This window comes from Populus alba, chromosome 19 (genome assembly GCF_005239225.2).
Source record: "Populus alba chromosome 19, ASM523922v2, whole genome shotgun sequence".
NCBI classification, from domain to species: domain Eukaryota; kingdom Viridiplantae; phylum Streptophyta; class Magnoliopsida; order Malpighiales; family Salicaceae; genus Populus; species Populus alba.
The window spans coordinates 2,709,175-2,770,929 of NC_133302.1; the positions used below are offsets into that span (position 1 = coordinate 2,709,175).

The window sequence follows — 61,755 nt, forward strand, 5'->3', positions numbered from 1 at the left end:
TCCTTTATAATTCTAGAGAAATTCTGGAGAAATCTCCGGTCAATGCATTGTATTATTTTTGGTCCCTAGATTTACATACCTGTTATCTTTATAAAATATTTCTCAAGTTATTTTTTTTTAATTTAGGTTAGATAATTTTAATTTTTTTATAAAGTATTATAAAATCTTTTAATTTTGTTTGTACTTAAAAACGAAATATTTTTTTATTTTATTTTTTTATTAATATTATCAGCTTTCTTCTGTTTTTCTATTTTTTAAAAAAAATAAATTTTCTCTATTTTTAAAAATAAATTTTCTATTAAATTGTTTTTTTCTATATATAAACCTATAATTTTAAAACCGCACGGTGGCCGAGCCAATTTTTCTCTTGTGCTATTATGTAACAATTTGTTAAAGCAGTGAAGACTGCTTCTTTCTTAAACGATTGAAGACTTCTTCCTGCATCAATCAATAGGCATACCATGAAGGCTCCTTGGGCTAAAGCAGTGTGAACATTAATTTTTAAAAATTTTTAAAATTTTCAAAAATATTTTTTTTAAAAAAAACTAGTACTAAAACATTCTATACCATTTGTTATAAATTAAAAAACTCTAATTGTTTTTTTGCTTTCTTGCAAAATACTTTACAATTAAATCAGTCAATGACAGTTTTTTTCTAAATAATAACAGAAGAAAGAACAAGGGAAATTGGAGTGGTAATTTTGTGGGTGTGTTGCAACAACTGGGTTTACGCGCTAACATTATGGATATGCGGTGGAGACTCATGACATGTGGAAAAGCTAGACAGTACTCCAACTTGCTAAATGGCAGCATTGAAAAAACAAGATTGAGCTCGCAGTGCTTTCAGAAACAATAAAGATCAAGCCCATGGCTAACGATAAGTGGGTCACGCGCTAACATTATTGTTCTCCTCTTTGACCGTTCTTCACTCTGTGCTCTTGCTTTCAGAAACAATCAACATCAAGCCATGAGCAGATGAAGCCATGAGCTGGTTCCAACAAAAGAGTTATACAATATTATTATATTATTATTTGGTTCCGGAAAGACTCTTTATTTTGCGTCCCTTTCTTTTTGTCTGAAACCATTTGAATTTCTTTAAACAACATAGATGGCTGTGGGACCAATGAGAAAATATCTTCATTCAATCGACTGATTCTTTCTGAAACGTTTTCCTTGATGCGAAAAGAAAATGAGAAAATACAAAAGGAAAAGAAAACAAATTCCTTGATCCCTGTGTATATTACTGGAAAAATTTCGGGTTCATCAATGCAAGGCAGCAATAGTAGACTAAAACCTATAAATAGACTAATCAAATAATATATTCAAATAAAAATCAGCCAAGTCATGGACCCAAAACAGTCCCTACATTTAACAATTCATTCAAATAGTTTATACTATTGCTGTGTATATTTCCTGTGTATATTTTTAGTATTTGATTCAGGAAAGACTCTTTAATTATATATTAAAACCTCGCATTATTGTAATTCTAATACTATATTTTGAATAATTTTAGGGAAGAAATTACAATATAATTGTAATTAAGTTTTTAATTTCAAAAATCACAAAAGAGATTCTCTATCTTTTTCTTTTTTCTCTAATTTCACTCCATCTTTTTATATTTATTAAGAGCTTTTTTTTTATTTCTTTTTCTGTTTTTCTTTTTTATGAAGAATACTTGACTTCATTCTATTCTCCGAACTTTATCTCCAGATATATCATAATAGGAACTTTTATTCAAAACTAATTCCTATTTTCTTGTTACATTGGTACATTGGTTTTTTCTGTTATGATAAATGAGATTTTGATATAAGAACTTTTTGGGATCATGATAAATATTTTTGTCAATTATTTTTATTTAGTTTAGAAATTTTTTTTTTCTATTCAGTATTTATTAAACTTTTTTATTTTTTTCTACTTGGAAAGAATAATTTTTGTATTTTATTTTTTATTCAACTGGCTTTCCTAGCTAGTTTTTCTATTTAAAAAATAAAAAATTCTATTAGTTGTTTTTTTATTTTAAAAATAATAGTTTTTAAAAAACATCCTTAATTAACAAAACTATATATATAACACACACAAATACTTTGCAAATTTCATTTTTCTTCCTCCAGATCGTTTGCAAAGTTTCCACAACATTATTGAGGTCGAAAGGATCGTTGAATTGAAAGATGGCTAGTCAGAAATGAAGACAAACCCTTCAATTATTCATCGAATATCTCCACGCCGGTTCACCAGCAGCCGTTCTATTTCTATCTAGAATAAAGACCTTTTCTTCTTTTATATTTATCCCCCGTCGACCTTTGATGAAAGCCATGTACAGGTTGTGTGCTCGTGGCTTTCTTATTTCAATTATTTCGCAAGACAAGTATATAATTTATTTAAGCCACGCAAAAATCATACGATTATGAGTCGTGATTAAACTGTGTTGTTGAGATTGAGATTGATATCATGTTTTAAATTAAATCAAGTATAAATTAAGATAGTTAAATTTGATTTATCTTATCAAAAATTTAATTTAATTTTTTTAAAATATTAAAAATAATATCATTTTAGTTTTTTTTAAATCCCAAAAATAAATATTTTAAAAAATAATAGGGGTAAGTTTGTTCAACATTGTAACCCGGTTCTTAGGTAATTGAAAAAAACTTATTTTTATTATTTTCATATACGATCCCATCATTAGTTTTATTTTTTATATAGGGTATCATGTCTTTTATCAAATTTATTTCAAACATTGTTTATACTAGAAAATAAGTCATTATTCAATATTGATGATAATTTTGTATAATTTGCATAGGATTATAATAATAAATATAGTTGATTAATACTAAATTTTGTATAATTTTGCATATGATTTTCTTATTCTCGCTAATTAATCCCAAACGAGGTTCCAATATAAGCCTGAACAAACTTTATTTTGTTATTTTGAATTGAACTTCATTCATTAAAAAACTGTTCATCATCTTTCTTGCAAATTAATTCAATGTGTTTATTTGCAGAACTTAATTTATTAGTAAATATTTGTCTCACATCCCATCAAAAAAGGATTAATTATGGGATGCGAGACAAATATTCTAAGTGCTAAACACATAGAAGATGAGCATAAACAATAGTTATTTGTTTTTTATTATTTCTATGTTTACTTCAAGTAATACTTGTATTTGCAAATTCCAGTGTTCAATGGTGAACAATATCATATTTGGTCTCCCATGGATAATTGATGAGTGGTAGAAGCCCGTATTCAAGTTATTCAACTTCTTATGATGAGTTTGAAATAAATAGCGAATTTAAAAAATCAATTAGAGGTTTAATTGGAAAATAAAATTGAAGTATTAAGGAAGAAAGTATTAAGGAAGACTGCATCATATTACTATCCAAGTTCATCATTTTCAGCTATTAGAATATTTTCATTAATTGCAAAATTATATTCTTGCAAAATTATAGCAACATCCATATGTAATAAATAGGTTATGTTCTTGTATATATTTCCCTCAGTAGTAATCTGTGATGGTTTTTTCATTGAAATCATGTGTAGCTTCAGTTTCTATATGGTATCAGGCATATTCTCCAATGAAAAAACAAAATCCTCCTCTCTAAACTGTTGGCTTCTGCATATCAAACTGCTGAACTCTGCCCAAACACTCATCCCATCTCTTCCACCGAAAATGCCCTCATTGCTCTTAACATCAACAACACAAATAAATAAAAAAACTGAGCGCCATCCACCTTTCCTTGATGGAGAGCACAATTTGGAGCCCTTCTTCTAGGTTACAACCTCTTTGACTATGTTAATGGAATTTCTCAGTGCCCCTCCATCTGAGGTTATGACTAATAATAAAATATCAGAGATGAACCTCTTGACTCTGCTGCTTCTCATAACATTACTAGAAAATAAGCCATTATTCAATATTAATGATCAATAATAAAATATCGATGATTAATAATAAAGTTTTGTATAATTTGCCACATGAATTTTTTTATTCTCGTCAATTAATCACTGAGCGAGGTTCCAATTAATCACTCCAAGGTCCATTCTTTTTGTTTAATGATCCTTTTTGTCTAACCATTTGAATTATGTAAACAACATAGATGGCTGTGACCAATGAGAATATATCTCATTCATCGATTGGATTCTTTCTGAAACGTTTTTTCCTTGATGCAGCCGCGCAATGCCAAGAAAATAAGATAATACAAAAGGAAAAGAAAATAAATTCTTTTGAAGTTTAGCACCAGGAAATTTCCTGTGTATTACTGGAAATTTCGAGCTCCAGTTAATGCAAGGCAGCAATAATAGACTAAACCTATAAATAGACTAATCAAATAATATATTCAAATCAAATAAGCCAAGTCAGGGACCCAAAACAGTCCCTACGTTAACAATTCATTCAAAAAGAGTTATACAATATTTTATTATTTGGCTCATGAAAAATTTTTTTTAATATATATTAAAACCTAGAATTATGTAATTCTAATACTATATTTTGAATAATTTTATGGAAGAAATTATAAATAAAATTGTAATTAAGTTTTCTATAATCTCTTTCTTGTTCTCTAATTTCACCCATCTTTTATATTTATCAAACATTTTTTTTTTAATTTCTTTTTGTGTTTTTCTTTTTTATTAAGAATATTTGACTTCATTCTATTCTCCCAACTTCATCTCTAAATATATCATAATAGTAACTGGTACCATTTATTCAAATTAATTCATATTTTCTTGTTATTATTATCTAATTTGTTATTACTATCAATATCAGAAAAATAATTTTTTTTTTATAATTTAGATATATCATGCTATGGTTTAAAGATAATTGAAAATTTTCAATTTATTCATTTTTACATACAATGCCATCATTAATTGTATACCCATGTCTTTTATTTTCACACATAGTTTATTACTAAAAAATAAATCATTATGTAATATTGATGATCAATAATAAATATCGATGATTAATAATAAATTTGTATAATTTACATAGATTTTTTTTATTCTTGTTAATTAATCCCTGAGCCTCAAAACAAACCTTATTTTATTATTTTGAATTGAACTTAATTCAATTAAAAAAATGTTCATCATCTTTCTTTCAAAACTATAAGCAATGCAATAATCATAATTATAAAAGAGGTAAAAGGTAACTTCGTGGCGGTCCACGCGTTACGCTATCAATGGGCCATATGATTTTGCTTCAACACACCATTCTATCTATCAATGGGCGCCATATGATTTGATGACATGTGGACAAGGCTACAGTACTCCACTTGCTAAACGGCAGCATTGAAAAAACAAGATTGCTCGCAAGTGCTTTCAGAAACAATCAAGATCAAGCCATGGCTAACGATGACTGGGTCCACGCGCTAACATTATTGTTCTCTCTTGGACCGTTTTCACTCTGTGCTCTTGCTTTCAGAAACAATCAATATCAAGCCATGGCTCACGATAACACCATTTCTCAAGCGTGTACTGGAATTTGGTTGCAAAAACTTGGTCCACGCGTTAACATTATTTTTATGTCTTGAACCTTTTTTCTCTCCGTTCTTGGTTTGTTTTTATATTTTAAAAATATTTTAAAAAAAAATAATTTATTTATTTATTTTTAAATTAATATATTTTTTTAGTATTTTTAAATTATTTTAATACATTAATATTAAAAATAATTTTTTAAAAAAAAAATATATTATTCTAATATATTTTTGAATAAAAATATTTTAACAAATAATTATAATCATACTTTAAAATATGCCTATGTTAAAGGCGTGTAAGATATGCTATTATTTATTAACTTGGATATTTCTTGTGTTATTATATATTAACTTTATTGTGAGATATTTTACGAAGCAAAGAGGAGTCCTTAACTTTGAATTTTGTGCAAAACAGTTACACTGTACTTTTTTAATTTTTAAATATTAAAAACATTATTCGACTACTATTCTACGAAACTTCAAAAATATATATAAAAACTGTAAAAATAGTATTTGGAAATAGACTTTGATATTTTGATGATTTTAGTGTAACAAGCTCCTGCCACAAACATTTCCTTTCCTCCAAATTACAACGTGTTTTTTAGATTATTTTAAAAGATTTTTATTTATAGTATTTAATATAGTGAATATTATATGCTATATAATACCTGAAATACCTCGTGGCTTCTTTTGCCTTCACATGATCCGCAACTGTTTGGTATTGCATTTTAAAAATATTTTAATTTTTTTTATTTTTTTTATTTTTTTTAAAATTAATATATTTTTAATTTTTCAGATTATATGTTAATATATCATAAAATAAAAAAACATTTTAAAAAATCAACTATAATCATCTTCTCACACATATATAAATGTATTTACCTTGAGAATGAGAAACAAACTCACAGTCCGATATCTTTGCAGAATTCAATTCTTGCAGTGCATTCATTAAAGAACTAACAAGCATCATCAAAATTACCCGAATCACCATCATCTTTGACACATTCAAATGGCTGCATAGTGTGTTGAAAATCCTCTAGGGCTAGCTAGGGCTGGCAACTCCCTAAGTACTTTCCCAGACAATGAAACACCAACATGGTCAATACTATTCTCGTCGGAAAGAATATTCTCCTTCCGAGTTGTGCAGATTAACACTCTTGCTGCTGTCAAATTTGTAAAAGCGCTTGTAGCATTATCAATTCCAATCAAACGGCCATAACGAGGTCCAGAAAGATAGAGATGAACCAAAGAGATCAACCCAGCAAAAGCTATCAACAGCAATAGCTTTATTTATTTTTATTTTTTTGAAAGGAGCTGATATAATTAACCAGAACATGAGTTTGTTCTGCCATCACATGAAAACCTAACATAACATCGCACAGAAAGATAAACTGAAAACAATAAGCTGTCTAAACTGGAGGTTCCCAAGCTCCAGGAAAGCTATGAACATCGAAGAATGCAAGAACAGGACAAAGAGCAGACAAAGCTCGGACCACCTCTACTGAGATCTTACTGCTTGAGATCCTCCCCCAGAAAAAAAACAGCAATAGCTTTATAGCGCCAGTAAGGATGAAAGAAGTGTTTATTAACCAAACCTTAATAAAAAAAAACTTTATAGCGCCAATATAGGTGAAGAAAAGAGAAAAAAAGCTACCTAAAAACAAAAAACTAAAGCATTTTTCTTTTTTATCTTCTTTTTTCAAATTTCTGCCCTCTTTTTTTTTTTTTTTAACTTGCTTTTTCTCACAAAGGAAAAAAGTGTTTCTACAGCAAAACAAAAATTTAGTCCAATTGATCAGGCCTACTTATTTCTACAGCAGTCTAAGCTAAAGGCATAATAAGCAGGCCTCTTTGCTACTAGGCTTAGTTTTTGTAAACGAATACATGTCATGCCTCATGACTAGTTTTTTAACGAGTATCAAACAGTTAATCGAGACTAAACATATTTATTATTTTTATAAATTAACATTTACTCTTAACACATAGAGGATGGTCAATTCTAAAATTTGATTAAAGGACTTACTTTCTGTATACGAAAATTAAAATCCATAAAATATTACTTTGTTATAATAAAAGGAGAAAAAAATAGCTACAATAGAATCCCTAATCTCAATAAAAACCTAAGAGGGTGGAGGCCTTTTCTAATTAATATAGATAAGCAAAGTGACAGTGCAAACAATATACAACATTTGTTTCAAGTCCTAGCCCAGATTGGCTCACAATACAAACTATGTTACAGAGGCCAATTCTTGGATCCTTGATTTTTGCTAAAATTAATTTAGTAGGCTCTAGCAAGCTGAGTTTAACCCAGACCTGTACCACTTGTGCTCGTAGATCACCAAAGCTCAATTATTGTCCTTTTTGGGTAATTTAGAGGGCCAAAGGTTTCTATGACAAAATATTGCATAGCATAAAATATAGTGGTTGCAACTTGCAAGTATAATCCACCTAAAATAGAATGCAAAGTCCTTCAGGAGCTAATTAAAACTGATCATTATTTTACCTTCTAGTTAGCCCTTTTAATATATTGAGAGACTCTAGCATACGGTTTCCAAAGAAACGAAACAAATTTAAATACATAATATAATTAATTTTAAATTTAAATGATAACAATAATAATTGATAATAAATCATCAATATTTATCAAAAAATATTTTAAAAATTGTTATTTACAACCAGTGGGCTAAACTATAATTGTTTTTTAGAATTTATGACAAAATCATATTTTCTATAATTTCAATACGATTATTTCTATACAATTCTTCAATATTAAACCTTTTATCTTTCAAATATTTAATTTTCTTGAGGTATTTACTCATTACATCAAAATATATCAATTAATCAAAGCTTCACACCAACCCATCCCCTGTTAAAATAAATTCATCCTCGAATTTAATTAGAAAACTTGTTAGCTTGATTGAATGAAGAAATAACGATATTTATTACGTATCATCTTCTCAGGTTCTCGTGTTGCTTTATCACTCGGATGGCCTTCTCACATTACTTTCACTGAAGCAATCTCATTAGAACGAATTTCACATGACGTATCTCCTTGAAATGCTATTGTTTATGGCTCCAATACATGTGATGGAACACGAAGATTCTTCTAAAGCATGGATACATAGAACACTGGATGTTTAGATGAAAAGGCTGGATGGAAGAGCTAATCCATAAGCAAGTGCTCCAATTCTCTTCAAAATTTCCAAAGGCCCAATATCTTCAGAACTCATAGGTAATAGTACTGCTACAGCATACATATTAGAGAATAATATAAATCATATCTTAAAACTTTACCTAATAACTTAAACTTTTGCGTTGAAATGGTTTTTGATATGGTATCAGAGCCTTGATGACCAAACAGTCACGAGTTCGAATGTCACCATCCTCATTTATTTGATATGATGGCTTCTATAAGTTTCAAGCTCAAATGACTTTCACTTAAAAGAATGTGTTGGAAAATAATATAAATTATATCTTGAAATTTCACTTAACAACTTAAACTTTTAGATTATGATGGTTTTTTGACATAGTATAAACCTGCCCCTCGACTTAGTAAGTTTAATCAATACTTGCAAAGAATCTCAAGAAAACTTTTTGCAATATTAGGGAGGCATAGAATACAGAACATTGCTGAAACAAAGGATGCAACATGCATAATCTTTAGTTATATAAGCATACAAAGGTGGATCCATTCAAATGCAAACAGCACAGTATACAGAGCTAAAAGGCATGAGAAATGGAAGCAGAACTGAGCAATTAGATTAGCCTGCTTCTCTGTCGGGTTCCAAATTGATATTAAGCCTTGTTTAATAATTAGATTAACCCAACTACCCTTCTCTGTCACTTCTCTCTCCCCTAAGCCAGCATCTTGTAAAGCTTTCCCAATTGCTTTCTCCATGTCCAGTTGCCTTGTCGCCTAAAGTCAGACTTCCTGTGATTAATATCTCTTTCTACATATAGACCAATGTTTCAACTGATGGATAGCGAGTCCGTTAAGCATTTTAAATTTACTTTATTCAACACATCAGCTGAACCTACCTCTAGTTTTGATTGATAAGAGGCAAATGATGCTAGTTGCTGTGGACTCATCTCTGCCATTAGGACTTCTCGTTCAGCTGATGTCTCAAGAATTTTAAATATTTTTGCTCCTTCTTCACTATCAATATCAGTATATATGTTAGAACTTGTCATCTCTCTTTGAAACTCAGAAACAATACCCTCTATAATAACTGAACGCCTGCAGCATAGAAAAAAAAGCATCAATTATGATATTGTATTTAGCTAGAAATCTAAACAAATTTTGGCCACTTTATTAGATTGGAAAATCCTTACAAATATGAAGTGATCATGCTGATATGGAGTGGCAATGTTTTCTCTTTAGGAAAGGGAAAAAAACTAAATTAAAATATACTAGGCTGATCTATCAAAAAAACAAAATGGCTATGTCAGTAGAATAGAAGTCACCTCTGGTTATTCAATTGCACCAGTTTAGCCCCCATTCTCTCTGATCTCACAATAGTTCTGCCGCCATTACTTAATTTCGAGAGGTAGTTGCTGATGGAGTGTAATTATAAAAAAAAAAATTAAAATTTTTAGAAGTAATTAAAAATCTAGTGGTAAGACTGTGGATGCAACATGTTGTTGATACCTAAACCAAATCAGATTTATTTTTAACTGAATCAATGTGGCCTAGGCCTACTTGATTGTGTTTAAATTGAAAAACCTCAATTTAGTCTCCAAATATACAATGTCATCATTAATTGTGTTTCATGTCTTTTAATTTTATCAATTTTATTTCAAACATAACTTATATTCGAAAATAAGTCATTATTCAATATTGATGATTAATAATAAATTTTGTATAATTTGCATAGAATTCTCTCATTCTCGTCAATTAATCCCAAAGCGAGGTTCCAAGATAAGCCTCAACAAACCTTATTTTGTTATTTTAAAAACACTAGATCTACCACACTCCAAAATATTCATATATCTCTTGTTTTAATAGCATCTAAATAGTGTTCTTGAGGACTCAAGCAGTGTAAAACGTTGAAACCAGGAGCATCATTAAGTGACATAAAAGTTCTCTAAAATAGTTGGAAAATATATGAAAAAAAAAAAGAAAAAAAAATTGAACACTAATAAAGTAGAGAATTTGATAGAATTTTAATTTCTACTCAAAATTCGAGTGAAATCTCCAGTCAATGCAGTTGTATAATCTTTGGTCCCTAGATTTACATACTGTTATCTTTGGTCCTTATTTTATTATTAACTTTAGTCCAAAGTTTTGATTAGAAACTATACCTGGATTTACAATTCATACAAAAATTATTGATATTTAATTTAGAAAAAAAAAATATTGTTACCTTAAGCGCAAGTAATAGCTGTAAGACTATGGATGCAACAAGTTTTTGCTTAATTCAGTACACTCCTTACACCTATCCCCCTGAGATGATTGGACTGAAGGTGTCATAATAGTCAATGACTGGGCGTTGATGAAATCCTTTGACTAGAGTTAGGAGGTAGGAGTTGCCAGGTTCCATTTCGAATAAGAGCATTATATGCTTCTGACATGGCTTGATGCCATTTTGGATCTTTGAGTGCCTGTGCTTATGTCATGGGTTCAAGATCAGAATTCTTGGATAACGAGGTGTGAAGATTCAGTTTTTGAAGAGGTTCGTGAATGTTATTCTTGGCCCTTGTTTGCATGGGCTGGTTCGATTGGGTAGCTGTTGGTAGGTTATTTGTGGTACTTATTTGAGGTGTCTGGTTTTGGGTGATGGTTGTGTTGAGTGGAGAAGTTTCAGAGTCAGGGGTTGTAACGTGTGTGACTGTTGGAGCTTCATTGCGGAGTTGCTGGTGAGGGCCACCTACAGATGGTGGTATGAGTGTTGGAGTGACAGTGCTGAGTTTGATAATTGGTGGTAGACATGTAGAGACTGTGGATGATTCGGGTCGTTGAGCTTGTGTAAGAGTTGATTTAAAAGGGAAAATTGATTCAATAAACTTGACATGCCTTGAAACAAAATTTTTTAACGTTGATGGATCATAGCATAGATAGGCACTTTGAGTTAGAGAATACCCAAAAAAGATACATGGTTTATAACGAGGTTCCAATTTATGAGAGGTATAAGAACGAAGCCAAGAGTAGGATGTCCAAATCGGTGATACCAGTTGAATGAGGTGATTTTGATGATGGAAAAGGCAAATAGAGGTGTGGAAGTTGGCCACTTATAAACACCATCCTTAGCTTTACCTATCAAAAGCGTTGCTCCTGTGTGAAGATACTTGACAAGAAAAATAAATTGTAAGAATTCAATGGAAGCATTGCTTGAAATGCAGAATTTAGAAATGGAAATTAAATTTCTTGCAATGTTGGGTACACAGACAACATTGGTCAAAGAAAACTGAGTATTGGAGTGGTGAAGAGAGGTAGAACCAGTGTGTTATTGAAAGTCCTGTGCCATCTCCAATCATAATGTCGTCAGATCCATTGTATGGAGCATGAATTGAGAGGTTGTTTAGATCGGAGGTGACATGATGAAAAGCACCACTATCTCACAGCCAAGCTGGATTGTGGTTAGAGTTGGTAGCAAATTGTGCTTTTGGTTGCAACGGTGAGTTTGGCATTGCTGAAGTGATGTTGTTGGGTGCTGCAATAGGTATGAATTTGAAAGAGGGATAGTACTTAGTTGTACGTCCTTGGATTCTACAGATTTAGCAAAAACCAAGGTATGGCTTTTGAGAGTTGTGAGATCCAGGTTGTGGAGAGGTAGAAAGCCAATTATTATATGTGTTGAACGAGCGCCAACCTATATTGCTGTTGTTCGTATTGGATGATGAACGCCAGCCTGTGTTTTTTCCAGAGGAAGAGGTTGAGTGTGGCAAGTGACGTGAGCCAGTATAGGCACAGTTAGCTATATGAGCAAAGGCAGGAAAATAGGCTTTCTTACAAAGGACTATTTTGCAGAGATGCTTCAAAGGACTCGAGCTTGTACTGCCCTAGCCAACTCTTTGTATTCAGCACCAAGTCCCTCAAGAATTCTTTCTAAGAGATCTTCAATATCAACTAGTGCTCCAAGAATGGCAAGCTCGTCATCTCGGGCTTTTATGGTCTGAAGGAACTCAGAGACACCCATCGATCTCTTTATGATTTGTTTTTCACTTGCTTAATTCTGCCACAAGATGGTTTGGCATATGTATCAGCCAATACTGTCCAGGCTTCCTTTGATGTTTGTGCTTGAGCAATGAACGACATTATTGTGGGTGATAGAAAACCAAGAATGGCATTGAGAAGTAGTTCATCCTTTCTCATCTATAGTGTGTAGTGGTTCCTTGAAGATTTGATGCTGGACAGGAAAGTTATCCATCAATGAATCGAAGGAGATCATATCCTATGAATAGAGTCTGGAATTGAAGTTTCCAGGCTAGATAGTTGATGGAGGTAAGTTTTAATGGAGTTTGGGCCGCTAACTGAAAAAAAAGAACAGAGCTAACATAATTGCTTATTTTATTGAATCAATCAATCAAGTATATATAAAACAAAAGATAACAGAGCTAAGAGAATTGCCTAATCTTGAGCTGACAGAATAGCTCACATAATTTGCCTATACATTCGGTTGCCTATATGCTCGGGAGAATAATGCTGGAAGGTTGGAGAAAACAGATTGTACACTTGTTTGTTATAACAGCTATACATTGATTTGCACAGTGTGTGTTAGTGCATGTCTGTTAACTCTGTCCTCCTATATATATATATATAGTTTTGTTTATAATTATAATGTAGTGGTAAGATTGTGGATGCAACATGTTGTTGATGCCTAAGCTGAATAGGTCCATTTTTAACAGAAAAAACCAATGCTATTTTATCTGTCTGGAAGATTTAAAATCAATGAGAAAAGGAAAATTGATGGTGAAAAGTGTTTTCAAAGCGTAAGATTCGCTGTGGTTGAGTTATCATTCATTGTTATCACATTTTATTCTCCGTTACTTTACTTTGAATTTTAGTGATTGTGAAATGTAGTTCTTTACTTTGGTATCATTGACATCCTCCAAGATTATGATATCAGCTAAAAACTAGAGCATACAAGTTTTTTATCAACCAATTCTTAGTAAAATCATCCATATATAAATGAATGCATTCACAATTAGACATTAAAATCTCCCATCATTCATATTGAATACATGAAGGGTTGTATTCATGTAAAAACTCTATTTTTAAACATCTATTTGAACTCAAAATCAATATAAAAATATGTGAGTAAATTCACTCGCCAATTTCAATCAACACATTAAATCATAGATGAATATGAAAACATAAAAACTAAATACTATTTTCTAAGACTACAAGGATAAATTAATTATTTTCTAAATTAGATTATTGTCACCGGGTTTCTCTAGGTTTGAGCTATGCAAGTTTTGTGTTTTAACAATGTTTATGTTTTTTTTATTTAATAATAGTCCGAGATTTATTATTAATTGGTGTTGGTGCCTTGAAGCTAATGACAAAACGACAATAAAAATAAAAGTTGTATATACAAAAAAAATAAGGGCCAAAAAATAGTAAAAGCCATGCAATAATACATGGCAAGATCTTATAGCCAAAACTAACAAGACTTTACTAATAATACTAATTAAGGATGCTTTCAGAACTTTTGGTAGTTTTCATCAAGCCAATGAATTCATATCAACTCGGCAGAAAGAGATGTACCCTACTAATTTGGAGTGGCTTTAAGCGTCTCTCTGAAAATGATCTTGTGCTCAGTCATTTATCTTTTAAAGCCCTCATTTCTGGATATCTCTTCTTCTCCCTAAAACACCAACAAAATTAAGTAGAACTTCCAAGTTTGAAAAAGAAAGTAAGATGTTTAGTGATTGTTGGCTTTTTTTTAAAAAAAAATAAAATCAAAATCAACACTTATACGTATTAATTTTTTGTTTTTAAAGAATTTAAAATTTTTATCAAGAAATCAAAGAATAAAATTAAACAGACTCTAAATATTCCTTGCTAATTTTAGCTCTTCCTACTATTCTTTTGGCTTAAAAGACTCATAAGTTCCTACCAATAAAATAATGATATAGTTAAGTGATATTCGATAGATCTAATTATTAAATATAATATTTAATTTTTATATTAAATAAGAAAAATATTATCATAAAATCAAGAAAAAAAATAAAACCAAGCAGACTCTAAATATTTAATTAAAAATATTGTTAAAGATAATATTTAATTTTTTAGATTAAATAAGAAAAAATGTAATAATTAAAGATGATATTTAATCTCTTAAAATTAAAATAGAATTAAAATAGAAATAACTAAAGGAAATATGTATTCTTACCGGGACAGAGCTAAACTGAGGTTATATTTATGCAGCTTCGGAAATAAATAATCACTCCATTGCTTTGGTGTAGACGCTGTAATTGAACCACAATAAAGGATTGAGAAAAGCAGATGATATGGTGAAGACATCAATGTATCTCTTTCCACTGCCGACTCTTCAAATGAATCTAACTTCTCTGCGATCACATGGACCCCACATTCTTTAATGTGTACGGATTTGAATGAATACTTGCTTTCCATTGGATTATAAATGTATAGTTTCAAATTCGTCATCTCCACAGTAATCTTTCCATTGCCATTTCACTTCTACTTATGTATCTTATCCATCCCCCAGTTCCTGGTGTGAGTTTAGCTGAAAACAATGTTCTTTTATTTCTTATAATAATAATAATAATAATAATAATAATGTGAACATCCTTCTCAAGTGAACAGACAACCAAAAGAACCAAGCCTTGGAAGACTGGAGGTATATGGAATGATAATGAGCATCCTTCTCCCCTGTAGCTCATCCAATTTTGGCATCTCACCACAGGAATGCAGTCAATACAAATACGGGTGCCGACCGTTGCACATTGCCTGTAATAAATATATTATCATAAAATCAAGAAATTAAAAATAAAACCAATAAGACTTTAAATATTTAATAAAAAATATTATTAAAGATAATATTTAATTTTTTAGATTAAATAAGAAAAATAAAAAATATTATTTAAATATGAATATTTAGTTTTTAAAATAAAATAATAATAATAATGATTATTGCCGGTATACATATTGATTTCGAGAAATGCTGAGATTTTAGACATTAATAAATGTATGTGCCAATTGTATGTTTCTTCTTATGCAAAAGAGACTAAAAGAAATAGTACCTCAACAACGCTTTTCTGTAATTTCTTTAGTGAATGCCCGCGGTCATCAACAATAATACTCCAAAAACTATTACTTAGATCTTTGATGCCCTGAATCTCTTATAACGAATAACTTTCATCTAGATTTATAGATAGTTCTTTTTTTGACTTGATTGGTATTCTTACTCTTTCCAATGATTTGCAACCACATGCAACCAAACTCTCTAAACTTGAGGGAAGATCTGGGATTGATATAAGATTGTTGCAAGAACTGACTGTCAAGATCCCTAGCTTGGGAAGGAAGCCGATCCCAGAAGGCAGGCTAGAGAATTGGTTTCCATCTAGATCCAATTCTTCTAGAGCAGACAAACCCCTAAAATCAACACAGTTAGTTGTACAATCAGACAAACCACCATTAGAAAGCTTAAGACGTCTCACTAATCTCCATTCAGTGAAATATGTTGACAGCCAACGTTTCAAATTCGAAACACCTGCTGAAATCAAAGAACTTGGTGGAGCCGAACTATATCCACGCAATGATAATCTTCTGACATGCTTTAATTGTTCAATTGAAGAGAGAAATTGCTCATTTTCAATCCCATCGGCTAGCAGCTCAGCTAGGGATTCCATAGCACCCATTCGTTCTGGCAATTTCTCAAGTTATGAACACCCAGAAATATTCAGAGTTTCAAGAGATTTTACATTGCTAATGCTTTCAGGGAGAATCTTCAGTCTACAACATCCCTCCATATTCAAGAAAACGAGGCTCGTCAAATTTCTAATAGATTGATGGACTTCAACTAATCTCGAGCAACTTTCCAGAATTAGTTTCTCTAGACTTGAACTGTGCAAGTTTGGTGTTTTAATAAGGTTTTGAGAATGATTGAGATTGAGGATTTTTAACTTGTTGAGAATAGAGGGCAAAATAATGAAAATTAATCATAGAAAGTCATAACATGTAAATATAAATTACATAATGGAGAAATTTTGGGGATTGTAGCATGTTTCACACCTTTTTTCCGTTCCATAGTTCTTTGAGGTTACTGTGTTGCATATCAAGAACAACTAGATTGTCCAAGGTAAAATCAGATGGAAAATATTTCAGAGGACATTCATGCCAACAAATCCACATCAACTCTTTAGAAAGCAGTTTGAAGGATCCGGTGAGATGTACTCCATTGATTTGGAGTAAATTTAAGCATTTCATTTCTGCAAATGATCTTGTGCTCAGTGATTTAGCTTCTGATGCTCTGACATCCAGTTTAAGACCCTCTACAACTTCCGTACCCTAAAAAAAAAAATCAATAACAACTTTCATTCAATTATTTGTAATAAGTTTGACTAGAAAATACGCATGACTATGCTTTCATGTATGCATTGAGCTCTTACCTTCTGCTGCTCAAGTACATTCCATGCATCCTCTTGATTCCAAATTCTGGTCCTCTTTCCAGGTTCTTTTGGAGACGATTCACGAACGATCTCCCTTCCCATGTCTCGTAATAGATCATGCATGGTTATCTTTCCAAAGGCATTAACTTTAATCAAAGACCTTTCACGGAGAGTTTCCAAATCAACTTCTGGATTGTAACCGCAACGGGCTCCTAGCACTTTTGCGACGTACTCTTTCTTTCTATCAATAAAGAAGCAAGCGATGTCAAGGAATGCATTTTGTAGTTCTTCACCGTCCAGTGCGTCAAAACTTATGCTAAGCTTTCCTTGAATATCGCGGTTTGGAATTCTTCTCCATTTGTCAATTACAGATTTCCAACCATCTCTGTTTTTCCCGGACAGACAAGCACCCATAACCTCAAGAGCCAAAGGAATTCCTCCACAGTAATCAACTGCATCCTTCGAAAGCTCAATATAATCTTCTGGTGGCTTTGTGTCCCTCAAGGCATGCCATCGGAAAAGCTGAAGGGACTCATATGGTTTCAATTCTTCGATCTGATATGTTTGATCTGCTTTAAGTAGAATACTAGAATCTCTTGTTGTAATAATCACTCTACTTCCGGGACCAAACCAACTTCGCTCTCCCATCAAAGCATTTAGCTGGTCCTGACGAGCCACATCATCAGCAACAACAAGAACTCTTTTGCGACAAAGTCGCTCTTTGATCAGAACCTTTCCTCTATCGACACAATTGATGTTAGCAACATCTTGTTTTAAAATACCATGAAGAAGTTGCTTTTGTAAAAGAGCCAGACCATTGAATTGTTTTGATGTTTCATTGATATTCGAAAGAAAGCAGCTTCCCTCAAATCTATAGCAGAGTTGATTAAATACAACTTTTGCTATAGTTGTCTTTCCTATTCCTGGCATCCCATGTATGCCCACAATGCGTACATCATCTGTTGCAGTACTTAGAAAGTAAGAAATATTGTGAGCAAGCCGATCCATACCTACTAGGAGCTCGGGAACAAACAAGTACTTGGGATCTAAATTATTCAACACATCCTTGATAATCTCTTTGATAAATTTTGCTTCATGCCTGCTCATAGACAAAAGCAAGTCATTGATAGCGAGTCAATTAAGAATTTTATTGTTTCACATTGAAAAATGTAAAGTATATTGACTCCATAAATTTGGAAAAAAGACATACCCATTTGCCATATCATTGAGACTCCGTCCAGATAGGTTTCCGGCATCCTCAAGAGCTTTTCTCCACTCCTTCACCAACTTCTCTTCAAAACGCTCTTCATGCTTATCAAATGCCTCTGCAAAACTGCCAGTCTGTTTTCTCACATCTGAAGGATCAATGTCATAAAATATAGGAAGAACAATCTGACCGGTTTTCTTCCTTTTGCACTTCAGAATCTCTACAAGTTCATTGAGACACCATCTAGAAGAAGCATATCCATTTGAGAAGACAACTATGGATATCTTTGATTCTCGAATTGCCCTGAGGAGATGATGCGAGATTTCTTCTCCTCTTGGAAGTTCATCATCATCTCGAAAAGTGTGGATTCCTGCTTGGACCAAGGCAGTATGTAGATGATCTGTAAATGTCTTGCGAGTGTCTTCTCCTCTAAAACTCAAGAAGACATCATAGGCCCCTTCTGGTCTAGATCGAGAAGACTCTGGCTCTGTCATGGAAGCTGCAGAAATCAAGGCACAATCAATTACCAATGGAGCAATATAACGAAGAGTTAGCTATGAAATTCCAAAGCTATGATATTGAAATGAGGTTAATTGTATTCTTTATATAGGCTTACTGAGGTCAGCTTTTCTTCTCTTTCGCGAGGATGAATCATTTTCTTCATCTTTGGATTGCTTGCGTTTTTCTTTCTGCATTTGTAAATTAAATAGAATGATATAGGATGAACTGGTCAATGATTATCTATCTGAACGTAAGGCTTTCAAGTTATCGTTATGAGCAAGACATGAAATTAAAACGAGAAAGAAGCAAAGAAGAGCAAGTTCAGTATAACAAAGAGTTAGCTATAAAATGGGACAGAGAAGTTAGCTGCAGAGTAAACCTATAAATAGACTAATCAAATAATATATTCAAATAAAATCAGCCAAGATAGTAATACTCAAAACAGTCTCTCTATTAACAATTCATTCAAAAGAGTTATATAATATTTTCATTATTTTGTTCAAAGAGATTCTAATACTAAAAAAAAAATTACATATTAAAACCTAGCATTATCTAATTCTAATACTATATTTTGAATTATTTTAAAGAAAAAATTATAATGTAATTGTAATTAAGTTCTTAGAAAATATATTACTAATATTTTCATATTCTTTTTTATATTTATTAAAAAAAAAATTTTTTGGAGATTTTGATGTAAATTATAATGTAATCTCACTATATTTTTTTTTTCAGATAAGTGAGATTTTGATATAAGAACTTTTGAATTAATAAATTTTTTTTATCAAATATTTTTAATTTTTTTTATTTAGTTTAGAAATTTTTTTTATTTCTATTTAGTATTATTAAACTTTTATAATTTATCTACTTGAAAAGAATAATTTTTTCTATTTTTTTTTATTTAATATTATGAGGCTTTTCTAGTTTTTCTATTTAAAAAAATAATAATTTTTATATTTAGTTGTTTTTATTTTAAAATAATAGTTTTTTTCTATTCGGAGAAAGAATTCTCTCTTGCAAATTATTTGCAATGCAATCATTTTTCTTCCTCCAGATCCTTTGCAGAGTTGCCACAACAGCTGCAGAGTCCACGTGTTACTGCTACCAAAGTCCATTATTGTTCTCATCTTAATATTGAGCTGGAATTTGGAGTGGTAATTTCGTGATGGTTGCAACAAGTAGGTCCCACGCGTTAACATTAATGCGTTTCTTTCGTGGTAGTTGCAACAACTTCAGCTGGATTTGATGAGCTGGAGGATGTCCTCACTGAGCGTCTGCCCCTTCTTTATTGTTCTGTCTTGGACCGTTCTTTTTCTCTGTACTTTTACTGTAACAATTTATTAAAGCAGTGTAAAACTATTATTTATTAACTTTGGCAGTGTAAAACTTGAAAAATATGTAAAAGTTATTTTACTGTTGTCTTGATTCATATATAATAGTTTTTGATAATAGTATTTTAAAATACAGGGTTTGTGTTAAAGATAAACCTAAATTTTTATTGGAGATAAGAAATTATTGTTAATTAAATTTCTATTTTATTGTTTATTCAATAATATTATCAAGCTTTTCTATATAAACAAGCTGTAGTAATAGTATTTATTTGGAAATAGACTTTGATATTTTGATGATTTAATAAAGAGATTATCTATAATGCTTCAAGCCTTTTTATTGGAGATAAAAAATTATTGTTAATTAAATTTCTATTTTATTGTTTATTCAATAATATTATCAGGCTTTTCTAGTTTTTTATTTAAAAAAACAATAATTTTTCTATTTAGTTGTTTCTATTTTTATATAAACAAGCTGTAGTAATAGTATTTATTTGGAAATAGACTTTGATATTTTGATGATTTAATAAAGAGATTATTTATAATGCTTCAAGCCTTTTTTAGAGAAAAAAATATTATTTCTTGCAGATTATTAGCAATGCAATAATTATAATTATAAAAGATAAAAATGAAACACATGCAGGAAAAAAAGCAAGGGAATTTCTCAAGCGCGTATTGGTAAATATTGAGCAGCAATCGATATTGAGCTGGAATTTGGAGTCGTAATTTCGAGATAGTCGCTAATGGAGTATCTTTACCTGTACTTGATGAGTTGATGCCATGACAAAGGCAGAGGAAGACGATGGAGAGAGAAGCTGTAATTAATTTGATTTTAATTTTGTAATCTTCATCAGAACAAATAATTAGTTATAATCTGAAGCATTGATATTTAAGTCTGCTTAATGATACAATTTTTTTGCCAATAATGATGACCTTAAAACCACGGTTGTAAATCAATGCTATTTTATCCGGCTGCATGCGTGCTCGTATGAAATCTGTTCCAGGGGGCCATTCATCCGGCTGGTGGCAAAAAACTGAAGTAACAATTCAACACCTTCACACGATGGTAATGACATCTGCCTTTGCTGGCTTTATTTATTGCGGGAATATGTAAAATAGTAAAAGTCAGAAAAATATCAAAGAGAATACCTAGCAAGTCAGTGAATCAAGATAGAAAATATACTCAAATCAGACTTGTTATTTTTGAATTATTTGCTTAATTTTACTAGTTATTTTCGATTTATTTTAATATATATTATATAAATAGTTGATGTTTTATTTTTTAAAACAATTTTAAAAATAATTGATTTTTTTAGAATTTAAAATTGTGATTTTAGAAATTAAAAGTAAATCAGTGATAGTTTTTTCTAATAATGTACAAGAAAAGGAATTTCAACCGGTAATTGCTTGGACTTTCTTACAGTTTTCGGGGTTCTCTTAAAAAAAAAAAAAAAAAAGGAGCTGAAAAGGTTTTTTTTATGGAACCCAAGAAGTTAGAAGTTATAAAGTAAGTTATAAAGGTTGAATTTTGAATCTTATTTAAACACACAAGTCTTTTTTATGATTTATTTTTAAAATATTATAATTATACTTCGAGTTATAAATATTAAGTATTTACTTATTCTAGAATAAAAATTCGTTTATTTTATAAATTATTTAACTATTCAGTGATCATATAAATAATAGAATATCTTTGATTTAATAAGAGCTATCGTCTTCAAAAACAATTACTAATATTTAATTATATATATTAATGGTATAGATTTTATCTTATTATGACGTGATTTAGTTAATTTTAATGTGATTGTTGTAAGTACAGTAATAATAAATAAAAATCTTGTTATGTTAGAGAAGAACAAAAGTGTTATTTATTTTAGAAATCGAAAAAACTCTAATTCTTTAGTTTTCTTGCAAATACTTTTCAATTCTTGTACAATAAAAAGTACCAGGAAGACAATCCTTTGCAAATTCTCGAGTGAAATTTTCAGTCAATGCAAGACATCAATAGTAGAATCAACCTATTAATGGACTAATCAAAATCAAATAATATATTCAAATCAAATCCCTACGTGAACAATTCATTCTAAAAGAGTTATATAATATTTTTATTATTTGGTTCAAGAGACACTCTTTTAATTATATATTAAAACCTAGCATTGTATATTTTGAATAATTTTAAGGAAGAAATTCTAAATTGTAATTAAATTCTTAGAAGTTCTTACAAAGAGATTCTATTTCTCTTTCTTGTTCTTTAATTTTATTCATATTTTATATTCATTAAAAATATATTTGTTTTTTTTTTTGTTTTTTTATTAAGAATATTTCACTTCATTCTATTCTTCGAACTTCTTTACTAGATATATTCAAACTAATTTTTATTTTCTTGTTACTATCATCTAATTTTTTATTGCTATGTATATCAGAAAAATAAATATTTTTTTATAATTTATATTAGATGTTTTTTCTAATAAACTCAAAGTATATATTGTTTAAAGATAATTGAAATTATAATATGTTTAAAGATAATTGAAAAACCTCAATTTGGATATACCGTCCACACGTTAACATTAATGAGGTCCAACGACAACTTGGTAATTTAACAAGTGGGATCTGATGAGCTGGAGGATGTCCTCACTGAGCGTCAGCCCCTCCTTTATTGTTCTGTCTTGTACCGTTTTTCTCTCTGTACTTTTACTGTAACAATCTATTAAAGCAGTGTAAAACGTTCAAACACATGGATATCGTGAAGTTTCGTGCATGCTATTATTTATTAATTTGGTCCTTTCTTGTGCTATTATTTATTAACTTTAGTGTGGTATTTTACCAAGCACAAAAGAGTCCTTAACTTTACAATTTATACGAAAAATATGTAAACTGCTATTAAAAAAATTAGTATTTTAAAATATGTAAAAGTTATTTTATTCTTGATCTATATATATATATATATATATATATATATATATAGAAATGGAAATGGAGATATTGTTTTTAGTGTGGTGAAAATTGTTTTTTAAAATATTTTTTTAATTAAAAATATATTAAAATAATATTTTAAATTTATTTTTAACATTAACATATTAAAACGATTCAAAATTTTTTTAAAAAGCATTATTCAACAACATTCCTACATATTTTAAAACTAAATTTAATCTCATCTTACCCTGTATTGTCGAGCTATATATATGGCAATGGAGATGATAACATGATTTATAAACTGTTATATAACTCAATCTTGGCAAATAACTCCTCTAGTAACCTTGGTTAAGTAATTTATTTACTTTGCTCGTCAATCTTGAGTTTTTATTCGAGTAATCAACTAGTAAGGGGTTTTATTAATTTCTTATAGTTATTAATTAAAACAATTATTTATATGATCAACTGGATTAGGGATGATTTGAGAGATGAATATTATGTTCCAATATGAATATTTATTACATCCAAAATAAACATCTTTTACTTGGCCATAAGCTTTTGTATCAAACTGCTAAGCTTTTATTGACTTGAACTAAATTATACGCTTTATAAATAACAGGAACTAACCTTAATAGCAACTGGGTTAGGAAGGTTAAAAAAAATTGATTTCTAATTCAATGTAGGGATATTTAAAGATATATGATATATGCAATAACATGAAAATCGAACTGGATAACAACAAATATAACCGTGTTAATAGAACTTGCAAGGATGTAATTAAAAACAAATGAAGTTTGGTGACCAAAATCAAAATAGGTAAGACCAAGGTCATTGTGAATTGCTTTGGCTGCCAAAACATTTCCCACCGCAATAATCTCCGGAAACATACATTAAAGAAATAAGTGCTTTCCCTGACAATGATCAATACTGTTCTCGTCGAAAATAATCTCCTTCCGAGTTCTGCAGATTAACACCCTTCCCTTGCTGCTGTCAAATCTGTAAAAGTGCTTTTAGCATTATCAATCCCAATCCCAATCAAACAGCCATAACGAGCTATAACTGCGTGAAAATTATCTTTTACCCAGAATGATAGAGATAAACCAAAGAGATCAACCCAGCAAAAGCTATCAACAGCAATATCAGCTTTATAGCGCCAGTAAAGATGAAATAAGAGTTTATTAACCAAACCTCAATCAAAAAAACTTTATAGCGCCAATAAAAGTGAAAAACTAAATCATATTTCTTTTTTATCTTCTTTTTTCAAAATTTCTGCAAGGAAAAAAAAGCAAGGAAATTTCTCAAGCGCGTATTGGTAAATATTGAGCAGCAATCAAATTCTTTAGCCACATGTTGATCGATATTGAGCTGGAATTTGGAGTGCTAATTTTGAGGTAGTTGCTGATGGCGTATAATTAAAAAAAAAATTATATTTTGCTCTTTTTTTTATTTTTATTTTTTATTTTCTCTCTATATTTTTTTATTTTAAAAAACTCTAATTTTTTTTAGCTTTCTTGCAAAGACTTTACAATTAAATCAGTCAATGATAGTTTTTCTAATAATGTACTGAGAAAAAACAAGGAAAATTCCTTTGTAAATTGCTAGGAATTTCGAGCGGTAATTACTCGGTTAAGTTCATAATCTGCCCCAATTTTACAAGCAGAGAAGATGAGGCTAAATGAACCATAATTGTTTTTCCAATACCAGATATGGTCATGATTTTCTAAAAAAGAAAATTTATTTAAAGACCTTCCAACAAAAATCATAATTCAAAATGAAGTTATATTTTTTCCGCATCCAAACTTTATGTTGGGTCATGATATATCCATGCCGAACTCTGAGTTGGGCAAGGGCTCGTCTCGTTAACACCCAACTCTAGATAAGGTCATGGTAGCTTGTCCCAACTCTAAGTTGGGCAAGGGCACATCCGCACCCAATATTTTATATAATTTGAATAAAATTTTATTATTCCTGTCAATTAATCAAAAGCGAGGTTCCAAGACAAGCCTCAACAAACTATATTTTGTTAATTTGAAATGAGCTTATTTCACTAAAAAAATGTTCATAATCTTTCTTGCAAATTATTAGCAATGCAACAATAATAATTATAAAAGGTGAAAGGTAACGCGTAGAGGAAGAAAAGCAAGGAAATTCCTCAAGCGTGTAGTACCGGTAAATATTGAGCTGGAATTCGGACCAGTAATTTCATGGTGGTTGCAGATTGAGTGACTTAAAGTTTTTCATGTTAAAAAAAAAAAATAGAAGGAAATTGAGAAAGTATGTTTTCTTGCAAATTATTAGCAATGCAATAATTGTCAAAGATAAAAGGTTATCGATATTGAGCTGGAATTTAGAGTGGTAATTTTTACAGTGGTTGAAGATGGAGTATATGAACGTATTTGGTACTTTGGTTCAATTATTTTTAAAAACATTTAGATTAATTTTTAGTCTTAGATTTTTTTTAAGTATTTTAAAAAAATTATTTTAATATTTTTTTAAATATTTTTTTTTAAAAAAAAAAAAAAACCTTACTTCCCTCCCGGACAATAATATTGATTTTTCACACGGTAAACTAAGAAGACCATTTCCATGCAATTGTCTAATCTGATACTGTCAAAATCAAATGATGTAAATTTCCAAAAGAGACTGATTAGGCAAAAAGTTATGACTTCCCAGAGTTGAGAATAATTAGGAGGCTTAACCTAATAGGTTAGCCAACCCTTTCTATACAATAGTAAAGGTGGAAATTACCACATAAGAATATGACTATAATATTTCCTATATAATTACATTCTATAATACGCCCCCTCAAGCTGAGGGTGGAGGATCAACCCGAAGCTTGAATCTAAAAGCAGTAAATGAAGCAGCAGGAAGTGGCTTAGTGAAGACATCGGCAAGTTGATCCTGAGAGGAAATAAAACGAATCTGAATCTCCTTCTTCGCAACTCTATCTCGGACAAAATGATAATCAATCTCAATATGTTTTGTGCGAGCATGAAATATAGGGTTTGCGGACAAATACGTGGCACCAAGGTTGTCACACCAGATAATAGGGGCAGAAGGAGTCGGAATCTGAAGATCCGTTAACAAGTACTGAAGCCAGATAACTTCAGCCGTGCCATCGGCTAAGGCTTTGTACTCAGCTTTCGTCGAAGAACGAGCAACAGTGTGTTGCTTACTCGATTTCCACGAAATTAGCGTCTGACCAAAGAACACAAGATAACCACCTGTAGACTTTCTATCCTCAATACTACCTGCCCAATCTGCATCTGTAAAACCGTGTAAAGCAAAGGAAGAGCTGCGAGTAATATGTAAACCATGTGATGCCGTACCACGGAGATAACGCAAGATGCGTTTCACGGCAGCCCAATGGGATTCTGTAGGAGCATGCATAAATTGACAGACCCGGTTAACAGCAAAGCAAATATCCGGGCGTGTGAAAGTGAGATATTGGAGAGCACCAACAAGTTGCCGAAAACGAGTAGCATCAGAAAACAATGGATCCGGCATAATGGTGGCTTTGGATGCCGAAATAGGAGTATCAACTGGTTTACAGGATAACATACCAGCTCGTGTGAGGATATCAAGTGTATATTTATGTTGACAAAGCATAAGTCCCAGACCAGTACACTGCACTTCAATACCCAAGAAATAATGAACATCACCCAAATCCCGAAGTTTAAATTTTGAGCTCAGTAGCTGAATGAGTCGTTGTAGCAGAGATCCATTATTACCCGTAAGCAGAATATCATCAACATAAACCAAAAGATAACAAATATCACTACCAACCGAGAAGATAAACAATGAGGTATCCACTTTAGAAGCACGGAAACCAATGGATAATAGAAAATCATTCAGACGAGTGTACCAAGCCCGCGGAGCCTGTTTTAACCCATATAGAGATTTATGCAATCGACATACATGACCCGGGAGTGCAGAATCAACAAAACCTGGAGGTTGTTTCATGTAAACCTCTTCATCAAGGACTCCATTTAGAAATGCATTATGAATGTCAAGCTGATGAATTTTCCAACCACTCGAAACTGCACTGGAGAACACTAAGTGGACTGTTGCCTGTTTGATAACAGGACTAAAAGTTTCTGAGTAATCAATACCTTCTTGCTGAGTGAAGCCCCTAGCAACCAGGCGCGCCTTATACCTCTTAATGCTACCATCAGATATGCGTTTAATTTTGTAGACCCATCGGCTACCAACAACATTCATAGACGGATGAATCCTCCTAGTAAACAAAAAACACCTTCCCATAATCTTGAGCGTACTATCCACGATCTTGAATAAGAAATCACATTTTCTACTCTCCCTATGGAACGAGCAAAAAAGGGTTGGTGGCCAGCATTTAAGCTAGTTTCCAGTCCATAATTTCAAGTGCTAATTTCGAGTCAATGCTTAACATACCCTATGATCAGACTAATCAAATAACATATACATTGTAAAAAAATATGAAATTGAAACTTTGAAGTAAAATAGTAAAAGTAAGAAAAATATTAAACAGACCTTTAGAGTAAAGTTCGTTTATACTTAACAAATACTTAGCAAGTCAGTCAATCAAGATAGAAAACATACTCAAATTATATTGAGGAGATATATTTATTTTCTAGTTATTTTTGGATTATTTACTAGTTATTTCTGATTTATTTAGCAATTATATAAATAGTTGATGTTTTATTCTTTATTTTTTAAAAAAATAATTGGATGTTTTTTAAAAATTTAAAAATATTAAAAACTCTAATTCTTTAGCTTTCTTCCAAATACTTTTGCAAGTCAATTAGTCAATGACAATTTTTCTAATAATGTACAAGAGAGAGCACAAGTCAATTAGCCAATGACAATTTTTTTTTTAAATTTAGGTTAGAATTTTTAATTTTTTATACAGTATTATTAAATATTTATAATTTTGTTTGTACTTGAAAAGGAATATATTTTTTTTTTATTAAATAGTATCAAGCTCTTCTGGTTTATATATATATATATATATATATATGAACAATACAACCCTGAAATGACACGCTGAAACACTCCAAAATTAAAACATTTCATTTCAATTAAAAAACTAAAATACCTATGAATTCCCAACCTTTGTTTTTGGTAATAGAAACAGAGATTGGTTTTGAAAAGCAATGAAGACTGCTTCTTTCTAAAAACATTCAGACTTCTTCCTGTCAATCAATCCAATCCAAGGCAACGACGATGAAAGACTCTTGGGCTAAAGCAGTGCGAACACTAACTTTTATTTGTTTCTTCTTGCCAAAGCCATCACATCAAAGATAGAAAGTGGCATAAAGCTCTCACAGTACTTCCCACATTCACACCACTTTCCACTCGAAAAGGACTAAAGCATTCTAACCATTTGTTATTACTATATATATAACAAATGAGCTGGAATTTGGAGTGGTAATTTCGTGCTGGTTGCAGCGACTGGGTCCATGCGTTAACATCAATGCGTTCCTTTCGCGGTAGTTGCAACAACTTGAGCTGGATCTGATGAGCTGGAGGATGTCCTCACTGAACGTCAGCCCTTCCTTTATTGTTCTGTCTTGTACCGTTCCTCTCTCTGTGCTCTTACTGTAACAATCTATTAAAGCAGTGTAAAACGTGGAAAACATGGGTACCATGAAGTTTCGTGCATGCTATTATTTATTAACTTTGGTCCTTTCTTGTGTTCTTATTTATTAACTTTATTGTGAGGTATTTCACCAAGCACAAAAGACTCCTTAACTTTAGAATTTATACAAAATAGTTAAACAATATTTTTTTAACTTTTAATTGATTAAATTTCTATTTTATTTTTTATTCAATAATATTATCAGGCTTTTCTAGTTTTTTATTTAAATAATAATAATTTTTTCTATTTAGTTGTTTCTATTTTATATATATATATATAAAACTGTAGTAATAGTATTTGGAAATAGACTTTCATATTTTGATGATTTAATAAAGAGATTCCTATAAGAGATTCCTATATATGCTTAGGGTTTTCTCAAGCCCTTTTCAGAGAAAGAATATTCTTTCTTGCAAATTATTAGCAATGCAATAATTATAATTAGAAAAGATAAAAATGTAACACAATTTTTTTCTTTTTTTTATCTTCATTCTATTCTTCGAACTTCTTCCCTGGATATATCAAAATAGAAACTCCTACCATTTATTCAAATTAATTTCTATTTTCTTGTTACTATCATCTAATTTATTATTATATATATATATAAGAAAAATATTATTTTTTATAATTTACATTACACATTTCTTCTAATAAATTCAAAGAATATATTGTTCACCTATTGACCCGGTGGATCGACTCAGAACCCAATAACTATACGGTAGAAGTAATATTTCATTAATAAATAAAGAAATATCAAACAAACTCTTAGAATAAAATTCATTTATCCTTAACGAAGACTTTTAGAATAAATATTATCATCTAATTTTTATTTCTATTCTGTACAGTAGAAGTAATATTTCATAGATAAGTGAAGAAATATCAAACAGACTTTTAGAATAAAGTTTGTTTATACTGAATAAAGACTTGACAAGTCAGTCAATCAAGATAAAAAATATACTCAAATTAGATTTAGGAAATATATTTATTTTCTTATTATTTTTGGATTATTTGCTTGATTTTATTAGTTATTCTGAATTTATTTTAATAGATTTATTTAGCTATTATATAAATAGTTGATGTTTTATTTTTTTAAAATAATTTTAAAAATAATTGAATTTTTTTTAGAATTTAGAATTATAATTTTATAAATTAAAAAACTCTAATTCTTTTTAGCTTTCTCGCAAATAATTTCCAATTAAATCAGTGAAGACTCTGGCTCTGCCATTTCAGCTGCAGAATTTAAGGAACAACCAATTAGCAATTTAAGCTTAATAATGAGAAAGCATAAGACAATAGCAACTGAAGTTAAACATGAAACAAGCAAAGCTTTCACATTATTGTTATTGGTAAAGACATGAAATTAAAACAAGAAAGAAGCAAAGAAGAGTTAGCTACCTCTCTATAACAAAGAGTTAGCTATGAAATTGCAGCAATCGGAGAGAGAAGTTTTGCAACTGAAGTTATTGAATCGGAGAAATGGGGTGTTCAAATCGAATCAGCAGTTCATGTATACATAGACAAAAACATCTGCCTTTGCTGGCTTTATTTATTGCGAGTGGTTCCAAATTATTACACGTTGGAAAGAATATGTAATGAAAAAACAATTATTGAAACTTTGAAGTAAAATAGTAAAAGTTGGAAAAATATCAAATAGACTCTTATAATTAAAAGTATGTTTCCTTGCAAATTATTAGCAATGCAATAATTGTCAAAGAATAAATTATTGAGCTGGAATTTAGAGCGGTAACTTTCGTGGTGGTTGCTGATATTGGAGTATGAGTGTTCTTTGGAGTACGGTTGAATTGATATTCTGAAAAAAAAAAATTTACATAGTTTTGATGTAATAATATTAAAAATAAATTTTAAAAATAAAAAATATTATTTTAATATATTTTAAAATAAAAAATATTTTAAAACACAATATTTATTATTTAGCTGGAATTTAGAGTGGTAACTTTCGGTTGCTGATATTGGAGTATAAGTGTTCTTTGGAGTATGATTGAATTGATTTTCTAAAATAATATGCACACGATACCAAGGGACGAAAAGATATCTTTATTTGGGAATTTTTTTTCCGCTCTTTCCACATTTATTTATATTTTCCGCATCTGAAACGTTTTTTCCATGAAGCAGCTGCGCGCATGCCAAGAAAATGAGAAAATACAAAAGGAAAAGAAGAGAAATTCTTGAAGTTTGGGACTTTATTGCTTTATCACCAGGAAATTTCATGTGTAAATTACTAGAAATTTCTAGTGAAATTTACTGTCAATGCAAGGCAGGAATAGTAGAGTCAACCTATAAATGGACTAATCAAATAAAATATTCAAATAAAATCAGCCAAGACGGGGACCCAAAACAGTCCCTCCTCCGTTAACAATTCATCCAAAAGAGAGTTATACAATATTTTATTATTTGGTTCAGTAGAGACTCTTTAATTATATATATTAAAACATAGCATTATGTAATTCTAATACTATATTTTGAATAATTTTAGGGAAGAAATTATAATGTAATTGTAATTAAGTTTTTAGAAATCTTACAAACAGATTCTATATCTCTTTCTTATTCTAATATTTTCATCCATCTTTTATATTCATTACAGACATATTTTATTTCTTTATGTGTTTTCTTTTTTTATTAAGAATTCTTGACTTTGTTCTATTCTTTGAATTTCTTCCTAGATATATCATGACAGGAACGTGTATCATTTATTCAATCTAATTCCTATTTTCTTATTACTATCATTTAATTTGTTATATATATATATATATATATATATATATATATATACCAGAAAAATAAATATTTTTTTATAATTTACATGATGTATTGTTTACGATTAAAACCATGATATGTTTAAAGATATTAAAAAATCACAATTTAATTATTTTTATATACGATCCCATCAATAATTGTGTAATCACATCTTTTATCAATTTTATTTCAAACATAGTTTATGCTAGAAAATAAATAATTATTCCCAAAGCGAGCTTCCATGAACTTAAAGCAGGATTTTGTATAATTTGCACAGGATTTTCTCTAATTGAACTTAATTCACTAAAAAAAGTTCATCATCTTTCTTGCAAATTATTAGCAATGCAATAATCATAATTATAAAAGGTAAAAGGTAACAGTACGTAGAGGAAAAAAAGCAAAGAAATTTCTCAAGCGTGTAGTGCTGGTAAATATTGAGCTGGAACATTCGTGGTGGATGCAACAACTGGGTCCCACACGTTAACATTATTGAGGTCCTCATTATTGTTCTGTCTTAGACCGTTCTTCTCTCTGTATTTTTAATTTACAATTTATACAAAACAGCTACACCATATTTTTTAATTTTTAAATATTAAAAACATTATTCCACTACTATTCCACGAAACTTGAAAAATATGTGAACGACATCTATAAACTGTTTTATAACTCAATCCTGGCAAATAACTCCTCTAGTAACCCTGGTTAATTAATTTATTTACTTTGCTCGACAAGCTTGAGTTTTTATTCAAGTAATCAACTAGTAAGGGGTTTTATTTCTTATAGTTATTAATTAAAACAATTATTTATATGATCAACTGGATTAGAGATTTGAGAGATGAATATTACGTTCTAATATGAATATTTATTACATCCAAAATAAACATTTCTTACTTGGCCATGAGCTTTTGTATCAAACTGCAGATTAACACCCTTCCCTTGCTGCTGTCAAATATGTAAAAGTGCTTTTAGCATTATCAATTCCAATCAAACAGCCATAACGAGCTATAACTGCGTGAAAATCATATTTTGCCCAGAATGATAGAGATCAACCCAGCGAAAGCTATCAACAGCAATATCAGCTTTATAGCGCAGTAAGGATATTATTTTATAAATTAACATTTACTTTTAACACATTAAGAATGGTCAATGTAAAATTTGATTAAAGGACTTACTTTCTTAAATTATACCAAAATTAATCCATAGATATTATTTTATTATAATAAAAGGAGCCTAAGAGGGTAAGCAAAGTGACAGTGCAAACAGTATACAACATTTGTTTCAAGTCCTAGCCCAGATTGTCTCAGAATACAAACTATGTTACAGACGCCAATTCTTGGATCCTTGATTTTGCTAAAATTCGATTGATAACTAAAACTGATCTTCTTCGGTTATAGTGTTTTTATTTTTTATTTTTTCTTTATTTTTTCTTTGTAATTAATTTTTTTTTATTTGATTTAGTTCATTAATATTAATTTTTTATATATATTTAGTTATCATATTCTTATGATACGGATCTTAGGTTTGACAAGTTAACCTAGTTGATTTAGATTTTATTTTTTTAATTAGTTTTTTTTTTTAATTTTATTTTTTAATATCAATTTGATTAAAAAATAAATTTTATAATTTTTTTTTTATTTAGTTTTCATTAAATTATTACAATCTCAACAGAGAGATTTATTATACCCCTCGCAAACTATTTACAAGAATAGTGCTTTTTTTTTCCCCTCAAGTACAAACAAACCAAACAACCAAGCAAATTTCATTTTTCTTCCTGCAGATCCTTTGTAAAGTTTACACAATAACTGGATCCACGCGTTAAGATAATTTTGTCCTTCCCTTTTGTTTCCTCCGAAGACATGAAGTTAATTATAATTAATTAATAATTTGAACAATCTCGAGCATGCTTAATTTAATATAATTAATTGTGTTGTGTAGACTTTTTTTTGTTACATTTGTTTTTTTTTCCCCCCGGTTTTAGCATATAGACTTAGTTCATGTGATAAATTAAGATTTTAATATAAGAATTTTTAGGATAATAAATATTTTTTTCTGTCATTTTTATTTAGTTTAAAACTTTTATTTATTTCTATTCAATATTATTAAACTTTTATATTTTTTTCTACTTGAAAAGAATAATTTTTTATTTTATTTTTTTTATTCAATATTATCAGGTTTTCTAGTTTTTATATTTAAAAATTAATATCTTTTCTATTTACTTGTTTCTATTCAGATCCTTTGCAAAGTTTCCACAACAACTGAGTCCACACGTTAACATTATTGAGGTCGAACAGGTATCTTACTGCTATCAAACTCTTCCAAGCTATTGTTGACCACTGTACCAAAAACACAAAAAAGAAAAAATCAAAAAGAGATTTTGCTTCATCTCCATTATTATTTTTTCCTGAACCGTTCTTCTCTCTGTGATATTACTGTAACAACTTATTAAAGCAGTGTAAAGCGTTAAAAACACAGGTATCATGAAGTGATATAAAGTTTCGTTTGTTATAAAAGTATGTCAATAATAAATGATATATGTCATAATTTAATTTTTTACCCAAATTTTTATCCAAATTTTTTTTTTCATTAAATTTATTCATAATTATCAAGCTTGAGTCGGTGTCGACTCAGTCAAGAAGCTGAGTCTCAAGTTATAAGGATTGACTTAGGTCAATTAGGAAAAATTAAAAAAATATATTTAGATTTTAATATTTAATATAAAAAAATTAAGAAACAATTCATGTAGATATAAGTTATACATGTTATAAATAATAAAGTTTAAAAGATTATTTCAAAAGATTTTTTTATTTCACATTGAAAAGATAATATCTTATTTTTTTAAATTGAAGTATTTAAATTAAAAAGCTTTTTTATTCTATATTAAAAAACCATAATTTTTTTTCTAGTAAACATAGAGTATATATACTAAAAGGTTTCAAATCCCACATTAAAAAAAATTAAACATTCTTCTAATATTTATATACTGAACTTTGAAATGAGTTAGTAATCAACTAAAAAATATATAAAAAAAAAATAAAGGGCTCTAACTAGAAGAAAAAAACACATTTAAAAAAAAAAAAATAGAAATCTCTAACTAGAAGAAAAAACACATTTGAAAAAAAAAATGGATTTCTATCAAGTTTTGTTAGGTCATCCGAGTTCCAGACTACTCGGTGGGTTGACCGGTTTTCTCTGGGTCAACTGCAGGCCCGAGTTTTTCAATAAAACAGACCCAGTGTTGTTATCTAATTTTGGATCTATCTTTTTTATAATTTTTCTAAAAAATCCAAAACTAACAAAAAATAATGAAAACCCAACAAAATATATTCTTGATATATATTTGTATTGTTTTTAGTATTTTTAGTGTTATATTAAAAGAATTTAAATTTTTAAAGGTTTTTTGAACCTGTTCGATATTATTTTTAAAATCATTAATATTTTTTATGAAGTCAATATTGATATTGCTTTTTTTTTCTAAAAAAATTCAAAATACAAAAAAAAATTCAAAATTTATAAAAAGAAAAAAAAAAAGTTGAGGAAGAACCTAACAATATTTTACTTATAAATAAAGGTTCTCACAACGCATAAAAAAAGAGTAATGAGGCAGTTTTAGATAGAAAATTGAGGAAACCCAAAGAAACTCTAAAAAAACCCAATCTTTTATCTTCTCTAAGCCAGCCGCCGCCCCCCGAGACCGTTTGTCTCTGCGTTTGCACCTGTGTTTGGTGTAAATTTGAATTGTTTTTTTTTTTTGTTAAAATTGAATTCGGTTTGTACTTTTTGGATCGTTTTGATGTGCTGATGTCAAAAATAATTTTTAAAAAATGAAAAAACATCATTGACATGTATTTCAGCACAAAAAACTATTTGAAAAGCAATCGCTACCACACTGCCAAACAAGCTATTCGATATAAAGCTTCGCGCATGCCAAGCGGAAGGGGTAATGAAAAAAGGAAAATGAACAAAGGAGATTAGCGATGATTTCAATTATCTAATAGTTACACAAAACATTCTCTTTTATTGAAAAAAAATAAATTCGGTGGCCAAAACAAAAATAGGTAAAGACAAAGAACCCCTGGCCTCATGGCTTAATTTTTTCCCACTTAAAAATAAATACGTAATTTTATTATAGCAATGTACAATTAATTGTGTCTAGTAATAGATACATGAATTTTTCCTGGTCCTATATTCCAGGCCCTTCAAGCCGTGGTTGTAAATCAAAGCTATTTTATCTTTAAGCCGTGTTTGCTTTTTCATGGAGTAGGCCGTGTAAAGAAGGGAAAGGGAACATGAAAGACGGGGGCTGTTTCCTTTTGCTCTTTTTTCTTTTTATTTCTCTCTCTCTATATATTCTAAGTTTGAAAAACTTTATAACAATAAAACACTTCATACTTAGAATGCATTTTTGCGTTCCTTTAAACAATACTTTTTTTCATGGCATGTTTCTTTTTGGTTTTTTTAAGATTAATTGGTTTCAAATTGCTTTTTAAACAATTTCTTATCATCTTAACTATATTATTATCGGTTGTTTATTTTTGTCCGGTTTAATGATACTTCAAACTACTTTTATAAGTGAGAAGTGATACGCTTTCTTCTTCCAAGTAATCAGTAATCAATTAAATTATTTCTATTCATTTACAGGAGAAGTAATATTTCATTGATAAGTGAACAAATTATTGTAGTTAACTTCCGTCCTTTCTTGTGTTATTAATTATTTGTAAAATAAGTAAAGGTTATTGTATTACTAACTTTTGAATGATAATGTTGTCTCTTTTATTTTTTTAATTAACATGCGTGTTCGAGTTAACTTATGTATTTTTTAACTAATCTCTTGAACATAAGTTTTTTTATCAAGTTACTGCTAAGTTTTTATTGACTTGAACTAAATTATAAGCTTTATAAATAACAGGGACTAAGTAAATGTAGCCAAAGATGCGTCCGCTTAGCTTGAAAAGGAAGAACATGCTGCAGGCAATGAGCATGAGATTAAATAATTAACCTGTGGCAAGCATGAAAGACTCTTGGGCTAAGCAGTTATCACTAAACCTTTTTTTTTTTTTTTTCCACATAACCGCATTCCTATAGTATAGAATAAGTGTAAAAATTATAAAATTTAAACTCGTCTCACTTCATCAATAAAACTATAATATTATATAAAAAAAACTTGATATCTCCACTGATCGTGGAGCTCAACTTATCAAACTAATTCCTATTTTCTAGTTACTATCATCTAATTTATTATTACTATGTATATCAGAAATTATTTTTTTTATATAATTTACATTACATGTTTTTTTTAATAAATTCAAAAGATGTACCGTCCAAAACTATGATATGTTTAAAGGTAATTGAAAAACCTCAATTTATTTATTTTTATAGTAGAAAATAAGTCATTATTCAATATTGATGATGAAGAATAAATATTGATTATTAATAATAAATTTTGTATAATTTGCCCAGGATTTTTTTATTCTCGCTAATTAATCCCAGAACGAGGTTCCAAGAAAAGCCTCAACAAACCTTATTTTTTGTTATTTTGAATTCACTAAAAAAATATTCATCATTTTTGTTGCAGATTATTAGCAATGCAATAATTATAATTATAAAAGGTAAAAGGGAACACGTACAGGAAAAAAAGAAAGGAAATTTCTAAAGCGTTAAAAAAAGCAAGGAAAGAGAGAGAGGACCCCCTTGTCCTCTCTTTCTTTCTCACTCATACTGATTGAAAATCAAAATGGGGTGTTTGCTTTTTTCATCGAGTAAGCCATGTAAAGAAAGGAAAGGGAACGGGCACAAGAAAAAAAAATATTTCTAAATTGATACAACTAAAAAATAATCCTTAAATTAACACAATTATATAATACACACAAATACTTTGCAAATTTCATTTTTCTTCCTGCAGATCCTCTGCATAGTTTCCACAACAACTGGGTCCACGTGTTACTGATACCAAACTCTTCCAAGCTATTGTTGACCAATGTACCGAAAACACAAAAAAGAAAAAATCAAACACAGATTTTGCTTCAACTCCATTATTGTTTTTTTCTTGAACCGTTCCTCTCTGTGCTATTACTGTAACAATTTATTAAAGCAGTGTAAAGCGTTGAAAACATGGGTATCATATTGTGTTTGTAATAAGAGTATGTCAATAATTAGTGATATATGTCATAACTTTTAATATAGATTATACATGTGGCCTATAATGAAGTTTAAAAAATTATTTTAAAATATTTTTTTATCTCATATTAAAAAGATATTATCTTATTCTTTTAAATTGAAGTATTTAAACCAAAAGGATTTATTTTATTTTACATTGAAAAAAATAAAATATTATTCTAGTATTTATATATTGTACTTTGAAATGAGTTAGTAAACAACCGAAAAATATAAAAAAAGGGGTCTCTATCTAAAAAAAAAAACATATTTGAAAAAACAAAACGGGTCTCTACCGGGTTTTGTCGGGTCACCCTGATTCCAGATTGACCTAATGGGTCAACCAGTTTTCTCCGGATCAATTACAGACCCGAGTTTTCAATAAAATAAACTCGGTCGAAGCCCTGGGTCATTTAGGTTCTGGGTTAACCTGTCGGATCGGGCTGGGTATGATAACTATAAATTTAGTTAATTTTAATTATTTTATTATTTTGGTAATTTTTTTTTTTGGGATGTTAGAAATAATTAGAAAAAAATACACAGCTATATATATAGCTAAGATTGAAATTGGACCACTAATTAAGTATTACGTGTAAAAATTGAGTTCGAAAATTTTTAGATAATAATTAAGGGTTGAATTAAAAAAAAAACTTAAATTAGTTTAATTTGGTTGCAATTAGAAAATAGAAGTTCAAGGAGATAGACTTAGAAATTAATAACCGATTTTAAAAATTAATTTGAGGTTTAATTGAAAAAAAAAATTGAAGTTGGGAATCCATTTGGCTTAAAAATGAAGATTGAAAGAATCAATGACTGAAATGAAAGAAACCAAGAAATTAAAGGTGATATTGTAATTTAGTCATCAGCAAATTAAAAGAAATTACGGAAAAGAGTTGAAAATTGATCTACATAAAAGAATTGAAAAGTCTAGGAACCGAAGCACAAAAGGTTCTAAAATGGTGTGTTTAGCATAGTTCCAAACGGTGTGTTAACATTATTCCAAATGAAGAAAACCTAAAGCAAAACGATGCCTTTTCACATTGATTGAAATTGTGCATTTTGCCTGGAAAAGAAAAGAACAATTTTTGATATCCAATGAAAAACGAAAATGATGTCTTTTTGTCCCTAAAATCTGCAGAAATCCGGGTTTCGGTTAAACGTACATGGAAAGCTGACTCTTTTCTCCTCATTTCATCCCAATCCCGACTACAAATTGATCCTCCTAGCAAACAAAAAACACCTTCCCATAATCTTGAGTATATTGTCCACGATCTTGAAATAAGAAAACATTTTTCTACCCTGATTCTCTCCCTATAGATCGAGCAAAAAGGGTTGGTGGCCAGCATTTAAGTCAGTTTTCAGTCGAGAATTTCGAGTAGTAAATTCGAGTCAATGCTTAACATATCCTATGATCAGATTAATCAAATAACATATACATTATAAAAAACAAATATGGAATTGAAACTTTGAAGTAAAATAGTAAAAGTAAGAAAAATATCAAATAGGCTTTTACTCTAAAAGTTGGTTTATACTTAGCAAACACTTAGAAGTCACTCAATCAAGATAGAAAACATAGTCAAATCATCTTGAGAAAATATATTTATTTTCTAGTTATTTTTTGATTATTTACTAGTTATTTCTGATTTATTTTATTAGATTTATTTAGCAATTATATAAATAGTTGACGTTTTATTCTTGATTTTTTTAAAAAAAATAATTGGATGTTTTTAATAATTTAAAAATTTTAAAAACTCTAATTCTTTAGCTTTCTTGCAAATACTTTTGCAAGTCAATCAGTGAATGACAGCTTTTCTAATAATGTACAAGAGAGAGCACAAGGAAGTTTCCTCCCTAAATTGCTAGGAAATTTCGAGCAGTAATTGTATGCTTTCTTGCAAATTATTAGAAATGTAATTTCATGGTGGTTGCTATTATATCTTTAATACTTATTGGTAATTTCATGGTAGGTGCAGATTGAGAAAGTATGTTTTCTTGCAAATTATTAGAAATGCAATAACTGTCAAAGAGCGAGCATTATATAATTGCTAAAGAATAAATTTCGAGTTGTAATTTCATGGTCGTTGCTATTAAAGCAGTTTAAACGTTGAAAACAAGCGTATCATGAAGTGACATGAAGTTTCACGCATGCCAAGCGGAAGGCGTAATAAAAAAAGAAAATGAACTAGTGATGATTTCAATTATCTAATACTTACACAAAACCTTCTCTTTTAATATTGCTTAAACCCTCTGCTCTTTAATTCTCATTTTAAATTATTTGATGCCAACAACAAATATTCATCTTCAATTTAGAAAAAAATATATATTAATAGATTTAGTGCAAGTACTAGCTGTATCACTATGAATCATAGTTATTAAATTTAGACCGGTCTGGTAAATTGACTCGGAACTCAATAACTATTCAGTAGAAGTAATATTTCATTAATAAATAAAGAAATATCAAACAGACTCTTAGGATAAAGTTCATTTATGCTTAGCGAAAACTTAACAAGTTAATCAATCGAGATACAAAATATACTCAGATTAGATCTAGGAAATATATTTATTTTCTTGTTATTTTTGGATTATTTGCTTGATTTTACTAGTTATTCTCAATTTATTTTAATATATTTATTTAGCTATTATATAAATAGTTGATGTTTTTATTTTAAAAAAAAAATGATTTTTTTTAAAAATTTAAAATCATAAATTGCACTCGTCAATGCAAGTTATTGATTTTACTAGTTATTTTCGATTTATCTTAATAGATTTAGCTATTATATAAATAGTTGATGCTTTATTTTTTAAGATAATTTTAAAAATAATTGATTTTTTTTCTTTTTATCTTGTTTTCCATAATATTTATATAGTGGCGAAATTGGAGGTAGCTTGTGGAGAAGGTGCATTAGTGCTTGCTTTTTCATTGAGTAAGCCATGTAAAGAAGGGAAAGGGAACAAGAAAGATGGGGTGGGGGTTGTTTCCTTTTGCTCTTTTTATTTTTATTTCTCTCTATATATTGAAAGTTTGAAAAACTTTATGACAATAATACACGAAAAGTACTTTTTGATAGCTCTTCAAAACTTTATGACAAGAAAGGGAATGTCTTTTTGCTTGCAACAACTTGGTAATTAACATCTACTTTTAACACATTGAGGATGGTCAATCTAAAATTTGATGAAAGGACTTGCTTTCTTAAATTATAAGAAAATTAATCCATGAATATTATTATTTTTATAATTAAAGGAGAAAAAATAGCTACATTTGTTTCAAATCCTAGCCCAGATTGGCTCCGAATACAAACCATGTTACAGAGGCCAATTCTTGGATCCTTGATATAACCAGGTTTGAGCCCTTGTATTTTTTACGACAAGCAAAGATATTTGTCCATGCCATCTCTTGCATACAAGTCCTTACAAGTGGATCCCAAGTCTATCTCAGCTGTTGATCCTAAGTTATACTCGAAAAGATTCTGAGATTTCATACATAGAATCTTCATAAAGGACAAGTAATGGATGGAAGGAAATAATGGAAATTTATACATAATTTTTACACTCGGAGATTAAACTCCCGGCGACATCTCAAAAGAAAGATTTATGAGCGATGGATATTGTGAAGCAAGGCACGTTGATTGCTCAAGGTGTTCAATGTTTATGGCTAATTTTTTTAGAGTAGCCATTATGTGATGTGTTAACATGGAGAAGGTCTCAATGGATTTGTTGAGCAATCTAAAGAGTGAAGGCAGGCAACTAGAGCAATGTGTTTTCTTTAGTTTTTAGCAAGCCAAGAGCATAGAGAGTAGAGAAATGGTTGTAGAACTAAGGAGGGATTGGAAAATAACAAAGTGTACAATCAAAAGTAAATACTTCTACAGACAATGTGGGATTGGGATTGAACAAAATTCTTTTTGATGGCATGCTATTTGAAATTTTGAAAAAAATGGCTTGCCCTAGTGAGCGAGACAAAAAAAAAACAAAATATTCAAGGACCACCTTGGCCTTTCTCTTTCTCACTCTAATACTGATTGAAAATCAAATGGGGTGTTTGCTTTTTTCTTTTGCTCTTGTTTCCAATCAATAATCTCTTCCTAAAAACCAATTTAATTTCTAACTAACAACATCAAGGATTTTCATCTGTTGAAGTGAGGAAAAAAATGAAACAATATTCATCAAAATTTATAACTTGAAAATATAAATTACATCATGGATAATAATTAACAACTTCCAAGCTTGGAAAATGATGAAACAATATGGTTGTCCAATATAAAAACGGATGGAAAAGATTTCAAAGAGTATTCAATAAAACTTCCAAGCTTGGAAAATGATCTTCAAGCCAACTATTTAAATACATATCAATACATCAGATAGAAATACAGTATTAATTTTGAGTAACTTCAAGCATCTTTATGTAAAATAATCTTGTGCTATCTCATCCATCCAGCTCCTTCATACCTATAAAACCATCAAATTCAGTACAACTTTCAAGTTTGGAAATAAAGTTAACCGTGCATGATTATATATGCATTTTATTATTACAAACAAATCCCCTTCACTTTTAATTAAGAAACTTACTTTATAATAAAAAAGGTTAATATCATTTTGTTTTCATTTTTGTTTTAAAATATTGAATTTGAATAAAATATAAAAACATTATTCAATTTTTTTTACTTAAATGTAACAAAACAAAAATCAGTTTTCAATATTCCCTAAATAAACTAAAGTGATTTTAATAAAATATGTTAGTGATTGTTGGCTTTTTTTTTTCAAAAAATAATTATTAAAGATATAATTTATTTTTTTGAGTGATATTCGATAGATCTAATTATTAAAGATAATATTTATTTTTTATATTAAATAAGAAAAATATTATCATAAAACCAAGAAAAAAAATAAAACCAAGGAGACTCTAAATATTCAATAAAAAATATTGTTAAAGATAATAGTTAATTTTTTAAGATTAAATAAGAAAAATAAAATAATTAAAGATAATATTTAATCTCTTAAATTAAATAGAATAAAATAGAAATAACTAAAGGAAATATGTATTCTTACCAAAAAGCCTTAAATATTTAATTTTTTTTATTAAAAATGATATTTAATTTTTTGGATTAAATAATAATAATGAAATAATTAAAGATAATATTTAATCTCATATATTAAATAGAATAGAATAAAAATAACTAAATGAAATATTTGTTCTTACCATCAAGAATTAAACTGAGGCTATATTCTTGCAGCTTCGCAAATAAATAGTCACTCCATTGCTTAAGTGTAGACGCTGTGATTGATCCACAATGAGGATGAGGAAGCAAATGATATGGCGGTGGTGAAGGCATCATTGTATTTCTTCCCACTTCTAACTCTTCAAATGAATCTGACTTCTCTGCGATCACATGGACCCCACATTCTTTAATGTGTACGGGGTAGAATGGAAGACCGTTGCGCACTGCACACTCTGTTAGCTTTGTATAAATGTATAGTTCCAATTCGTCATCTCCACAGTAATCTTCCATTGCCATTTCACTTCTACTTATGTATCTTATCCATCCCTCAGTTCCTGGTGATCCATAACCTTTAAACAATTGAATACCGTTGCTTTTATTTCTTATAATAATAATAATGTTGAAGTAATAATAATCTTCCTTCTCAAGTTGACGGACAAACCAAAGAACTAAGCCATGGAAGACTGGAGGTATATGGAATGACAATGAGCATCCTTCTCCATTGTAGCTCATCCATTTTGGCATCTCACCATGAATGTGTTTAATACAATACACGTGACGACCGTTGCACATTGCCTGTATAAATATATATTATCATAAAATCAAGAAATAAAAAATAAAACCAATCAGACTTTAAATATTTAATAAAAAATATTATTAAATATAATATTTAATTTTTTAGATTAAATAAGAAAAATAAAAAATATTTTTAAAGATGGTATTTATTTTTTTAAATATAATATTAATAATAATGATTATTACCCGTATATATTTCAAGGAATGCTAAGATTTTAGATATTAATCAATGTATGTGCCAATTGTGTATGTTTATTTTTGTGTGAACGAGAGATTGAAAGAAATAATACCTCAACAACGCTTTTCTGTAATTTCTTTGGTGAATGACTACGGTCATTAACATCAATAATCCACCAACTATTACTTAGACCTTCGATGCCCTGAATCTCTTTTAATGAATGACTTCCAACTAGATTTACATGTAGTTCTCCTTTTGACTCGATTGGTATTCTAACTCTTTCCAATGATTTGCAATCAAATGCAACCAATGTACCTAAACTTGAGGGAAGATTTGGAATTGATACAAGATTGTCGCATTGACCAACTCTCAAGAACCCTAGCTTGGGAAGGAAGCCGATCCCAGAAGGCAGGCTAGAGAATTTGTTTCTTGATAGATCTAGTTTTTCTAGAGAGGAAAAACTCCTAAAATCAACACAGTATGTTGCTCGATCAGACAAACCACTATTAGAAAGTTGAAGACGTTTCACTGATATCCATTCAATGAAAGAAGTTGGTAGCCAACGTTTCAAATTCGAAACACTTGCTGAAATCAAAGAAGAACTTGATGGAGCTGAACTGTATCCACCTAATGATAACATTCTGACATGCTTTAATTGTTCAATTGAAGAGAGAAATTGCTCATTTTCAATCCCATCGGCTAGCAGCTCAGTTAAGGATTCTATATCACCCATGTGTTCTGGTAATTTCTCAAGTTGTGAACACCCAGAAATATTCAGAGTTTCAAGAGACTTTAGATTGCCAATGCTTTCAGGGAGATTCTTTAGCCTCCAACATCCCTCCAGATTCAAGAAAACGATGCTCGTTAAATTTCCAATTGATTGATGCACCTCAACTAAACTCGAGCAACCTTTCAGAATTAGTTTCTCTAGACTTGAACTGTGCAAATCTGGTGTTTTAAGAAGGTTCTGAGAATGACTGAGATTAAGAATTTTTAGCCTGTTGAGAATCTATTATAATAGAGCGCAAAATAATTAAAATTAATAATAAGAAGTCGTAAAATGTAAATATAAATTACATACAGGAGAAATTTTGGGAATTGCAGCATGTTTCTCACCTTTTTTCCCTTCCATAGTTCTTTGAGGTTACTGTACTGCATATCAAGAACAACAAGATTGTCCAAGGTAAAATCTGATGGAAAATATTTCAAAGGACATTCATGCCAACAAATCCACATCAACTCTTTAGAAAGCAGTTTGAAGGATCCGGTGAGATGTACTCCATTGATTTGGAGTAAATTTAAGCATTTCATTCCTGCAAATAATCCTGCGCTAAGAAATTTAGCTTCTGATTCTCTGACATCCAGTGCAAGACCCTCTACAACATCCGTACCCTAAAAAAAAAAACAATACAAGTTCAATACAATTATTTGTAATAAGTTTAACTAGAAAATACGCATGGCTATGCTTTCGTGTATGCATCGAGCTCTTACCTTCTGGTGGTCAAGTACATTCCATGCATCGTCTTTATTCCAAATTCTGGTCCTTTTTCCAAGAAGCAAGGGAGACGCTTTACAGACGACCTCCCTTCCCATGTCTCGTAATAGATCATGCATGGTTACCATCTCTTCAAAAAACGGCCTTTTATCTTTAATTTTACACATGAAATTGAATCAGAGACCTTTCATGGAGAGTTTCCAAAACAACTTCTGGATTGTAACGGCAACGGGCTCCTAGCACTTTTGCGACGTATTCTTTCTCTATACCAATAAAGAAGCATGCAATATCAAGGAATGCACTTTGTAGTTCACCATCAAGTGCGTGATAACTTATTAGAAGCTTTCCTTGAATATCTTGGTTTGGAATTCTGCTCAAGTTGTCAATTTCACGTTCCCGTCTATCTTTGTTTTTCCCGTACAGACAAGCTCCTATAACCTCAAGAGCTAAAGGAAGTCCTCCACAGTAATCAACTGCATCCTTCGAAAGCTCAATATAATCTTCTGCTGGCTTGGTGTCCTTAAAGGCATGCCAGCTGAAAAGCCGAAGGGACTGATCTCGTGTCAATTCTTTGATCCGATATGTTTCATCTGCTTCAGGAAGAACATTTGAATCTCTTGTTGTAATAATTACTCTACTTCCGGGACCAAACCAACTTCGCTCTCCCATCAAAGCATTTAGCTGGTCCTGACGAGCCACATCATCAGCAACAACAAGAACTCTTTTGCGACGAAGCCGCTCTTTGATCAGAACCTTTCCTCTATCGACACAATTGATGTTAGCAACATCTTGTTTTAAAATATCATGAAGAAGTTGCTTTTGTAAAAGAGCCAGACCATTGAATTGTTTTGATGTTTCATTGATATTCGAAAGAAAGCAGCTTCCCTCGAATCCATTGCAGAGTTGATTAAATACAACTTCTGCTATAGTCGTCTTTCCTATTCCTGGCATCCCATGTATGCCCACAATGCGTACATCATCTGTTGCAGTGTTTAGAAAGTAAAAAATTTTGCGAGCAAGCCGATCCATACCTACTAGGTGCTCAGGAACATATAAGTACTTGGGATCTAATTTATTCAACACATCCTCGATAATCCCTTTGATAAATTTTGCTTCATGCCTGCTCACAGAAAAAAAGCAAGTCATCGATAGCAAGTCAATTAAGTATGCTAAAAAGAAATATTTTGTTACTTCACATTGAAAAATGTAATGTAAAATTACTCCATAAGCGTCTGCAAGTGAAATTTAGAAAGAAAAGGCATACCCATTTGGCATATCATTGAGATTCCATCCAGATAGATTTCCAGCCTCCTCAAGAGCTTTTCTCCACTCCTTCACCAACTTCTCTTCAAAACGCTCTTCATGCTTATCAAATGCCTCTACAAAACTGCCAGTCTGTTTTCTCACATCTGAAGGATCAATGTCATAGAATATAGGAAGAACAATCTGACCGGTTTTCTTCCTTTTGCACTTCAGAATCTCTACAAGTTCATTGAGACACCATCTAGAAGAAGCATAACCTTTTGAGAAGACAACTATGGATATCTTTGATTCTTGAATTGCCCTGAGGAGATGATGGGAGATTTCTTCTCCTCTCGGAAGTTCATCATCATCTCGAAAAGTGTGGATTCCTGCTTGGACCAAGGCAGCATATAGATGATCTGTAAATGTCTTGCGAGTGTCTTCTCCTCTAAAACTCAAGAAGACATCATAGGCCCCTTCTGGTCTAGATCGAGAAGACTCTAGCTCTGTCATGGCAGTTGCAGAAATCAAGGCACAGTCAATTACCAATGGAGCAATATAACAAAGAGTTAGCTATGAAATTCCAAAGCTATGATATTAAAATGAGGTTAATTGTATTCTCTATATAGGCTTACTGAGGTCAGCTTTTCTTCTCTTTCGCGAGGATGAATCGATTTCTTCATCTTTGGATTGCTTGCGTTTTTCTTTCAGCATTTGTAAATTAAATAGAATGATATAGGATGAACTGGTGAATGATTATCTATCTGAACGTAAGGCTTTCAAGTTATCGTTATGAGCAAGAAGCAAAGAAGCAAAGAAGAGTAAGTTAAATATAACAAAGAGTTAGCTATGAAATGGTAGCAATGGAACAGAGAAGTCAGCTGCAGAGTAAAGCAATGATATGGAATACTGAAATTTCCAGTCAATGCAGTCAACACTAATCAAATAATATATTCAAATAAAATCAGCCTTGTCAGGACCCCAAACAGTCCCTACTTAACAATTCATCCAAAAGTGTTATCCGATATTTTTATTATTTGATTCAGGAAAGACTCTTTAATTATATATTGAAACCGAGTATTATGTAATTCTAATACTATATTTTTAATAATTTTAGGACAGAAATTATAATATAATTGTAATTAAGTTTGATGAAAATTTACAAAGAGATTCTATATCTCTTTCTTATTCTTTAATATTTTCATGCATCTTTTATATTTATTACAAACATATTTTATTTCTTTCTGTGTTCTCTTTTTTTTTTCTTTTCTTTTTTATTAAGAATGTGTTCTCTTTTCTTTTTCTTTTTTTATTAAGAATATTTGACTTTATTCTATTCTCCGAACTTCTTCCTAGATATATCATGATAGAAACTGCTACCATTTATTCAAACTAATTTCTATTTTCTCGTTACTATCATTGAATTGTTATTACTATATATATATCAGAAAAATAAATATTTTTTTCTTATAATTTACATGGTGTATCTGTTAAAATAATTCAATTAACATAAAAATAAATACGAATATGAAAAGAAATGAGGCTAGAATTCTCCTTAATTGATTTGCATTATTGTTTTTGCTTAATCTAAATACAAAGAGCTTATATATATGTGTTAAACTGAAAATAATACTCTAGTCTTAATAAATAAAATAAAATAAATATATTATTTAACAGTATTGTCCACCGATTAAAACCATGATATGTTTAAAGGTAATTGAAAAAATCTCAATTTAATCATTTTTATATACCATCCCATCATTAATTGTATGTAATGTCTTTTATCAATTTTATTTCAAATATAGTTTAATTGTATGTCATGTCTTTTATTATTTATCAATAAAATATGATAAATGAGATTTTGATATAAGAATTTTTGGGATAGAAAATATTTTTATCAAATATTTTTATTTAGTTTAGAAATTTTATTTATTTCTATTCGGAATTATTAAACTTCTATAATTTTTCTACTTGAAAAGAATAATTTTTGTATTTTATTTTTTTATTCAATATTATCAGGAATTTCTAGTTTTTTATTTAAAAAATGCTAATTTTAAATTTACTTGTTGTTATTTTAAAAATAATATTTTTTTCTATTCAGTGAAAGAATTCTCTCTTGCAAATTATTAGCAATGCAATCATTTTTCTTCTTCGAGATCCTTTGCAAAGTTTCCACAATAACTGGGTCCACGCGATAACATTACTGAAGTCGAAGTAACAAAGATTTTGATTCAGAGATTGGTTTTGAAAAGGAAAGAAACTGTTTCTTTCTAAAAACTTTGAGACTTCTTCCTGTTAATCAATCCAAGGCAACCATGTAAGACTCTTGGGCTAAAGCAGTGCGAAGACTAACTTTTATTTGTTTCTTTTTGCCAAAACCATTACGTCTAAGATAGAAAGTAGCATAAAGCTCTCAGAGTACTTCCCACTTTCACACCACTTTCCACTCGAAAAGGACTAAAACATTCTAAACATGGTTTTTTTTTCCAGCTGAGGAATTTTATCAAACACCTAATACGCGTCATTAAAAAATTAACAACAGGATAAATGGAGTTCTATGTATAGTCGAAATTACCTCTCTCTCATTCTCACTCTCATACTGAATGAAAATCTAATGGGCTGTTTCCTTTTGCTCTTTTTTCTTTTTATTTCTCTCTCTCTCTATATATTGTAAGTTTGAAAAACTTTATAACAATAAAACACTCCATACTTGGAATGCATTTTTGCGTTCCTTTGAACAATAAAATGAATACCCTCAAACTCTCCTTTTGTTTTTATTATTTCATCCTTTTAGTCTAAATTAATATCCAATTATTTTTTCATGAATTGGTTTTCATCGGGTGTTTCTTTTTGTTTTTTTTTTTAAGATTAATTGGTTTCAAATTGCTTTTTAAACAATTTTGTATTATTTTAATTATATTATTATCAGTTGTTTAATTTTTGGTTTTTTTTAAGTCATTTTTTTATGATTTTTTTTAAATCCCAATTATATTATTATCAGTTATTCATTTGTATCAGGTTTAATGATACTTCAAACTACTTTTAAATTATAGTGTTATTCTCGTGCTAAGGTGGTCCAGCGAGGGAAACCAAACTGCTTGGCGGGCTGGAAAGAAAAAAAAGCTATTTATGGGACCATCATTTTATTTACCAGAGGACTGGTCTGGAAAGGGGTTATGTTTATGGTTGTGGGGGGAGATAATTTTTTCCTTCCCTTTTGTTTTCTTCTAAACCTCAAGTTAATTATAATTAATTAATAATTTGAACAATGTTGAGCATGCTTAATTTAATATTATTTTATTTCAAAAAAATGCCTTTAATAGTAAACTATTTAGCTTTGATCTAAAAATTACTTAAGCTATTAAATAAATAAAAAGATGAATGGACGAAAAAAATTAAATTAGAAATGAATATAATAACATAAGGATTAAATACTATTTTTTAAGATTTCAAGGAGTAATTAATTTTTTTTTATGAAATTGAGAATGCATATATATAAAGGAACAAGAACAAAGAAGCAGAAGCTTGACCTACTTAGGTTGTACCTAAAGCCAAAGAATCAGAAGCCAAAGCCGAAAATGAAGCTAAAGAACAAGAAAATATATAAAAGGATAATTTCTCTACTTAATTGTTTTTATTTATTTATTTATATATATAAACTGTAGTAATAGTATTTGGAAATATACTCTGATATTTTGATGATTTAATAAAGAGATTCCTATATATAAGAGATTATCTACAATGCTTAGGGTTTTCTTAAGCCTTTTTTAGAGAAAGAATATTTTAATTTTTTTTATTCAGTATTATTAAATCTTTATAAATTTTTTTCTACTTAAAAAGGAATAATTTTTCTATTTTATTTTTTTTATTAAATATTATCAAGCTCTTCTGTTTTTTCTATCTTTTAAAAAATAATTTTTATATTTGGTTGTTTCTATATATAAACTGTAGTCATAGTATTTGAAAACAGACTTTGATATTTTGATGATTTAATAAACAGACTTTGATTATATACTATGCTTAGGGTTTTCTCAAGCCCTTTTCAGAGAAAGAATATGCTTGCTTGCAAATTATTAGCAATGCAATAATTATAATTATAAAAGATAAAAATGTAACACATGCAGGGAATTTTGAGGTAATTTTAAGGTAGTTGCTGACGGAGTATAATTATATATATATAAAAAAAATATTAATTTGGAGTGCTAATTGTGTGTTTCTTCTTGTGCAAGAAAAATTGAAAGAAAAAGTACCTCGACAACGTACATTTTTTAATTGCAGGGACCCTCCATTCTTTAAGGTGTACGAGATCAAATGAATCCCAACCGTTGCTTTTATTCTCCACTGCTCAACCAATTTGGCATCTCACCAGGAAGGAACCGAATACGATGCACTGAATATATGCATAGTCCCAATTCCCAAGTGGACCACAGTCGCTGCTATTCGTTTATATTCAAACAATATTCTTCCGTTGCTTTTATTCTTTATAATAATGTGATAGGAATAGCAGTTTGACAATGAGCATCCTTCTCCACGGTAACTCATCCAATTTGACAATGAGTATAACATATTCTTTATAATAACGTTACTATCATTTAATTTGTTATTACTATATATATATATATAAAATATTTTTTTATAATTTATATGATAGACCGTTCACCGATTAAAACTGTGATATGTTTAAAAATAATTAAAAAATCTCAATTTAATTATTTTTATATACAAATCCCATTCAATAGTTTATGTTAGAAAATAAATCATTATTTAATATTGATAACTTATAATAAATATTTTATCGATGATTACTAATAAATTTTATATAATTCACAGAGAATTTTCTTATTCTCGCTAATTAATCCCAAAGCGAGGTTCCAAGAACTTAAAGCAGGATTTTGTATAATTTGTACAGGATTTTCTATAATTGAACTTAATTCACTAAAAGATGTTCATCATCTTTATTGCAAATTATTAGCAATGCAATAATCATATTTATAAAAGGTAACAATTATTTATATGATCAACTGGATTAGGGATTTGAGAGATGAATATTATATTCTAATATGAATATTTATTACATCCAAAATAAACATTTCTTACTTGCCCATGAGCTTCTGTATCAAACTGCTAAGCTTTTATTGACTTGAACTAAATTATAAGCTTTATAAATAACAGGGACTAAGTAAGTATAGCCAAAGAGAACTAAAGCATATTTCTTTTTTATCTTCTTTTTTTCATATTTCTGCAAGGGAAAAAAAAACAAGGAAATTTCTCAAGGGCGTATTAGTAAATATTGAGAAGCAATCAAATTCTTTAGCCACATGTTATCGATATTGAGCTGGAATTTGGAGTGGTAATTTTGAGGTAGTTTATGTTAGAAAATAAGTCATTATTCAATATTGATGACCTATAATAAATATATATCATGATTAATAATAAATTATTAGCAATGCAATAATTGTCAAAGAATAAATTATTGAGCTGGAATTTAGAATGGTAACTTTTGTGGTGGTTGCTGATATTAGAGTACGAGTGTTCTTTGGAGTACGGTTGAATTGATATTCTGAAATAATATCCACATTCACACGATACCAAGGGACGAAGAGATATCAAGCTTCTCTTGTCATGTTTGTCGATATTTGGGATTTTTTTTCCCGCTTCTATTTTCCACTTTTATCTTTATTTTCCGCATCTGAAATGTTTTTTTCTCGAGGCAGCTGCGTGCCAAGAAAATGAGAAGATACAAAAGGAAAAGAAAAGAAATTATCGAAGTTTGGGACTTTAGTGCTCGCCTACGAAAGTTGAAAATCATATTCCAGGTTTATCACCAGGAAATTTCCTGTTTAAATTACTAGAAATTTCTAGTGAAATTTCCTGGCAATGTAAGGCAGGAATAATAAAGTAAACCTATAAATGGACTAATCAAATAATATATTCAAATCAAATAAGCCTCTATGTTAATAATTCATTCAAAAAAGTTGTACAATATTTTTATTATTTGGTTCATGGAAAACTTTTTAATTATATATTAAAACCTAGTATTATGTAAGGATATTTGACTTCATTCTATTCTTCGAACTTCTTCTCTACATATATTATAATAGGAACTGGTACCATTTTTATTACCGTGTTCGCTTTTTCATGGAGTAGGCCGTGTAAAGAAGGGAAAGGGAACATGAAAGATGGGGGCTGTTTCCTTTTGCTCTTTTTTCTTTTTATTTCTCTCTCTCTCTATATTGTAAGTTTGAAAAACTTTATAACAATAAAACACTCCATACTTGGAATGCATTTTTGCGTTCCTTTGAACAATAAAATGAATATTTTTCTGTGGACATGCACCTCAAACTCTCTTTTTGTTTTTATTATTTCATCTTTTTAGTCTAAATTAATATCCAATTACTTTTTCATGAATTGGTTTTCATCGCATGCTTCTTTATGTATTTTTTTTTTTTTTTTAAATAATTGGTTTCAAATTGCTTTTTAAACAATTTTTTTTTATCATTTTAACTATATTATTATTGATTGTTTATTTTTTCCGGTTTAATTTTTTGTTTCTTTTAAGAAATATTTTTATGAACTTTTTTTTAAATCCCAATTATATTATTATCAGTTATTCATTTTTATCGGGTTTAATAATACTTCAAACTAGTGTGATTCTCGTGCTAAGGTGGTCCAGCGAGAGACCAAACTGCTTGGCAGGCTGGAAAGAAAAAAAACTATTTATGGGACCATTATTCCATTTACCAGGAGACTGGTCTGGAAAGAGGTTAGGTTTATGGTTGTGAGGAAGATAATTTTGTCCTTCCTTTTTGTTTCTTTTAAACCTCAAGTTAATTATAATTAATTAATAATTTGAACAATGTTGAGGATGCCTAATTTAATATTATTTTTATTTCAAAAAAAATGTCTTTAATAGTAAAACTATTTATCTTTTAACTAAAAACTTAAGCTATTAAATAAATAAAAAAGATGAATGGATGAAAAAAATTAAATTAGAGATGAATATAATAACATAAGGATTAAATACTATTTTTTAAGATTTCAAGGACTAATTAATTTTTTTTATGAAATTGAGAATGTATATATATAAAGGAACAAGAACAAAGAAACATAAGCTTTACCTACTTAGTTGTTTCTCTCTCTCTCTCTCTCTATATATATATATAAATGTAGTACGTAATAGTATTTGGAAATATAGTATGATATTTTGATGATTTAGTAAAGAGATTCCTATAAGAGATTATCTACAATGCTTAGGGTTTTCTTAAGCTCTTTTCAGAGAAAGAATATTTTAATTTTTCTTATTCAGTATTATTAAATCTTTATATTTTTTTTCTACTTAAAAAGGAATAATTTTTCTATTTTATTTTTTTATTAAATATTATCAAGCTCTTCTGTTTTTTTCTATTTTAAAAAATAATTTTTATATTTAGTTGTTTTTTATATATAAACTGTAGTCATAGTCTTTGGAAAACAGACTTTGATATTTTGATGATTTAATAAAGAGATTCCTATAAGAGATTATATACTATGCTTAGGGTTTTCTCAAGTCCTTTCCAGAGAAAGAATATTCTTTCTTGCAAATTATTAGCAACGCAATAATTATAATTATAAAAAGATAAAAATGTAACACATGCAGGAAAAAAAAAAACCAAGGAAATTTCTCAAGCACGTATTGGTATTGAAGTAATTTCGAGGTAGTTGCTGACAGAGTATATATATATGTATAAAATATTAATTTGGAGTGCTTATTGTGTGTTTCTTCTTGTGCAAGAAAAATTGAAAGAAATAGTACCTCGACAACGTACATTCTTTAATTGCATGGACCCTACATTCTTTAAGGTGTACGAGTTCAAATGAATCCCAACCGTTGCTTTTATTCTCCACTGCTCAACGAATTTGGCATCTCACCAGGAAGGAACCGAATACGATGCACTGAATATATGCATAGTCCCAATTCCCAAGTGGACCACAGTCGCTGCTATTCGTTTATCTTCAAACAATATTCTTCCGTTGCTTTTATTCTTTATAATAATGTGATAGGAATAGCGAGTATGACAATGACAATGACAATGAAAATCATTCTCCACGGTAGCTCATCCAATTTGGCATAGCGAGTATAACATATTCTTTATAATAACGTTACTATCATTTAATTTGTTATTACTATATATATAATAAATATTTTTTTATAATTTATATGATAGACCGTTCATCGATTAAAACCGTGATATGTTTAAAGATAATTAAAAAATCTCAATTTAATTATTTTTATATACAAATCCCGTTCAATAGTTTATGTTAGAAAATAAGTCATTATTTAATATTGATGACCTATAATAAATATTATATCGATGATTACTAATGAATTTTGTATAATTCACATATAATTTTTTTTATTCTCGCTAATTAATCCCAAAGCAAGGTTCCAAGAACTTAAAGCAGGATTTTGTATGATTTTCTATAATTGAACTTAATTCACTAAAAAATGTTCATCATCTTTCTTACAAATTATTAGCAATGCAATAATCATATTTATAAAAGGTAACAATTATTTATATGATCAACGTCTGGATTAGGGATTTGAGAGATGAATATTATGTTCCAATATAAATATTTATTACATCCAAAATAAACATCTTTTATTTGGCCATGAGCTTTTGTATCAAACTGCTAAGCTTTTATTGACTTGAACTAAATTAGAAGCTTTATAAATAACGGGGACTAAGTAAGTGTAGCTAAAAACCGATGCAACGCTTGAGAAGGAAGAACATGCAGGTGGAGAACTAATCTTAATAGCAACTGGGTTGGGAGGGTTAAAAAAATTGATTTCTAATTCAATGTAGGAATATTTAAAGATATATGATATATGCAATAACATTAAAATCGAAGTGGATAACAACAAATAGAACCGTGTTAATAGAACTGGATGTAATTGAAAACAAATGAAGTTTGGTGACCAAAACCAAAATAGATAAAGATCTCAAGGACCAAGGCCATTGTGAATTGCATTAGCTGCCAAAACATTTCCCACCGCAATAATCTCCGGAAACATACATTAAAGAAATAAGTGCTTTCCCTGACAATGATCAATACTATTCTCGTCGAAAATAATCTCCTTCCGAGTTCTGCAGATTAACACCCTTCCCTTGCTGCTGTCAAATCTGTAAAAGTGCTTTTAGCATTATCAATTCCAATCAAACAGCCATAACGAGCTATAACTGCGTGAAAATCATCTTTTGCCCAGAATGATAGAGATCAACCCAGCAAAAGCTATCAACAGCAATATCAGCTTTATTGCGCAGTAATGATATTATTTTATAAATTAACATTTACTTTTAACGAGGATGGTCAATCTAAAATTTGATTAAAGGACTTACTTTCTTAAATTATACCAAAATTAATCCATAGATATTATTTTATTATAATAAAAGGAGAAAAGAGCTACAATAGAATCCCTAATCTCAATAAAAACCTAAGAGGGTAAGCAAAGTGACAGTGCAAACAGTATATAACATTTGCTTCAAGTCCTAGCCTAGATTGGCTCAGAATACATACTATGTTACAGAGGCCAATTCTTGGATCCTTGATTTTGCTAAAATTTGATTAATAAAACTGATCTTCTTCGGTTATAGTGTTTTTATTTTTTGCAGGCCGAGAAAGCACCACCAAACTAGGAATTTCTAGTAGTAATTTTGAGTCAATGCAAATCATGAATTAGACTAATCAAATAAATATATTCAAATCGATTCTTAATAGATTTAGCTATTATATAAATAGTTGATGTTTTATTTTTTAAAATAATTTTAAAAATAATTGATTTTTTTCTTACAATTTTAAATTATAATTTTAAAAAATTAAAAAACTTTAATTCTTTAGCTTTCTTGCAAATACTTTGCAAGAAGTCAGTCAATAATAGTTTTTCAATTCATATACAGTAGAAATTTCCTTTATAAATTACTAGAAAATTTTCGAGCGAAATTACCAGTCAATGCAAGCAGTGTCAAAGATTTGAAAATTATCAATAGACACTCTCTCCAGCGGCCCCGTAAATGACATGATTTTCCACACGGCAAACTAAGAAGACCATTTCCATGCAATTGTCTAATCTGATGCTGTCAAAGATCAAATGATGGAAATTTCCCACGAACCTATTTTCATAGCCTGGCTTCTCTTCTTCTTTTTTTTTCAAAAAAAACTTCCCAGCAATACTTTACAGATATTCTGATACCATGTTAATTTCCATAATATATATATATATATATATATATATATAGATATATATATATATACACCAAAAGATTTCTTTTTATCTTGTTTTCCATAATATTTATATAATGACGAAATATTTTTTTAAAATTTTTATTCTATATATTAAAAAGATATTATGTTAAGTTTTTAAATTGAAATATTTAAATCAAAATTTTTTTTATCCCACATTAAAAAAATATAACTTTTTTTTTTGGTGAAAATAGAATATATATATTAATGGGTTTCAAATATTACTTTAAAAAAAAATAGTTTTTTTTTCTTAAGAATATAGAGTATATATACTAATTGGTTTCAAATTCCACATTAAAAAGATATTATATTATCCTTTTAAGTTGAAGTATTTAAACCAATGGTTTTTTTATCTCACATTGAAAAAAAAAATTATTTTTTTTGGAAACATAGAGTATATATATTAATGGGTTTCAAATCTTATATTTGAAAAAAAAAAACACACTGGTCTCACCCGGATCTCGCACGGCTCGTCCGGGTCACAGGTTGACCCACTGGGTTGATTGGGTTTGGCTTGGTCATTGCACTAGCCGGTCTTTTGACAAATTCAGACAGGTCCCGTCCCTAAGTCGAACGGGTCCCGGGTCAATCTACCGGGTCAGTCCGGGTTTAATTGCAACAACTTGGTAATTAACATTTACTTTTAACACATTGAGGATGGTCAATGTAAAATTTGATTAAAGTACTTACTTTCTTAAATTATACAAAAATTAATCCATGAATATTAATTTTTTATAATAAAAGGAGAAAACATAGCTACATTTGTTTCAAATCCTAGCCCAGATTGCCTCAGAATACAAACCACGTTACAGAGGCCAATTCTTGGATCCTTGATTTTGCTAAAATTCGATTGAGAACTGTACCACTTGTGCTCGTATATCACCATGCTCAATTATTGTCCTTTTTGGGTAATTTAGAGGGCCAAGGGTTATAGAATGCATAGCATAAATTATAGAATGCAAAGTCCTGCAGGAGCTAACTAAAACTGATCATTATTTTACCTTCTAGTTAGCCTTTTTAATATATTGAGAGACTCTAGCATACAGTTTCCAAAGAAACGAAACACATTTAAATACAAAATATAATTAATTTTAAATTTAAATGATAACAATAAAAATTGATAATAAATCATCAATATTTATCAAAAAAATATTTTAAAAATTGTTATTTACAACCAGTGACCAAACTATAATTGTTTTTTAGAATTTAAGGACAAAATCATATTTTCCATAATTTCAATACGATTCTTTCTATGCAATTCTTCAATATTTACCTATTATCTTTCAAATATTCAAATTTGTTAAGGTATTTGCTCATTACATCAAAATATATCAATTAATCAAAGCTTCACACCAACCCATCACATTTGTTAAGGTACTTCAATTCATATTCATATACACTTATTACTACCCACACACAAATTAACTTAAAAATAAATCCAAATCACATCAACTAATATCATATAAGGCCTAGAATTCAACAAGCTTATTTAAAGAAATAAACCTAAAACAATATCTTCCTGAAAAACCAATTTATTTCTAACTAATATCAAGGTCAATACTATTCTTTAACGTGTACGAGTTCAAATGAATCCCAACCGTTGCTTTTATTCTCCACTGCTCAACCATATTGGCATCTCACCAGGAAGGAACCGAATACGATGCACTGAATATATGCATAGTTCCAATTCCCAAGTGGACCACAGTCGCTGCTATTCGTTCATCTTCAAACAATATTCTTCCGTTGCTTTTATTCTTTATGATAATGTGATAGGAATAGCAAATTTCATTTTTCTTCCTGCAGATCCTTTGCAAAGTTTCCACAACAACTGGATCCACGTGTTAACATTATTTATTGAGGTCGAAAAGGTTATTGCTATCAAGCTATTGTTGATCAATGTACCAAAAACACAACATAAAATCAAACAAAGATTTTGATTCCCCTCCATTCTTCTTTTCTGTGTATCATGCTAAGGGTAATTAAAAAAAGAAGAAAATGAACAAAGGAGATTAGCGATGATTTCAATTATCTGATAATTACACAAAACCTTCTCTTGAAAAAAAAAAAAAAATCGGTGTCCAAAACGAAAATAGGTAAAGACCAAAGAACCCCTGGCCTCATGGTTTAATTTTTTTCCACTTAAAAATAAATACGTAATTTTATTATAGCAATGTATAATTAATTGTGTCTAGTACCCTAGTAAAACTTTACTCGCGATTTAGAGTTTTTGTTAATAGATCCAGAGATTGGTTTTGAAAAGCAATGAAGACTGCTTCTTTCTAAAAACATTCAGACTTCTTCCTGTCAATCAATCGAAAGCAACCATGAAAGACTCTTGGGCTAAAGCAGTGCGAACACTGCTTCTTTTTGCTAAAGCCATTACACTGAGTGGGAAAGTGGTATAAAGCTCTCATAGTAGTTCCCACTTTCACACTGAGTGGAAAGTGGGAAAGGGATTTCCACTTTCCACTCGAAAAGGACTAAAGCATTCTAAACATGGTTTTTTTTTTTTCCAGTTGAGGAATTTTATAAAACACCTGATACGCGTCATTAAAAAATTAACAACAGGATAAAGGGATTTCGTGGGCGGCAAGGACCGAATGATAACTGCTGCCAACTAATAGATAGATGAATTTTACCTGGTCCTATTCCAGGCCCTTGAAGCCATGGTTGTAAATCAAAGCTATTTTATCTTTAAGTCTTCTGTCCTGTCGAGGTCTATGTGTAGTCGAAATTACCTCTGTCATTCTCACTCTCATACTGATTGAAAATGTAACACATGCAGGAAATTGCTCAAGCGCGTATTAGCCACATGTTGATCGATATTGAGCTGGAATTTAGAGTGGTAATTTTGAGGTAGTTGCTGATGGAAAGACTGTGGATTGCAACATGTTGTTGATATCAAGTTTGTCTTGTGATGTTTGTCGATATTTGGGATTTTTTTTTTCCGTTTCTATTTTCCACCTTTATCTTTATTTTCCGCATCTGAAATGTTTTTTCCATGAAGCAGCTGCGCGCATGCCAAGAAAATGAGAAGATACAAAAGGAAAAGAAAAGAAATTCTTGAAAATTATATTCCAGGTTTAGCACCAGGAAATTTCCTGTTTAAATTACTAGAAATTTCTAGTGAAATTTCCTGCCAATGCAAGGCAGGAATAGCAGACAGAACCTATAAATGGACTAATCAAATAATGTATTCAAATGAAATCAGCCAAGTCAAAGACCCAAAACAGCCCCTATGTTAATAATTCATTCAAAAGAGTTATACAATATTTTTATTATTTGGTTCAGGAGAGACACTTTAATTATATATTAAAACCTAGCATTATGTAATTCTAATACTATATTTTGAATAATTTTAGGGAATAAATTATAATATAATTGTAAATAAGTTTTTAGAAATTTCACAAAGAGATTCTATATCTCTTTCTTATTCTCTAATATTTTTATCCATCTTTTATATTTATTACAAACATATTTTATTTCTTTATGTGTTTTTTTTCTCTTTTATTAAAAATATTTGACTTCATTCTATTCTTCGAACTTCTTCTCTAGATATATCATCATGGGAACTGGTACCATTTATTCAAACTAATTACTATTTTTCTTGTTAGTATCATCTAATTTGTTATTATTATATATATATCAGAAAAATAAACATTCTTTTATAATTTACATGATGTACAGCCCATTTATTAAAATTATAATATGTTTAAAGATAATTGAAAAAATTTAATTTAGTCATTTTTATAAACGATCCCATCATTAATTATGTATAATATCTTTTATTAATTTTATTTCAAACATTGTTTATACTATAAAATAAGCTATTATTCAATATAGATGATCAATAATAAATATAGATGATTAATAATAAATTTTGTATAATTTGAAGGGGATTTTTTTATTCTCGTTAATTAATCCCTGATCGAGAAAAGCCTCAACAAACTTTTATTTTGTTATTTTAAATTGACTAAAAAGTGTTCATCATCTTTCTTGCAAATTATTAGGAATGCAATAATCATAATAATTATAAAAGAGGTAAAAGGTAACACGTACGTAGAGGAAATTTCTCAAGCGTGTATCGGTAAAGATCGAGCTGGAATTTCTCAAGCGTGTATTGCAACAACTGGGCTATATGATTTCTATCAATGGGCTATATGATTTTGCAAATTTGATCCTAGACTCATTTCGAGCAGCAAATACTTAGAAAGTCAGTCAATGCAAGTCAGTCAATCAATGATAGTTTTTCAATAATGTACATTAAAAAACCCAGGAAATTTCCTAATGATAGTTTTTCAATAATGTACATTAAAAAACCCAGGAAATTTCCTTTGTAATTTACTAGATCTAAGTGAAATTTCCGGTCAATGCAGTTGTATTATCGTTGGTCCCTAGATTTACATACCGTTATCTTTGGTCCTTATTGTGTTATTAATTTTAGTCCAAAGTTCTGATTGAAAAACCCAAAACTGTCCCTAGATTTACAATTCATGCAAAAGAGTTATATAGCATCTCTTAACTCTGTTGTTTCTCGTAACATTCCTAGAAAGTAAGCCATTATTCAATATTGATGATCAATAATAAATATCAATGATTAATAATTAATTTTGTATAATTTACACAAAGTAAGGTTCAAAGAAAAGCCTCAACAAACCTTATTTTGTTATTCTGAATTCACAAAAAAAAATTCATCATCTTTCTCGTAAATTCTCAGCAATGCAATAATCATAATTATAAAAGAGGTAAAAGGTAACACATAAAAGTTATTCCAATAACTATTCTACTAAACTTGAAAATATGTAAAAATTATTCTATTACTAATGACCGTTTATAGTCAAGCTCTTATTCTCCCTTTTCACATCTGAAAAGTAGGTTACCGGAGCAGATTCAATGGATATCAAGTTGTTTACATCCACTTCCAACGTGGTTGTCATTTTTTCACCAACAGTATTTTTTAATTTTTAATAATTAGCAATGCAATAATTATAATTATAAAAGATAAAAATGTAACATGCGGAGAAAAAAAAGCAAGGAAATTTCTCAAGCGCGTATTGGTAAATATTGAGCAGCAAGCAAATTCTTTAGCCACGTGTTGATCGATATTGAGCTGGAATTTGGAGTGCTAATTTCGAGATAGTTTGCTGATGGCGTATAATTATAAAAAAAAAATTAAAATTTTTAGAAGCATGGTTCAACTGTCCTCCTAAGTAATTATAATGTAATAAGACTGTGGTCCGTGGATGCAATATGTTGTTGATATCTGAGCT

The 61,755-nt window shown here is 29.6% G+C and overlaps 1 protein-coding gene and 2 pseudogenes across 1 annotated transcript; all 3 read right to left on the reverse strand.

The window, feature by feature from the left end:
• Positions 1-14,763: 14,763 nt before the first annotated feature.
• Positions 14,764-15,369, reverse strand: LOC118045283 (uncharacterized; annotated as a pseudogene).
• LOC118045280 (disease resistance protein RUN1-like) lies at positions 15,181-19,196 on the reverse strand. The gene is made up of 6 exons (XM_035053864.2): positions 18,857-19,196; positions 18,244-18,739; positions 17,034-18,132; positions 16,657-16,932; positions 15,666-16,017; positions 15,181-15,372 (listed from the first exon to the last, which is right to left on the reverse strand). Exons 1-5 carry the CDS (start codon positions 18,933-18,935, stop codon positions 15,967-15,969), a joined length of 2,001 nt encoding a protein of 666 aa, XP_034909755.2. The 5' UTR covers positions 18,936-19,196; the 3' UTR covers positions 15,181-15,372; positions 15,666-15,966.
• Positions 19,197-42,674: 23,478 nt separating this feature from the next.
• On the reverse strand, positions 42,675-47,119 carry LOC118045285 (disease resistance protein RUN1-like; annotated as a pseudogene).
• Between the last annotated feature and the right edge of the window lie 14,636 nt (positions 47,120-61,755).

Coding starts and splice junctions, on each gene's coding strand:
- LOC118045280 (XM_035053864.2), bottom strand. CDS start 18,935: ATGCAGAAAGAAAAACGCAAGCAATCCAAAGATGAAGAAAATGATTCA. Junction 18,133..18,243: donor CTCAATGATATGGCAAATGG/GTATGTCTTTTT, acceptor GTCTATGAGCAG/GCATGAAGCAAAATTTATCA. Junction 16,018..16,656: donor AACTATGGAACGGAAAAAAG/GTGTGAAACATG, acceptor TGTTGATTTTAG/GGGTTTGTCTGCTCTAGAAG.